Here is a 72,089-nt window from a genome sequence, read left to right on the forward strand (position 1 = left end):
CATAAGTACTCCCCACAAATGTTTTTGGCAAGGACATCTTTTTACTGTTATTACCTCATGGGTCTTAATAACCATGTAAATGGGTGACAGCAGTGTAATACCCAGCCATTTCTCAATGATTGCTGACTGGTCTTTTTCTTTTTGGACTTTTTGATAACATTTTGCATCGGTGTGTGTGTAATAAAAGTGACCACAAATGGTTTTTGATGCATATCTACTGATAATAGTAACAGTGCCAAAAAGAAGGCCTCTTTGAGGTAGGCATTTAAAAGGAGAAAAGTTTTTATTTTTCTAAACTCTTCCGACTTGCATGTTTGCTGCACTGTACAGCAAACATCACAGTTTGAAGTTTTTCTAGGCACAGTATTTTGTACTGGAAGGCAAGACATCATGCAGACACCTTTGCACTATTGCAGTATGGTGTGCGTGGTGCTAGGAACCCTGATAGCCCGAAGGCGTTAGCGAGGAAAGGAGGAGCACTATATCCCAGCATATATGATGATGTCCTGCTCTCTCCCTCTCAAGCAATACAGCTCTGTGTTTGGGTGGCATAACGTTCTGGAATTCTTGGTTATTTTGGCAATTGTCAGGGAAATGACCATCTCCGTCAGTGTCTTTTGTTTAGGAGAGCAGTACTTCGGTCAAACACCCTTAACCAACACAGTGCTAGAGGGAGTTAAAAAAATAATAATTCTAAAATGTCAGCTTAAGCTTGAGATCATGGTAAACCCTCCACTTATTTCTCATCTTTCGCTATTCTGAACTGTGTTATAATTTACCTAAAAAGTGCAAAAAGAAGGTGTGGAGAGGTGAATGAGGTCTTCCTTTTAGTAGCAAACAAGGGTTCTGAAGGCAGTCATGATATTGGTGGTTTTCGTTTCCTCCTTAGCCAATAATTCAAAATGGTATTTTCATAGTGTAGATAAATTGTTGAGCTCTCATGCAGAGCGCTGAAAATGGCAACTTGAGATTGTGTTGGTTCCCCTGCGTTGTTGGCCGACTATTCATTTCTTTCTTTCATATCGTTCCTCTTTGCCTTCTATACTTATATATTTAGAATAGCATAAAATATTGATTGGAAAATAACATCCTACAAAAACCTAAAGTAAAAACATTTCTTCCACAAAAATATAGATTATAATGCATTGAGTTTTTAAAATTAACATTAGAATTAACAAAACTAGCAAAAACTAAAAGATAGTGTAAGAAATATCGACCAAAAAATATTGTGCAAAAATATTGCTAATATAATATTAAAAGATGAAATGTATTCAATTAAAACTAATTTCTATCTTCAAAAAGTAGCAATATTTGTGGGGTTAGCTGTACTATTCCCAATCCAACCTAAGCTCTGGGGAGGGGTGAGAGATTTACTATTCCCACTTCAAACTACGCAGCATTGGAGAAAGTTTTGGACTCAGGCAGGCGGAGGTCAAATTTTCTATTCCCACTCCAAAAAAAGCAACCTTGTATAAAGAATTGCACTGTGGAAGAAGTCAGATTTTCTATTTCCACCCGAAACCAAGTAATATTGGAGGAACTGTTCGACTCTTGAGGTGTCAGATTTAGTATTCTCACTGTAAACGTAGAAACACTGGGGACTTGCTGAACAGGACAGAGCAAATTTACAATACCCACTACAAGCTAAACAATATTCAGGATATTGTTTGACTCATGAACATTAGATTTACTATTCCCAAACCTAACTGAGCAGCATTTGGTAAAGTATTGGATTCGAGGGTCTGGAGGAGGGGAAAGGGAAGCATTCTCAATCCACAATAAATATTATTGTAGAAAATATTTGTCTCAGGGGTTCAAAGTTACAATTCACACTCCAAACGATCCATCATTAAAAAAATAAATGAAAAAAATGATTTAAATAAATATAAAATTATTAATCAGATAAATATCAGTAATTTGCTACTTAATAAAGTAAAATTACATCGTGATACAATTATTATTAGAACATCTTTAAAATGTATGCAACTTAAATAGGTCAAACATAGTAATAGTATCTGGCATATAATGTCGTAATAGCGCAATAATTTCAATCACCAAATTTAATTTTAAATGCATCACAATTAATTCAAATTAAAAAATAACAAAACAATATACACACACAAACTAATGTAAACTTTTAAACACTATTCACCAAAAAACCCTATCAAACCAAAATTCCTGAAACTTAAACAAATAAACAAAAATATGTATATAAATTAGTTATTAAAACATAACAATAATATTAAACGTAATTGAATAATAGATAATATAATAATTTAATAATTTTTTTTTAAAAACATATTTTAAACCAGTACCTACTCAAAACCCCCAGCATCCCTATAAAACTTAAATAAGTTCAAAATGAATAGAATATGACATATTATTTTAAATAAGCACATTCATTTCAAACACCAAATGTAATATTAAATGCATCCCAATAATTAAAATTAAAATGTTATCTTTTAATAAAAAAACTAAACCCATTATGAAAAACTGAAAATTATTTCCTAAATAACAATATTATTTTTCAAACAATAATAATTAAAATAAACAAAACAATATACTCACACAAACAAATATAAATTTTGAAACACTGCCTGCCCAAAACCCTTTAAAATCCCAAATCCTGAAGCTTAAATAACATAGCGCTAAGTGAGCAAGAGACCCATGTCTGGGTATACCCTACCAACTTAGGGCAAATAAAGCAAACACAAGGAGATGATAGACAGATTTTGGTCCAGGGAAGACCTGGCTTGGCAGTTGAAAAGTTTCAGCGCTCTGTCCATCATCTCCTTGTGTTTGCTTTGTTCGTCCTAAGCTGGCAGGGTATGCCCAGACGTGGGTCCCTTGCTCACTTTGCTTCTGAATTCAAGCTGGCCTGGATAATGTGGGGTGTTACCCCGAACCCGGTCCCAGTATGGTTGTTTCCAGTCCAGGGAAGACCTGGCTTGGCAGTTTGGGCCGGACTGTTCCCATGAGGAACAGACTCAAGAATGATTTGCATATGGCTGGGTCTGAACTGGGGTGGCAAAGGGAGCTAAAGAACGATGATGGATTCATCCCAAATCTGTGACTGGGGGTGAGCTTCTGCAAAATTTCAGGGCTCCTCCATCATCTACTTGTGTTTGCTTGAATAACGTAAACAAAAATAGATATTTTAATTACTAATTAAAACCATAACGGTAATATTAAACATGTTATGAAATATATCAAATTAATTCAATAATTTAAATAATAAAAATATATACAAAACACTATTTTAAACCAATACCAACTCAAAACTCCTATAAAACTCAGCAACCCAAAAACCATTTCAATAACAAATTTTATTAAAATAAAAGATGAGAAAATTCAACTGAAAATACTTTCAAAATAAAACAAAAAAGCAACAACCCAAAAATGTAAGAACTTTTAAAACTATAAAAATAAATTAAACAATATTTACTTATAAATATAAAAATATTGTTAAAAACTTCAATATTATAGTTAAATAAAGAAACAAATGTACGTACCATAGATATTAAAAATTCAATATAGTCGTGCCAGCGATACTATGACTTCGATATTAAATTCCCATTCCTCTTGTTTTTCTGAGAAATATGGGCTAGATGATGAACATGGTTTAAAATTGCTACAGCAAAATGTGCCATAAATGGCCATCAAAGTTGGACATCCTATACATGTTACTGATGTACATATTTGTTCAGGTACTACTGATCCAGATCTTTCAATACATGGATTTAAACAGTTGACTGCAGATGAAACCTGTGGTTAGTCTAATTGTTTTATTGGTGGAAAGAACCAGCAATGTGTATTTGGTACACCTAGGTAGCAGTAAAACGTGTGGGTTTTCAATTTGGCGATTTACCTATCCTGGCTATTGCAAAATCATCAAATAGTTTAGATAAAGAACAGAAGAATTGCAGACAAAAAAGTGTTGGATTGGAAAGTGTTCCTCATATATTGTCCTAATTATGCAATCTCAATATATAATGCATAAATAACTGGAAACCGCTATTTTAACAATCCATATCCCCGCATTAGCCTGTTTACCAACTCCTTACACCCCAAGCCCCACAAAACCTGATGAATAGATACGAATATAGCAACTTCAGATGACCTCAGTTTCCTGCTACCCATTATGATTCCAATGTTACCAAAACAAAACGGCCAATAGTTCAGACTTTTCTTTATTTCGCATGCAAACAAACACTCACCAGAACAACAGTTCATATGTACAATCATGCACATATTGTAGGAGAGTAGGATCTGCACTTATGTTGCCCCCACTTTTTTTCTGATGTTCACACTGATTTCTGGCTATAGTCTGGCTGGGTCCCTGCTAATCAGGGCCCCAGTCTCTCTGTTCTCTCTAAACAACTTGGAGTGCATATTAGATGCACTAGTGATTGGATACTGTGGTACCTCATGAGCCCCTAGTATATGGTACCTTAGGTACCAAGGACATAGGTACTTCACAGGCCTACCAGGGGCTGAAGCATGTATTATGCCACCCCTGGGAAGCAGACTAAATCTGACACCACAGGCCTGCTACTGCAGCCTGGGTCAGGTAGTGTTAGGGCAGGGTGCTTGGTTTAAAATGTGAGGGGGTGCCTCTGCATGAGCAGGACCCCTCTGCAGCTGGCAGAGTCTATTCTCTGTGGCTGTTTGTGGATGCGGTTAAACCATATACTCTTAAGTGCATTATAGCCTACCGGTAAATGATACCTTTGGAAAGACTGCATCAAAACATGTTGTGTTTGGTGTCAAACAACTTGGAATCATACCCCCACACCAGTAACTGGTGTGGGAGTATGATCCCACCCTTCTAGAGGGGAAGACATGTACCTACCTTGTAAACACGGTAGAAATCTGAAAGAGCCTGGCATCACAAAATGGATGCCACAAGCACAGACACTGGGCTGCCCTCCTGCTGCTGACTGAAACTCGCAGTGGAGGAGGCCCAACAATAGGCATCCTGTCACAGGGAGGTGTCACCACCTTCCAGACAGGATTTAGTGTATTGGGGCTGGGTGGGTGCACTGGGGGAGCAGTAGGCTCCTCTGTGCATATGCCAGCTCAAACCGGTTCGGGGGCTACCTGTCCCTGCTCTGGCGCGAAACTGGACAAAGGGAAGTGGGTGTAACCACTCACTCCCCTGCCCCTCCCATAGGAGTAGTCATAGAGCTAGTCCCTCCCTTTCCTTTAGTATAAGATAGGGAACCCTTGCCATTGCAAATCAGATATCCCTGGACGACGCTCTACAAGAAGAATCCTGGCCCTTTGATGTTCCACTACCGTTGGAAGACTGAAGAATCTCCCTTGGAGTCAAGGAGTGACTACCCTGCTTGGCAGGCACCAAGAACTTGAATCAACGGTCGCAAACTTTCCCGCTCCCACTGGAGTCCGAAGTCCCTGCAGCCCCAGAAGTGGATTTCCTGACTTCCCGATGGCCACTGTGAGCCCCCAGCAAAGCAGAGGCAAGTGAACCCAATGAGTAACGAGGAACAGCAATACCCGGGTACCATGCACTATTGTCGAGTGCAACCCCTTCATGACATTCTATGAACTTTTGCATTGGACCACGTATAGTCCAAGCCTTCAGCAGGATTTCCCTTGAAAATCAGAGGCCTACCTTGTCCCGAGTGACCGTGGGCTCCTGTGAAGCAAATCCTCACGAGGTGTCTTTGCAATCCCTTGCCAGCTGGCTTGTGGGTCTCCTGAAGACGTTCTCATCAAACCAAAGGGCTCCCCTGGTTGCTCCAGGCCTGCCCTGACTTACCCTTGCTGGGTGAGTCCCTCAGACCTTGCTGGTCTGCACCGCTGACTTTCTTCACTTTCCACAAGACTAGCTGTTGCCAAGGCTTGTTGGCTTCAATCCGGTTGTCAACACTTCAGTAAGCTGCAAACTTTGTGGGACACTCTGAATCCAGCTCCTGGTCATCGTCGACACCTCTTGGACCTCGTGGCTGAAGAGTCAAAACACCCTTGATCACCTGATATCACCCAACTTCCGTGGGCATCCATCTTCCTGGCTCCGGGTCACTGGCAAGTGACTGTGAACACTGTCCCTTCTGCTTTCAGGTCTTCTTCATCCTGAATCCAGCCTTGGATTCCACCGGACACTTCTCCAGTCTTCACAAGCAGCAAAACTTCTTCGGCTTCCATTGAAAATGACAACGCAACCCGACACCAAAAGACACCTATGCACCCGGCTTCCCTGGGTGAACTAACTCGTGCACTCCGGTGCTCCTGTGGGTGTTGGACCTCGAACTACTTACCTTGTAAGTGGCTTGCTTGTAGACTCTTTAGAAGTACCCTAAAACTTTAAAATTCCAACCGCGACTTGCTCCATTGAAATCAATAGGGAACCCGCGGCTGTGTTCTCACACTGCACGCGACTCCCGTGAGTCCTTTATTTACCTGCCTTGGGTGGATTAGTGAGGCCCCAGCGATTCTACAGGCCCTAGGCCTTGTCCCCTTGCAAGTCGACATTCCTAAACCTTTTGTTTAGTATATGGTCTGGTACGCCCCTAGGCCCCAGCCATATTCGTGCTTAACTTATTGTGAAACGTTGATATTTGCATATGTTCCTGACTTCTAATCTCATAAAGAGATTAGTAGAGTGTGTCTAGTAATAAATACATATATATTTGATATAGATACCTGTGTGGTGTCCTTTCATTTGGTAATTCAAGAGATTATAAGGTAAAACAAGCTGCTTTACATTCCTCTGAAACTTAGCCTGAAGGCTGCTCTCCACAGCTACCACTAGGATAACTTTCTTTAAAAAGTTGTCTAAAACCTATCTACCATAAGAGTCGAATTGGACTGGTGCAAGGTGGCCACTATAACTAATGACCAGCATATGCCAGGCCAACTTCTCACATTGGTGGGCAGCGTGTGGGATTCCAGCTTGCCATTGTTTTACCAGAAAATCTATATTTGAATTACTAACTGAAAACCACTAAAGGTACTCAAGGTACATATAAAAGTCAAGCTTAGTATCAATACGTTCTACTGAACTTAGAGCTGTGAGTGAAGGGATAGCACACCCTTGCTACAGCTCAAGCTAGGATCAGTAGGCCACAAACTAGTGTAGGTAGTACAACACTGCACAACACTAGAAGGTCCTCAAGGGATGGAGCCAGTGGATCCACCCAGCCTCAGTATAAGGACATGACTTTCTTTGACTTGAAAGCCATGTGTGTTGCAAGACACCTGAAGCTAGGACAGAGTCCCTCCACACTAGGCCTGATAGATCTGCTGACAGCAGATGATCTGAGGTTGGCTCTAGGAGCTAACAGACCTGAATCAGGGAGTGGGTCAATTACAGTGTCTGGGTCAGATGATGAAAATCAAGATGACCATACTCTGTGGTTGAAGGGCCATACCCACATGGGTCTGAACAGGGCAGAGGAATTCTCCCTAAGAGAACTGACAGAGTGGAGGAGAGGCCTAGGTCTCTTTCTAGGGACTCTGACTACTCATATCACTCTGGCAGAGAATCTGTCCATCAGAGGAGCTCATACGTTAATGCCTGACACCTGACAGGTGGCAGCAACAGTGTCCCTAGAGTCAGAGATTACATTCCAGACCATCGGAACCTGTCCAAGGTTGTTCCTCCCTACCAGAGTGGGGATGATATCCATAAATGGATAACTGCTATGGAGAGGGCCTATAGAGCACAACAGGTCCCCCAGAAACAGTGGGCAGCAATCTTGTGGCTCTCCTTTTCAGATAAAGGTAGAGGCAAGCTCCTCACTGTTAGAGAAGAGGATGCTGATGACCATGAAGTCCTGAAAAGTGCATTAATAAATGGGTTTGGCTTAACCACTGAGCAGTTCAGGTTGAAGTTCAGAGACACCCAGAAAGCACAGAGTCAGGACTGGACAGACTTTGTAGATTGTGCAACCAAGGCTCTGGAGGGTTGGCTGGTTGGTAGTAGAGTTACTGATTTTAAGGGATTGTATAATCTTATGATGAGAGAACAGATCCTTAATAATTGCCATAACCAGTTGTTGCATCAATACCTGGTGGACTCTGATCTGACCTCTCCCCAAGAATTGGGAAAGAAGGCAGACAAATGGGTCAGAACCAGGGTGAGGCAGAGAACCCAGAACCAAGGGGGTGACACTAAGAAGCAGGATCCTAAAGTCTCTGAGAAAGTGGGGATAAGTCAAAAGACCAAAAGTCTTCACAAGGGCCCCACAAATCTGCATCTGGTGGGGATTCACAGTCTACAAAGGGAAAAGGCCAAAAGAAGCCCTGGTGCAAATTCTGTAAACAGAAAGGGCACTGGACTTATGATTGTACCAAGTCCAAAGACCAAACCACCACCACTCCTGCCCCTAAGGCAACTGTTCCCCCTAGTGCAGCTACTGGTGGAGGTGGTAATCAGAATAAGGGTGTAGTAGGGTTGACCCTGGGTTCTGAAGTGGACTCTGGCCTAGTCAGAGTACCCACTCAGGCATTGCTGATTTGTGATGGAGACATTGATATGTCATTCCTAGTGTGCCCCAGTAATCTGGGCAAATACAAACAGCAGCCTGTAATAAATGGCAAACAGGCTTTGGCATTCAGGGACACAGGTGCTAGTGTCACCATGGTGGCAGAGGATCTTGTGGTGAAATGTACCAGGTTACCAATGCAAGCAATGTCAGGACCAACCATAGTCTGGCAGTTGTGAATTTCTCCTGGGGAGGGGTAACTGGCCTCAAGAAGGTAGTAGTCAGTGCAGACCTCCCTGTCGAATGTCTATTGGGTAATGATCTAGAGACTTGAGCCTGGTCTGAAGTAGAGTTATGGACTCATGCTAAGATGTTGGGCATACCTGCAGAGGTATTTTCTGTGACCAGGTCACAAGCCAAAATGCATTAAACTGAACCAGCTCTGGATCCTGAAAGTATGGACCAGGTGCTACCCAAGAGGAGGAGCAGTAGGGTTAAGGCAGTGCCTTCCACTCTGTCTCAGATCTCAGATTCCCCTCCTGAGGGAGGAGAAGCAGATCATGAAGAAGGAACTGCCCCAGAGGGACTTGAGCCTGATCAGGTTGAGTTCTTGGGGGCAGGGGGACCTTCCAGGGAAGATTTGAGTAAGGAGCAACAGTGCTGCCCCTCTCTTGAACCCCTCAGACAGCAGGCTGCTGCTGAGGCTGCTGGGAGTGCTAGTGGGTCCCCTAAAGTTTATTGGGATGAGGGACTCCTATATTCTGAGGCTAGAGATCCTACCCCTTGTGGTAAATAAAATATCACGCTCTCATAATTTCATAATATCAATAAGATCATGCATAAAGCAAGAGGCTGAGTCTGTGGTATCAGGTTCATAAAGGGATTTATTCCAATAACTCGAGTCAAAGGGAGAATATTTCCATCACCAAAATTGGATCTGGAAAGGGGCTCAAAAGTATTCTCAATATTCTCAAAACATTATTCACAGAGTACAGTATATATACATTTCTCAATTGTACGTAAGCAAAAGAGCAAGAGAGAATGAGATAAGAGCATGTGGGCGTGTAAGTAGGCGTGAAGGTGGGCGTCCATGTGGGCGTCCACTTGATGATAATGGGTAATTTGTCATGTGTGGGTGGATACCTGGAGAATCCTGCAATGTCAGCAGAAATATTTGGCAGAGATGCGTGCGCAGTCGCATGACGTGTGATAGACGTGCAACTAGAGGGAGAAAGGGACTTGACATTTAGCTCTACATGTGGAGACAAAAGTCTGGGGTTATGTCAACCTAATCCCAAATCATATCTAATATCCTATGTTTAAAGAACTGTGTTATCCAAAAAGAAAGGTCTCTCGAACAAAATCTATTCTATACTGACTGTGAGTGCGTGTACAAGCGTCTAAGTGTCTACACTAAATGCGAGGGGGTAGGAATATTCCATGGTAACAGGGCTATGAATTACTTGCATGAGGACAGAGAAGCCGGGCCTTTTGCTCGGTAGCTGGAAGAATGTTTACTTAAACTACTAGACAGGAATGCATTGGATAGGGAGTGGAGCAGATAATTTCCGAAGGTGAAATACAGTTCTTGGCAGGCAGCAAGCTGATGTCGGGCATCGTGAGCCGCGCAGAGGATGAGACAAAGTTCATGGTCACAGATGCAGGCTCGGACTGGAGCTTCAGAGACAGAAAGCAAGAAAAGCTTGATGACAGAATCAGGGCCTACTTGCCTGGACTGTAAAATGGCATAAGTGAACCATATAAAGGCGGTGGCCTTTCGTACTTAGGAATGGAATATCCGGCCCATTCATGGCGGATCAACAGAGGACATGTTAACGGTGGACGCACATGTATTTGCGTCTTCATAACTGGAACTGGAGGGAACATACATGTACTTGTAACATGCACATAGAACCGTTGGGGTCCAAGATAGGGGACATAACTGACCAGAAAAATCCATATTTCCACATTCCCTCCTTGTCCCCTACTTGCCCGTCAAGAGATATCAATCTTCATTAATCCATTGATCTGTTCATATAGCATCATTTGTTCTTCTTTTTTCTTCTGGGACGAACGAAATCTTGGTGGTGGAATACACGATGTGGCACACAGACCACAAATCGCTGGTCCACATTGTAGGCATAAGCAGCAACTGAATAATATGAGAAAGCCAATACCTAGGAAGGATAGGACCCTCCATCCAAAGGTAGATAATACACTCCAAAACCAACCGGACCAAGTCCAGGTGCCTGGATTCTGGTGTATCTGGCTTACAATCTTATGAAGGCGAGTTATGGCTTTATATACAGATGGCGAATTTTCTGGTATGAAAAATGCAATAGCTTGATCCGATGACCCTACAAGCTCCGCCCCTATCGGCCAGGATAACGTCAAGGACAAGACTATTTTGAAGCACAACAATCCGCATAGCAGACTGCTCTTCTGTTAAATTGCCTAAGGCGGAAATAGTTTCGTTCACTACTGCTTCAAGGGTTCTGGTTAATCTACGTATCAGCTTACTATTGGTAACTGTACCTATATAGGGAAAGAAACCTTGATTGAAATCTGTGTATTTTTCCCATGCTGTTTCAGTGTAATCGACAATTGGGAGATCTCTCTGCTGTCTATTGTGTACTAAATGAGTATTTCTATGATAATCAGGAGGAGCTAGGAAAACAGGTGGTAGGAGGAATGCTATGTAACAGGTACCATCCCAATCTAGAGGTAGGCGTATATATGCGGTCTGGCCACATATAAAGTAGGAATGACGAGAAGCTCTAAATGTAGACTTGCCTTGATCACTGAATTTTATTACAGTGGTGCATTTACTATGGCCCATGTGTATGGAGCCATTCTTTCTTATACATAATTCCCCTTTTACTGGGAATACGGACATGGCGGGCAAGATTGGTGTAGCTTCAGATTCAACGTTCAGGATCATGAGGTTAAGTGTAAAATTACCTAATCCATATACTTCATTTCTTAGATCAGTTCCTGTTCTTTTGGGAAGTCCCTCCTTGTTAGGGTAGCAGACTTTAAGCAAAAACTAAATTCAGGTTTCCCCATACCCAGTTGTCTTGATAAACTGCGGAATTCGAATCTAGGGAATTAATCAAACTAAACCATGCTCCACAGGAGCCATTGTGTGTGAACGGATAGAGAAAGAGGGGCAAAACTCCCTTATAGTTCTGATAGGGGGGGAGTCGGCCACAGACCCAGCAGTCTGTAGCATTGCTAGTCTGATGTGAATGGTGCAGCATCTGAATAAAGGTATTGTTGTGTAAGGCAAGTCGATATGATAGCTCATAGGATGGCAGATCACTAAATGTGTGCTTTATGGTATCATTAGTGGAGGAGTATAAGAGTGAGGCAATAGGAGGAAAAATAGCATGTAGTATTAAGCTGATACATATTATCGTGATGCACATCTTGCTCTCTTTTTTTTTTTATATCAATGTTATTGTCCAAGATCTTATGCAAGCCAGAATACATGTTCAACCGCTTCACCACCTAGTGGACTTAATTGATCAAACGGGTTCTGACTTCTTAGATCAAAGTTTAGCTTTGTGGAAACTTCTGGGGAGTCTCCTCTAGAAAATGGTGTTCAAAATCCAAAATCCAAGTTTAAAGTCTTTTTCCTTTGTAAAAGAGTGGTGAAGGTGCACTTTGACTTTAACGGCCGTCCCCGTGGTCCAGAGCACTGACTTTGGCGCCTTTCATCCAGGAGCGATGGAGTATTCTTTGACCTGGGTGTTGTCAGGGAAGGCGGCAGCAACCTGCGAACAACAAGAGAGTAGTGCAGACATCAAGGAAGCCAGGTAATCTGTCAGCATGTTATTATCAACATCAATAATCTTTTAGGCATTGGAGTGCCCCACATATTTGGTGGTCTACCAAAGACCACTTCATAGGGAGATAAGCCTGTTCTAGAATGAGCTACCATTCGCATGAAAAAGAGGGCAACCGGCAGGGCTACCATCCAATCTACACCTTTGTCTGCGCAAATTTTAATATCCGATTATGTCTTTCTACAAGGCCTGCTGCTTCAGGATGTCGCACACAATGGAATTTCCAGGTATACCCTAACAGAAGGGACACCTGCTTCATTAGTACCAGGACATATTTGTAACCTCTACATCTGTTCATTTGGATATAATCCATTTGGAGCACTTCAAAAGGGTGGTCAGGTGGATGGAATCCACCTTGTTCCATCGGAATGCCTTTACCTGGATTGAATTGGCAACAGATCATACATGTTCTGACCTTTTGTTTCGCTGCTGCACGCAGGTGCTTGTTGAACCATATATTCTGTAAGCTATCTATCATTGCTTTCTCTCCTAAGTGTGCAGGACTATGTGCGGTATTTATAATCACTTGTACCATAGAATCAGGAAGAAACCCTGATCAGTCAGTACCCCTCCTTGTTCCGACCATTTCTTTAATTCGTCCATAGTAGCATGTGTCTGTATGTCTTGTACATCCTTGGAAGGATCCCTAACTGTCATGGCTTTGGACACTTATTGAACCTGTAACTTTGTCATGTCTAGTGGGGTCTGAGCTGTCTGTTTAGCTGTTCGGTCTGCCAGATCATTGCCTTGGGAAATGGTATCTGTGGCTCTAGTATGTGCTTTACATTTTAGGATAGCTATGGCTGTTGGTAAATGTATTGCTTCCAGTAGGGCTTGAATATGGGGGCCATGCTGTATCTTGGCCCCATGAGAGGTCAAGAAACCTCTTTCTCGCCAGAGAATCGGTGTAAATGTTTACTCTCAGGTGCTTAGCTCTTATGCACGCTTGTGTCAGGGCGATGAGCTCTGCTGCTTGTGCTGACAATATGTCTATTCTTTTAGTCTCTATTATTACAGTATCAGTAGTCACTGCATATGCTGCCACTAATTCTCCCGCCCCTGTCCTCATGCATGAGCCGTCAACTTATAGTGTTAGGTCGGGGTCTGGGAGTGCAACGTCTGTCAAGTCTTGTCTTGGTTTAGTCACGGTATGTATTACTTCAACACAGTCGTGTGGTGAAACGCTTTCTGTACTGGAGGGCAAAAGGGTAGCAGGATTCAGTATGTTGCATCGTCTGATCTCTATGTGTGGTTGAAATAACGTTGGCTCATAGCCTGTCAGTCTAGCTACAGTCAGGTGTTGTGTTTGTGTCCGGTTCAAGAGAACCTCTACTGCGTGTGGTACTTGTACTGTCAGAGGGTGGCCCATCACTATCAAGTCACTTTGTCTTATGGCTAAGGCCGTTGCTGCAACTGATTTTAGGCACGCAGGCAAAGCCTGTGCTTCTGGGTCTAATGTATTAGAAAAATAAGCACAGGGCTCGTGTTTTCCTGCATGATCTTGTGTTAGGACAGATAGTGCTGTTCCATCCCGCTCTGTCACAAAAAGCATAAACGATTTGTTGTAATCAGGGTTTGCTAAAACTGGTGCTTGACATAAAGCTCTCTTTAATTCTTCAAATGCCACAGTGTGTTCTTGAGGACTTTAGTCTTTTTGTGTCTTGGGCTGGGAAAAACCAGAAATCAATTGAATACGTTCCGGTGCCCACAACTAATTCCCCTGAAAGATCACAATAAAACATGAGAAAAAGGGGAAAGCACCATACCTATTTCCTCGACTTAATTTCTAAGGGGGCTAATTTCTAAGGGGCTTAATTTCTTAAGGGGCTAGCGGGAAGCGAACCTCCTCAGGGGCCAGCAGAAAGCCAATATTCTCCTCCTTCCCCCCCTTTTTGACAGGAGGAAATCTGAAACAGATTTCACTGCTGTCAAACACTATCAAACCCTGTGTCTTGTCAACACTATTAATCCCTGTGTGTAGCTACTGGGCGTAAGCAAAATTATAGGAGATACACAGCGTATTTGAAACGGCGAGAAATCCTTCAAATTAATGTACAAACCTCATTGTGTTAGCTCATAAGCTAGCCAAATGACATCTCATATGCAAATGTCCCTATTACATGAACCTACACCAACCTGAAGTCAATATTAATGCTAGTAGGCCCTAATAGGAATGCTAAATTACCTAAATATTCGGAAAACCAAGTTTAAGAACAGTTGTTAATGTTGATAATTAATGATTTATCTGCTAAAGAAATCAGTCATTTTGCAATAATTTCCACCTATACAATAAATAGCCTAATTTAAAAACAAGTCAACTGTTGGGGCCACCACTTACAAGAATGAGCTTACTAAAGCAAACTTTAAAAAGGAAATCCTGTCAGATATTTTCTCATTACCCTAAATACCGAGCCTCATTTGTCACTCTGTGGTGGCAGTCCTTATTTAAAACAGGCCTTTCAAGAGTTAAGATGCGAGTGCACAGATCATAATGGTTCCTTAATGTCCAATCTGGAAACATATGACCGAGGCTGCCTGTCTATAAGAGAAAGGCAGTCATGTGAAAAATATTTTAGTCTTGCATAATTTTTCCTTTTATTTCATTCATCTCCAACACCAATTAGACATACACTGATAACGTGTTGTCTGCTATTTTGACAGCATGATAAAGGTAATATCACATCTGTGAAATTTAGTAATTGTGAACAAGTTCCAGCCAAGCGCTGTGCAAAGATCACCGTCGTCACGACTATCTCTGTACTTGCACAGGAGAACTTGGTATTAAACGCTAAACAGACTGGTCAATACAACACAAAAACAAAACATATATAAAATACATATGCCAAGCCATCAGTATACCAAGCACAGAAAGCATAGACAATTGCACTAACATATATAAATGAGCAGCGATGCGCAATTACAGTACCTACAGCTCAGAGGCGAACATTCTGGCCTGCTTAATTTGTCAGGCTTATAATCAATAATTCATTTACCTGACCTATACACCCCCATCTGAAATCACCGTGTCAAGTCTGACACACAGAATCAGCAATAATAATGAAAAACGAAGAACACACGAACCTGTTTGTTTTCTTTTATAAAAACAGAATCAGCAATAATAATCAAAAACGAAGAACACACGAACCTGTTTGTTTTCTTTTATAAAAATGAGCTATGCATCTTCGTCAACACAATGTACCCTAATGTCCCAGACGAAGACGCACCTCTCATCTCTCCTCACAGACTTTTAACCACCGGATCATTTATCCAATGCAACTGGTGGCAGCTTGTGGCCACAATTCAAAAATGTCTGAATTTGAAAATCGTTTTTATATAGGCACATAGCCAATAAAATTCCAAGCAAGAGCAACATTTTACTTTCTGGCCAGAAGCAATATAGCATTTTCTAAAAAATAAAACAAATCTTCTCCATAGACATTTCCTCGGGGCACTCGTTTTGCACAGAATAGAACAAGGGAATCTTTCTCGACTTACATTTCTCAGCTGCCCTGTCTTATCAGAGAAGCTAAAAATAGCCCCTCAGCGCGGCCTGAGCCTGGGCTGCCAGCCAACTTTTTTTCGTTGTTCCGGCTGCAGGCATTACACAGATGCGATGTCAGAGAAGCTTTCTAAGCAGTGCCTCTGTTCTGCTCCTCTCACCGGCCCCCACCTACACTGGCTACAAGGTCAGAATCTGTCTCCGATTTCTGTATCACATACTGCTCTACACAGCCCCCACCTTCTCCTCACTCTGAAGCTGTCAAAGACAAAAAGACTACTCAATTCCATAAAAACTGCAATAATTCGCTCAATTGAAAAATTATTTTTACATACAATTTGCACTCAGGGGGTCATAATCTCACCGACTTGACCCAGCACATTGGCTCACTGGACCACCAAGAACACAAACCTGTATTCTTGAACAATTTGCAAATTCGAAATACCCACAATTCTTTTTTTTTTTTTTTTTTTTTTTTTCAAGCTAAACTTTTCAAAAATTACTGTTTCGTTAGCACTTTGTACATTAGGGGTGTCATCAAATCACAGGTGTTGCTCCTTCTCTAGCTACACCCCTCTCAATTTCCTATTGACAACGTAGTCAAATGTTGGACCATGTAAACACCAGCTATGCGCTGTTCATTTGGTGGGTGGCTCAAGAACCTTTGGGCTACTATATCTTTATTATATGTATCGTGGTACTTGCGTTGGCACTCTAACTGGTCTTTCTACTGGGGCCACTCTTGCTAGGTCCTCTGAAAGGACGGGATAAATACCAGCAACGTCAGTATTTCTTTCTCTGTCAGCCTGCGCTCATTTTACCTACTCCAATTACTCCTGTAACATCTGTTCCTTGGCTTCTCCAGACTCCAGTCTACTCCTCTCTGCTTCGTGAAACACTTACTCTGACCTACTATGTGACTCCTTGCGCCAAAACTCAATGGCATCCTTCCAAGCTGGTCTACATTTTCTCTTTCATAAGAGTGTTTCGTTGTCCATCTACTTGTTCTGCTTTTACTCGTATACCTTCCTCAACTAACACGTTTTCTCGGGCTTTTACGCCATAATTCAATGGCATCTGTCTGTTACTGTCTGGCTATCTTTTTCCATAATTCTCCTTCCACTCTCATGATGCAATCTGCATCCTATGTCCCAACTGCGGGCCACCTCTGACTTCCTGGTAAATCCTTGGTGTAGTTCACCCATAAATCAAGAAATAATACGGCATCTAGGCCATGCTTATGATACATAAAGTACCCTGGAGTGTCCCTAGGTTGAATGGGAACAGCTTCTTCGAGTACCCCTTTTTGAGAATTGATTTGATACCTGATTATCGAACACACTTAATACAATAAAACACGATAATGAACAGTCATTCATACCACAATATGTAGGACGTATTAACACATTTAACATTTAACATTTAATGAGCAACAATGATGATGATGATCCAAGAAACTGGTCACTAAACATAATACTCGGCATGAACTGGATTATTCTGAATTTATATACTTGATATACTAGATATACTGCTAAACAGTACAGATACACTGCTAAAACAGTGCAGACCGGATTTGTGTACCCAAACCCGTCTTGACCGGCACAACCTATGTGCACGTCAGAACGCCTCCCCGGCAATGGTACTCACCGGGTAGCTCGGAACGGAAGGCCTCGGAACTGAACTGGACTGGACTGGACTGGACCGGACTGGACTGGACTGGACTCGACTCGTGACCTGGATACTTCGGAACTTCGGAATCTGGTGGGCCTCTGTATACCTCGGACACAGCTCTCTCGCAGGTGGGCTCTGGGTAGGACAATCTGCGTTCCTCACCGCCTCGTATGGATGCCTGGTCGCAGTCTGTCCCCTTCGTTGGCCTGAGGGAGTTGGCGGGAAGACCCGCGACGTGCGCGCTTGAAGTCCATCACGGCTGTGGAAGGGGGCAAAACTGGACCTTCATCTCCGGCGTGTGGGGAAAGAGATTAAACTGTTCAGGCGCCATTCTGTGGTAAATAAAATATTACGCTCTCATAATTTCATAATATCAATAAGATCATGCATAAAGCAAGAGGCTGAGTCTGTGGTATCAGGTTCATAAAGGGATTTATTCCAATAACTCGAGTCAAAGGGAGAATATTTCCATCACCAAAATTGGATCTGGAAAGGGGCTCAAAAGTATTCTCAATATTCTCAAAACATTATTCACAGAGTACAGTATATATACATTTCTCAATTGTACGTAAGCAAAAGAGCAAGAGAGAATGAGATAAGAGCATGTGGGCGTGTAAGTAGGCGTGAAGGTGGGCGTCCATGTGGGCGTCCACTTGATGATAATGGGTAATTTGTCATGTGTGGGTGGATACCTGGAGAATCCTGCAATGTCAGCAGAAATATTTGGCAGAGATGCGTGCGCAGTCGCATGACGTGTGATAGACGTGCAACTAGAGGGAGAAAGGGACTTGACATTTAGCTCTACATGTGGAGACAAAAGTCTGGGGTTATGTCAACCTAATCCCAAATCATATCTAATATCCTATGTTTAAAGAACTGTGTTATCCAAAAAGAAAGGTCTCTCGAACAAAATCTATTCTATACTGACTGTGAGTGCGTGTACAAGCGTCTAAGTGTCTACACTAAATGCGAGGGGGTAGGAATATTCCATGGTAACAGGGCTATGAATTACTTGCATGAGGACAGAGAAGCCGGGCCTTTTGCTCGGTAGCTGGAAGAATGTTTACTTAAACTACTAGACAGGAATGCATTGGATAGGGAGCGGAGCAGATAATTTCCGAAGGTGAAATACAGTTCTTGGCAGGCAGCAAGCTGATGTCGGGCATCGTGAGCCGCGCAGAGGATGAGACAAAGTTCATGGTCACAGATGAAGGCTCGGACTGGAGCTTCAGCGACAGAAAGCAAGAAAAGCTTGATGACAGAATCAGGGCCTACTTGCCTGGACTGTAAAATGGCATAAGTGAACCATATAAAGGCGGTGGCCTTTCGTACTTAGGAATGGAATATCCGGCCCATTCATGGCGGATCAACAGAGGACATGTTAACGGTGGACGCACATGTATTTGCGTCTTCATAACTGGAACTGGAGGGAACATACATGTACTTGTAACATGCACATAGAACCGTTGGGGTCCAAGATAGGGGACATAACTGACCAGAAAAATCCATATTTCCACACCCTGGAGCCACCAGGAGGTTGGTAATACCTCAGAAGTTTAGGGGGCTCCTCTTGACCCTAGCACATGACATCCCTTTAGCAGGACACTTGGGCCAAAACAAGACCTGGGACAGGCTTGTCCCACATTTTCATTGGCCACACATGTCAGAGGACACCAAGGAGTTTTGTCGCTCCTGTGTCACTTGCCAAGCCAGTGGCAAGTCAGGTGGCACAACAAAGGCCCCCCTGATTCCACTACCTGTGGTGGGGGTACCCTTTGAAAGGGTAGGGATTGACATTGTTGGTCCCCTTGACCCTCCAAAAGCATCTGGGCACAGGTTTATCCTGATGGTAGTGGATCATGCCACCAGGTACCCAGAAGCAATTCCCCTCAGGACCACCACAGCCCCTGTGGTGGCAAGAGCCCTCATTGGAGTTTTCTCCAGAGTGGGTTTCCCTAAGGAGGTTATATCTGACAGAGGTACCAACTTCATGTACCGGTATCTAAAAGCAATGTTGAAGGAGTGTGGTGTAAACTACAAATTCACTACTCCCTATCACCCACAATGCAATGGGTTAGTTGAAAGGTTCAACAAAACCCTAAAGGGAATGATTAAAGGCCTCCCAGAAAAGCTTAGGCGAAAATGGGACCTTTTACTTCCCTGCCTTCTGTTTGCATACAGAGAGGTTCCACAGAAGGGGGTTGGCTACAGCCCATTTGAACTTCTGTTTGGGCATCCTGTAAGAGGTCCATTATGTTTAATGAAGGAGGGCTGGGCGTTAATTCTCAAACCTCCCAAACAGGATGTGATGGACTATGTACTTGGTCTCCGCTCCAGGATGGCCGAATACATGAAGAAGGCAACCAAAAACCTGGAGGCAAGCCAAGAACTACAAAAAACTTGGCATGACCAAAAGGCTGTGCTGACTGTATACCTGCCAGGACAGAAAGTGTGGGTGTTGGAGCCTGTGGCCCCAGAAGCTCTCCAAGACAAGTGGAGTGGCCCCCATACGATTGTTGAGCAAAAGGGAGAAGTCACCTACTTGGTGAATCTTGAAACTCTCAGGAGCCCCCTTAGGGTGCTCCATGTCAACAGATTGAAACAATATATTGACAGGGCTGACATGGGCTTGCTCATGGCAACTGACGAGGAACAGGAGGAGGAGAGTGACCCTCTCCCTGACCTGCTCTCACAGAACCCTGATGATGGGTCAGTAGATGGTGTTGCTTTGGCAAGCAGCCTCACTGACCATCAGCAAACTGAATGCAGACAAGTTCTGCAGCAGTTCAGACATATGTTTAGCCTGACCCCTAGTCAGACTTCCTGGTGCACCCATGAGGTGGACACTGGAGACAGTCTGCCTGTCAAGAGTAAAATCTACAGGCAACCTGACCATGTCAGGGACTGTATCAGGACTGAAGTCCAGAAAATGTTGGAACTAGGTGTAATTGAGCCTTCAGATGGCCCTTGGGCTAGTCCAGTAGTCCTTGTGCCCAAACCTCATCCCCAAGGTGGTAAGAAAGACATGAGGTTTTGTGTAGACTACAGAGGCCTCAATGCAGTCACCAGGACTGATGCCTAGCCAATTCCCAGGGCAGATGAACTGATTGATACTTTGGCCTCAGCCAAGTATCTGAGTACATTTGACCTAACAGCTGGCTATTGGCAGATCAGGTTAGCTGAGGATGCCAAATCCAAAACAGCATTTAAGACCCCTGGTGGGCACTACCACTTTGTGGTGATGCCCTTTGGTTTGAAGAATGCACCTGCCACTTTTCAGAGGTTGGTGAACAAAGGTATGGAAGCTTATCTAGATGATATTGCTGTCTTTAGTTCCACCTGGCAGGATCACCTGGTCCACCTCAGAAATGTTTTGGAGGCTCTGCAAAAAGCAGGCCTCACTATCAAGGCCACTAAGTGCCAGATAGGGCAGAGTCAGGTTGTGTACCTGGGCCACCTTGTAGGTGGAGGCCAGGTTCAACCATTGCAGAGCAAAATCCAGACCATAATGGAATGAGTAGCTCCAACCACCCAGACATAGGTGAGAGCCTTTTTGGGCCTGACTGGGTACTATAGGAGGTTTGTTAAGGGATATGGTTCTATAGTGACCCCCTTAAATGATCTTACCTCAAAGAAAATACCAAAAAAGGTTCAGTGGACAGCTAGCTGTCAAAAGGCATTTGATGACCTAAAACAGGCCATGTGCACTGCCCCCATCTTACAGAGTCGAGACAACACCAAAAAGTTCATTGTCCAAACAGATGCTTCTGAGCTGGGAGTGGGAGCTGTACTGTCTCAACTGAATGATGAAGGTCAAGACCAGCCAGCAGCTTTTATAAGCAGAAGGCTGACCCTTAGAGAGAAACGTTGGTCAGCTATAGAGAGGAAGGCCTTTGCTGTGGTGTGGGCCCTGAAGAAGCTGAGTCCATACTTGTTTGGCACTCACTTCATAGTTCAGACTGACCACTGTTAGAAAGGTAGACGGACCGGGAGGGTCGGCCGGGGTCAGGAGGAGAGGTCTCCGGGGAGAGCCGTCTCCAGCGATCGTACAGACAAGTAACTTCCCCCCCACAGACAGATACCACACACGGATAAGGTTCAGTGTTCTTTATAAGCACTTATTTACGGTACGGTTAAATGGTACAAGGAGGTCTGGACTCAGGGGTCCCCTCGATTAGAGTCTCGCAAGGTAGGGAAGGGGGTAGCGGGACAGTCTATTTACCAATCAGGTAGTTCGGATGAGATGATGATGAGCTCACAATCCTCGAGCTTGGTGATTAGGTGGTATGGGCCGCGGCAGCGCCAGCAGGTCCCGGTGAGGATGGTCGTTACAACGGGCCGCGGCAGCGCCAGCAGGTCCCAGGAAGATGACGGTTGCAGAAGGCCGCGGCAGCGCCAGCAGGTCCCGGTGAGGATGGTCGTTACAACGGGCCGCGGCAGCGCCAGCAGGTCCCGGGAAGATGAAGGTTGCAGAAGGCCGCGGCAGCGCCAGCAGGCAGGACGATGGTTCACAAGAGCGGGCTACGGCAGCGCCAGTAGACCGTCAGGGTTGAGTTCACTCGGTGTCTCTCGACTCCAGGATACAACTGCCTTCCTGCTCCGGAGCTGCCCCAGTTATAGGGCTGGTGCCCTTTGATGTCCGGACCCTCGCCCTTGGAGGTCGGAGGGTCCGGGATGAAGGGGTCCAGACACCCAGCAGGGGGTGGAGCCAGTGCCTGGGGGAGCTGGGGGCGATCGGCACCTGGCGGGGGAGAGCCCTTGACACCTCGTTCTCCCATTGACCTGCCAAGTGGTCCGCTCACCTCCTGGGTGGATGGTGGTGCCGGGATGTCGGGGCCGGCCAGGCCCGGGGTTAGGGTCGAGGGGAGGCCGTGCGGCCGCGTGGTGCAGGGCCCAAGATGGCGGCTTGACCCGGCCGGGAAAGCCGGTGGGGCGGGACCCCGTGATGAGTAGGGGTCCGAGGGCAGAGGGTCCGTCGGGAGACGGAGTACAGGTGCTTGTTGCGGGGATATGCCAGGTGGGCCGGGGTTCGGGCCCCGTCGAGCGGGGAGGGAGCGAGCCGTTTGTGAGGCCTGTCCAACATGCGTCCCCCCCAGCTGAAGGCGGGGAGAGTCACCCATCTCCTTGGGGACTCTCTTCGTCGAGGCGGAAAAAGCGGGACAGGCCATCTGCGTTGGCGTGATCTTGGCCTGGTCGGTGCTCCACGGTGAAGTCCATTCCCTGCAGGGAAATGGACCAGCGCAAGAGTTTTGGGTTCTCCCCCCGCATCTGCATCAGCCATTGCAGGGGTCGATGGTCGGTTTGTACCCGGAAGTGGGTACCGAAGAGATAGGGTCGGAGCTTTTTGAGGGCCCACACTACTGCAAATGCCTCCCTCTCGATGGTGCTCCAACGCTGTTCTCGGGCCAGGAGACGTCGGCTGATGAAGGCCACCGGCTGGTCATGACCTTCGGGGTTCAGCTGAGAGAGGACGGCCCCGATGCCGTGGTCGGAGGCGTCGGTCTGCACCACAAATTCCCGACTGTAATCGGGGGCCTGGAGCACCGGGGCGGTGCACAGGGCGGCCTTCAGCTCCTCGAAGGCCGCTTGACAATCAGGGGTCCAGTTGACCCGCTTCGGCTGGTTCTTGGATGTGAGACCCGTGAGGGGCCCCACGATGCTGCCGTAGTCCTTCACGAACCGCCGGTAGTAGCCGGTGAGCCCCAAGAAGGCTCGGACCTCGGTCTGGGTGACGGGGGGCTGCCAGGACTGGATGGCAGCAATCTTAAGTTGTAGTGGGGCCACCAGCCCGCTCCCCACTTGGTGCCCAAGGTAGGTCACAGACCCTTGGCCAATCTGGCACTTGCCGGCCTTAATGGTGAGGCCGGCCCGCTGGAGGGCTTGCAGGACCTCTTGGAGGTGGCGGAGGTGGTCGGACCAGTGGCGGCTGTATACCGCGATATCGTCCAGGTAGGCAGCGCTGAATTCTTCAAGCCCTGCCAAGACCTGGTTCACAAGGCGTTGGAACGTGGCGGGGGCATTCTTCATGCCAAAGGGCATGACCTTAAATTGATAGTGGCCATCGGGGGTAGAGAAGGCTGACCGTTCCTGAGCCCTGGGTGTGAGGCCGATCTGCCAGTAGCCCGCCGTTAGGTCGAAGATACTAAGGTAGCGGGCGGCCCCCAGCCGGTCGATCAGCTCGTCTGCTCGGGGGATGGGATGAGCGTCGGTCCGGGTGACAGCGTTCAAGCCCCGGTAGTCGACGCAGAATCTCAGTTCAGGGGCGGAGCCGGGGGCAGCGGCCTTGGGAACTAATACGACCGGACTGGCCCAGGGACTGTCCGAGGGCTCGATGACCCCGATCGTGAGCATCTTGGCCACTTCCTCCTGGATGCAGGCCCGTACCCGATCTGGTACGCGGTAGGCCCGGTGCCGGACAGGGGGACTGTCCCCGGTGTCTACGTCGTGCAAACACCAGGGGGTGACCCCGGGGGTGAGGGAGAACAGGGCAGCGAACTGCAGCAGGAGGTTCCGGCAGTCCTGGCGTTGCTCTGAAGTGAGGGCGTCCGAGAGCCGGACCCCGTCCACGGAGCCGTCCTTCTCCTGAGTCCTCAGGAGGTCCGGGAGGGGCTCGGAGTCTTCTTCTGTGCCACTGTCTGTAGCCATCAAGAGGCTTAGTTCGGAGCGCACAAAGTGCGGTTTGAGCCGGTTGGTGTGGAGGACCCGAAGGGGGTTCCGGGAGGACCCCATGTCGATGAGGTAAGTGACGGGGCTTTTGCGCTCGACCACCTTGAAGGGCCCCGTCCACTTATCTTGCAGGGCGCATGGTTCGGTGGGGGACATCACCCATACTTGCTGCCCCGGCTCGAATTCAACGGAGGAGGCATTGTGATCATACCACCTCTTCATGTCCTCCTGGCTGGCCTCGAGGTTCGCCTTGGCCATCTCCCTGAAGCGCCGGGTCTGGTTTCGTAAGGCCAGGATGTATTTGAAGACGTCTGGAGGGGTCGTTAGGGGGGCCATCTCCCAACCTTCCTTGACTAGGCTGAGGGGCCCTCGCACAGGGTGTCCGTATAGGGGTTCAAAGGGGCTAAAACCGAGGGACTTCTGGGGCACTTCCCGGTAGGCGAAGAGGAGGCACGGGAGCAGTACATCCCACTGGCGACGGAGAGGTTCTTCCAATCCCCCAATCATCCCTTTGAGAGTGCGGTTAAAACGCTCCACTAGTCCGTTCCCTTGGGGGTGATAGGGGGTCGTGAATCTGTAGGTGACCCCGCATTGTTGCCAGAGGGACTTCATGTACTTTGATATGAAATTCGTGCCTCGGTCGCTGACGACTTCTCGGGGGAAGCCTACCCGGGAGAAGATCCCCATCAGGGCCCGGCCAACCACTGGAGCGGTCACTGTCCGTAGAGGCACCGCCTCGGGGTAGCGGGTGGCATGGTCCACTAGTACCAAGATGAACCTGTGTCCTTGTGCCGTGCGGGGGTCCAGAGGTCCCACAATGTCTATCCCCACCCTCTCGAATGGGGTGGTGACCACCGGGAAGGGTTGTAGAGGGGCCTTCAGCTTCCGGCCACTCTTCCCGCTGGCTTGGCATGTGGGGCACGATCGGCAGTGGTTCAGGACGTCATTCCTCATTTTCGGCCAAAAAAAGTGGGTCACCAGGCGACTGTACGTTTTGTCCTGGCCCAGGTGTCCAGCCAGGGGGACATCGTGGGCTAGGTTGAGCAGAAAGTCTCGGAAGCGGAGCGGTACCACCAGAACTCGACCGGCCCCCAGTTCGGCGATTCTTTGCTCGCTGTAGAGCAGGTCGTTATCCCAGTAGACCCAGTGGGTTCCTGTGGTGTCCCCGGCGGTTTGGGTGCTGGCTTGTTGGCGGAGTCCCTCGAGGGAGGGACAGGTCTTTTGTTCCTGGCGGAACTGTTCTTGGGTGGGCCCCCCTTCTTGCCGCCACTGAGCCAGATCCGGGAGGTCCTGGTGTTGCGCGTCTTCCTCGGTAGTCGGGTCCGGGAGGTCGGTCTCGCCGTTGTCCTCTACGAGGGCAACCGGGGGCGGAGGTGCTGGCCATTCGGTTTCTTCTGATCGGGGGGCGGCACGGGCGGCCATGGATCGGGTGGTTATGCAGGCCCAGTCCGGGAGGCCCAGCATCCCCAAGTGCTCTCTTCTCTCGACGGTGGCCCACGGGGAACTCTCGAGGTCATTCCCCAGGAGGCAGTCCACGGGGGCATCGTCCCGGACCGTCACCTTCAGTAGGCCGGAGACCCCTCCCCATTCAAACGGGACGCAGGCCATCTTACACATGCTCTCAGAGTTATCTGCCGAGCGGACGGGGCAGAGAATGTTCGGCAGGATCTGCTCGGGCTTCACCAGGTGACAGCGGACGGCCGTCACGCTGGCGCCGGTGTCACGCAAGGCCTCGGCTCTCTGTCCATTAATGGTCACCCACTGACCATATTTTCTGGTGTTGGCGGGTAGGGGAGCCCGCGGAACCATGTCCCTTCCCCCTAAGCATGCCAGGACCATGGCGGCCGGTTCCCACCCTTGCTGGTCCGGCTCATACTCCTCGGGTCCCTCCGATGATTGCTCTTCCCCCAGGGCAGCGGCAGCTACCTGGCGGGGCTTGGGTGGTTGGTTTAGCGGGCAGTTCGGATCGTTGGCGTAGTGGCCTAGTCGTTGGCACCGGTGGCACGTGACGTGGGCTCGGTACCCAGGCCGCAATGGGGGGTTGCCCCGGCCGGCCGGAGGTGGGGTGCTGGCCACGGGTGTTGCTGGTAAGGTGTCTCTCCCTCGCCCCTGGCCCCCTCCTCCTCCCCGAGGACGGTGCTGGCCTTGGTTGCTTCTGTTCGGGTCGTGGGGCCCTCTCCGGCCCACTCAGGTGCTTTCCCACCGGTCAGCTTCGGCGGCGAGCTGCCGTGGGTCAGTCAGCTTACTGTCGAGTAGGTGCTGCCTGAGCTCGACGAAACAGTTGTTTGATAGGTGCTCCCATACCATAAGGTTGAAGAGTTGTTCGTAGGTGGTGACCTGATTTCCCTTGATCCAACCCTCGAAGGCCCGGCTGAAATAGTTCACGTATTCCACCCAAGTTGTACCTGGGATCCGGGTGCAATCTCTGAACCTCTGGCGGTACATCTCGGGCGTGAGGCCGTAGCGGGTGAGGAGGGCAGCTTTCATGTGGTCGTAGGACGACATTTGGTGATCGGGGAGCTGCAGCAGGGCATCGCGACCCTCGTTGATGAATCTCCCCCAAAGTCCGGCTCCCCAATCACTCCGGTCGATCCGGTGGGAGGTCATTGCGATCTCATAGGCTTTAAACCACTGTTGTATGTCGTCTTCTCGGACATACTCGCGGACCACATCCTTGGGGATGTGAACTTTTTTCTCAATAGGCCCCGGGGTGAGTGGTCGCTCAGGCACCCCCAGTTCCTTATTCTGTTTGCGCAGTTCTATTTCCGCCAGTCGGCGCTCGTGCTCGAGCGTTATTTTTTTCTCTTCCAGCTCTCTTTGTCTCTGCTTTTCTTCTCGTTCCTCTCGAAGCCGCATATGCTCGAGGTTGATTTTCTGTTCAGCCAACTTAAGTTCCCCATCCATCTTGAGTCGTGCCATCTCTAATTCGTGTAATCTGACTCTGTCTCTTTCTCGTATCTCCTCCTGTGAGAGGCCCGTTCCCCGCTCCTCGGGAGCCGTGGCGTTCCCCTCTGGTGTGATGCTGGTTTGGTCTGGTGTGACGCTGTTTTGGTCGGAGGGTCCTGTGACCCCAGTTTCTGTCCATGACTCAAGAGCGCGCTTTAGATCATCCTTGGTACTCAGGCCGGTGGTAGCAATGCCAAGTTCTATGCAAAATTGTCTCAGTTCGCGGTGGTTGTATTCTTCTAATTTCTCCATTTGGAACTTCTCGGTGGAGCTGCTATCTTTGGTCGACATCGTGCTTTGTCGTGGGGTGAGCTACTCTCTGTACGATTACGCGTTGATTCGGATCGCGCCGCTGGCCACCAATGTTAGAAAGGTAGACGGACCGGGAGGGTCGGCCGGGGTCAGGAGGAGAGGTCTCCGGGGAGAGCCGTCTCCAGCGATCGTACAGACAAGTAACTTCCCCCCCACAGACAGATACCACACACGGATAAGGTTCAGTGTTCTTTATAAGCACTTATTTACGGTACGGTTAAATGGTACAAGGAGGTCTGGACTCAGGGGTCCCCTCGATTAGAGTCTCGCAAGGTAGGGAAGGGGGTAGCGGGACAGTCTATTTACCAATCAGGTAGTTCGGATGAGATGATGATGAGCTCACAATCCTCGAGCTTGGTGATTAGGTGGTATGGGCCGCGGCAGCGCCAGCAGGTCCTGGTGAGGATGGTCGTTACAACGGGCCGCGGCAGCGCCAGCAGGTCCCAGGAAGATGACGGTTGCAGAAGGCCGCGGCAGCGCCAGCAGGTCCCGGTGAGGATGGTCGTTACAACGGGCCGCGGCAGCGCCAGCAGGTCCCGGGAAGATGAAGGTTGCAGAAGGCCGCGGCAGCGCCAGCAGGCAGGACGATGGTTCACAAGAGCGGGCTACGGCAGCGCCAGTAGACCGTCAGGGTTGAGTTCACTCGGTGTCTCTCGACTCCAGGATACAACTGCCTTCCTGCTCCGGAGCTGCCCCAGTTATAGGGCTGGTGCCCTTTGATGTCCGGACCCTCGCCCTTGGAGGTCGGAGGGTCCGGGATGAAGGGGTCCAGACACCCAGCAGGGGGTGGAGCCAGTGCCTGGGGGAGCTGGGGGCGATCGGCACCTGGCGGGGGAGAGCCCTTGACACCTCGTTCTCCCATTGACCTGCCAAGTGGTCCGCTCACCTCCTGGGTGGATGGTGGTGCCGGGATGTCGGGGCCGGCCAGGCCCGGGGTTAGGGTCGAGGGGAGGCCGTGCGGCCGCGTGGTGCAGGGCCCAAGATGGCGGCTTGACCCGGCCGGGAAAGCCGGTGGGGCGGGACCCCGTGATGAGTAGGGGTCCGAGGGCAGAGGGTCCGTCGGGAGACGGAGTACAGGTGCTTGTTGCGGGGATATGCCAGGTGGGCCGGGGTTCGGGCCCCGTCGAGCGGGGAGGGAGCGAGCCGTTTGTGAGGCCTGTCCAACAACCACAAACCCCTCCTATGACTTAAACGGATGAAAGGTGAAAACCCAAAATTGCTAAGGTGGTCCATTTCCCTATAGGGGATGGACTATACAGTGGAACATAGACCTGGGACCCAACATGCCAATGCAGATGGACTCTCAAGGTATTTCCACTTAGAACACGAAGACTCAACTGGTCAAGGTTAGTTTAGAGTCCCTGCATTTGGGGGGGGGGGGTTGTGTAGGAGAGTAGGATCTGCACTTATGTTGCCCCCCACTTTTTTCCGATGTTAACACTGGTTTCTGGCTATAGTCTGGCTGGGTCCCTGCTAATCAGGGCCCCAGTCTCTCTGTTCTCTCTAAACAACTTGGAGTGCATATTAGATGCACTATTGATTGGCTACTGTGGTACCTTATGTGCCCTAGTATATGGTCCCTTAGGTACCAAGGGCAAAGGTACTTCACAGGCCTACCAGGGGCTGAAGCATGTATTATGCCACCCCTGGGAAGCAGACTAAATCTGACACCACAGGCCTGCTACTGCAGCCTGGGTGAGGTAGTGTTAGCACTCCTCACTGAGGTATAGGTTCCCTATATCTCACCATACACACACATATAAACCTATCAGTCACCCCTAAGGCAGGCCCTATCAATCCTGAGGGCAGGGTGCTTGGTTTACAATGTGAGGGGGTGCCTCTGCATGAGCAGGACCCCTCTGCAGCTGGCAGAGTCTATTCTCTGTGGCTGTTTGTGGATGAGGTTAAACCATATACTCTTAAGTGCATTATAACCTACCGGTAAATGCTAACTTTGGAATGACTACATCAAAACATGTCGTGTTTGGTGTCAAACAACTTGGAATCATACCCCCACACCAGTCACGTGTGGGAGTATGATCCCACCCTTCTAGAGGGGAAGTCATGTACCTACTGTGGAAACACGGTAGAAATCTGAAAGAGCCTGGCATCACAAAATGGATGCCACCAGCACAGACACTGGGCTGCCCTCCTGCTGCTGACTGAAACTGGCAGTGGAGGAGGCCCAACAATAGGCATCCTGTCACAGGGAGGTGTCACCACCTTCCAGACAGGATTTAGTGTATTGGGGCTGGGTGGGTGCACTCCTAGAGTGCTTTGAAGTCCTGCACTGGGGGAGCAGTAGGCTCCTCCGTGCATATGCCAGCTCAAACCGGTTCAGGGGCTACCTGCCCCTGCTCTGGCATGAAACTGGACACAGGAAAGTGGGTGTAACCACCCACTCCCCTGACCCTCCCATAGGAGTGGTCATAGAGCTAGTCCCTCCCTTTCCTTTAGTATAAGATAGGGAAACCTTGCCATTGCAAATCAGATATCCCTGGAGGACGCTCTACAAGAAGAATCCTGGCCCTTCGACGTTCCACTACCTTTGGAGGACTGAAGAATCTCCCTTAGAGTCAAGGAATGACTCCACTGCTTGGCAGGCACCAAAAACTTGAATCAACGGTCGCAAACTTTCCCGCTCCCGCTTCAGTCCGAAGTCCCTGCAGCCCTGGAAGTGGATTTTCTGACTTCTCGATGGCCATTGTGAGTCCCCAGCAAAGCTGAGGCGAGTGGACCCCACGAGAGACGAGCAACAGCAATACCTGGGTACCGTGCACTATTGTCAAGTGCAATCCCTTCACGGCATTTTACGAACTTGTGCATTGGACCACGTATGGTCCAATCCTCCAGCAGGATTTCCCTTGAAAATCAGAGGCCTACCTAGTCCCGAGTGACCGTGGGCTCCTGTGAAGCGAATCCTAATGAGGCATCTTTGCGATCCCTTGCTGGCTAGCTTGTGGGTCCCCTAAAGACTTTCTCATCAAACCAAAGGGCTCCCCTGGTTGCTCCAGGCGTCTCCTGACTTACCCTTGCTGGGTGAGTCCCTCAGGCCTTGCTGGTCTGCACCGTTGACTTTCTTTACTTTCCATGAGACTTGCTGTTGCCAAGGCTTGTTGGCTCCAATCCGGTGGCCGACACCTCAGTAAGCTGCAGACTTCATGGGACACCCCGAATCCAGCTCCTGGTTGTCATTGACGCCTCCTGGACCTCGTGGCTGAAGAGTCAAAAGACCCTTGATCACTTGAAATCACCCAACTTCCGTGGGTATCCATCTTCCTGGCCCCGCGTCACTGGCAAGTGACTGTGAACACTGTCCCTTCTGCTTTCAGGTCTTCTTCATCCTGAATCCAGCCTTGGATTCCACCGGACACTTCTCCAGTCTTCACAAGCAGCAAAACGTCTTCGGCTTCCTTTTTAAAAAAAAATAATCTTTATTATTGCATTTTTCCCATATACATACATCCCCTCCTTCTTGTACCACCCTTATCAATCCCTCCTCTACTTCAGCCAGCTTTTTTTGCAACATCCCCATTTTTAGTTTAGCCTCTTTGGTATATTTTAACGAGAACCGTAGGGTTTCTCCTCTAATTCCTGCCATAAGAGTGTCCCAGACTATCTCTAGTGAGGTACTACCCAGGTTATCCTCTATAAATTCAGGTATCCATTTGTTTATATGTTGACAGTACTCTTTATTTAAAAGCAAGGCCCTTTCGAATGTCCAAATATTCTGGTCGTCATTCCTTTTTCCACTGTCAAAGCTCATGATTAGGGGATTGTGATCCGATAAAACTTGCGGTAATTTGTGTATTATGCATTTTGAGATTATGGCATTAGTTACAAACACATAATCTAATCTAGTGAATTTGGCATGTGGGTTGGAGAAGAAAGTATAACCTGGATCTTTGGGGTGTTTTGCCTGCCAGCAATCACTCAGACCTGTGTGTAATGCATAATTCTTTAAGGGCATGATATACCTTGGGTTTTCTCCCTTTATATATAAATCCAGACTCTAATGTCCAGTCACATGGCAAATTCAGATTCAAATCTCCACATACGATCAATGGGAGTGGCCAGTGAACCAGTTCATTAGTGATAAATTCCAATACATCTAGGTCATCAGTGACATTGCTATATATAGAGCATATACTTAATTTTTCCCATTATTGAACTGGCATTCCGTGATTGCCCATCGACCATACTTATCGGCTGCAGATCTAACGAATTGCATTCCCCTCCCTATTGCAAGGATGGCTACCCCCCGTGTTGTTGTCGCTTGCGTTGTGGCTATAACCAGCCTATATCCTAGAGTTTTAAGAAGATGTCGTTGCGAGCCCTCCATATGTGTCTCTTGGAGACATATGATATCAGCCCCTGTTGCTCTTAGTCCAACCGCCACTCTTTGTCTTTTTTGTCGAGTCATTAAGGCCACAGATATTGATAGACAGGATTTTTAATTTAGCCATTTAGGGTTCTAGCTCCCCCTTCCTCAATCTTATCATCCCATCGTACCATTCATACCGGGCTTAACCTTTATTCTGTTTAATGCACCACGATTTATCAATCCTGATTGCATGTCTTATACCTGTTGAATGATTATTACCCCTATACTCCACCCCCTACTAACCTGTTCGCTTGCTGATTGCTGAATCCCTTTCAGTATCCTGTTTCTGGGGGTCTCTACAGGGCTCCTCCGGTGACCCCAGGACTGTGTTTTCGTCACACGACCCCCAGGATGGCCTCCCCTCCTCCACATGTTCTAATGAGATGGCTAAGGGGGAATTCTGGGGGGTTTCTGTGAAAATTGCTTCCTGATTAGCCAAATCTCTATCCTTTTGTGGCGCACCTGGTGCCTCCACCCCTTTGTCACTGTCAATAGGGGAAAACATACTAGTTATTGCAACTTGTTTTTTCTCTCCCGGCCCCCCCGGCAGCATACCTTTCAAATGGGTGATTTTAGTGCCTTTGGTAGCCTCCATTTTGTCTTTGCCCTTTTCTTGCTTGGCCCCTTTACTGGCGCGAGAGTCTGTCTTCTTTGCATCCGCCTCGGTCTTGGGATCATTCTCCTTACGGGATATACATATCGTGTTCAGTCGCGTCCTACCGCGACCTCCTCGCGCTGCCATGAGCTCTGCAGAATAGCTATCACGGTCTCTCTCTGCTTCTCTGTTGCTAAGCGACCCCAGCCAGCAGCCAGAGCAAATCCTTCCTCTAGCCCCTGACAGCAAAAGCCGAGCGATGGATTCCCAGCGCGTAGAGCAGGCTGTCACGCATTGGCGGCTCTGGGCTCTGTTGGGTCTTCGGAACCACCGTGTACCGGAAGGCTTTGACAATCCTCGGATTTCTTGCCTCGCCTCGATTTCCCCACGCTCTTGGTGTTTTCTTTCACGCTTTGCCCTGGTCACTCTGTCTCAACATAATTCTTGCCTGCCATTGGACCGCTCTTCATCCAGGTCGGAAATCGGCAATCGGTGGTCGGAGCGGAGTGGAGGTGAGTGACTGTGAATCTCACTCAGACGCCATCTTGCCTTTCCGCACCGTCGAAAACTTCTTCGGTTTCCATTGAAAACGACGGCGCGACCCAACACCAAAAGACACCTATGCACCCGGCTTCCCTGGGTGAGGTAACTCGTGCACTCTGGTGCTCCTGTGGGTGTTGGCCCTCGAACTACTTACCTTGTAAGTGGCTTGCTTGTAGACTCTCTAGAAGTACCCTAAAACTTTAAAATTCCAACCGCGACTTGCTCCATTGAAATCAATAGGGAACCTGCGGCTGTGTTCTCACACTGCACGCGTCTCCCGTGGGTCCTTTACTTACCTGCCTTGGGTGGATTAGTGAGGCCCCAGCGATTCTACAGGCCCTAGGCCTTGTCCCCTTGCAAGTCGACATTCCTAAACCTTTTTTTTAGCATATGGTCTGGTACGCCCCTAGGGCCCCAGCCAAATTTGTGCTTAACTTATTGTGAAACGTTGATATTTGCATATGTTCCTGACTTCTAATCTCATAAAGAGATTAGTAGAGTGTGTCTAGTAATAAATAAATATATATTTGATATATATACCTGTGTGGTGTCCTTTCATTTGGTAATTCAAGAGATTATAAGGTAAAACAAGATGCTTTACATTCCTCTGAGACTTAGCCTGAAGGCTGCTCTCCACAGCTACCACTAGGATAGCTTTCTTTAAAAGGTTGTCTTAAACCTATCTACCATAAGAGTCGAATTGGACTGGTGCAAGGTGGCCACTAAAACTAGTGACCAGCATATGCCAGGCCAACTTCTCACACATATGCAGACTGTAAAGCATCTCAATGGCCCCAGGTGATAATTAAGCTGAAAAGCTTCTGACAGTAATGAGCATCAATGTCCCCAGGTACCAGTGGCGGCCCCTCCGCTTTGGCAGAGGAGCGTCGCCCCACTGCTTTTAAGCAGTGAGTAGTAGAAACATAAAATTATAACTTTGTGTGATTATCATTTTATGCTTCGTGCTGCTTTGTGGGCGGGCTGGTGGGTGGGGCTGCTCTGCTCTTGGAGCAGGGCAAGGGAGGAGTGGTTTACTCCATCCTCTCGGGCCACCCAAACCAGTCATGCGCACTTTCCCAGTTCTCCACACAGGCTGCATTACAGCCTGCATGGAGAATATAGCCAGCCCCCCCATTCCCTGGTTGAGCGTCGAACTAGGATGCTCAAAAAGAATCACAACGCTGGAGAGCAGGAGCAGAGGCACTGGACCGGGTGGAAAGGTAAGTTTCTTTTTTTAATGTTTTTTTTAAATATTTGCCCCACCCCATACACACACCCCCCACGCCTGCCACGCACGAGCCATGCTGTCCGCCAATGCCAGGTACTAATGATTACCTTGCTGAGACTTGCACTCTTGCTTCACCTAGTTGGACATCTAGACATACATTTGTGGCAGTTTTAGACAACCCTTTCTTGTGATTTACACTCTTAATACAGCTGGATAAAACACTAAAGCAAGTATCACCAATCTACACTTGGGACCAGTAAGTAGTTACAGCTTACCACATTGAGTACCAGTAACACAGTCATCCAGCATTTTCCACCACACATCAATTTTTGATTAAGGCAAGGTTGCTCATCCAGTACCTATCACATCACTAGGCACCATTCTATTTGTGACAGATTGGTTGGCATGCTCCACCCAAGCCGCACAGTTCTTGCTAGCAGTTCTAGCACTTTTCTGTTTCGACCTAGGCACTGGCCACACTGCCAGTAGTTACTTTGCAATTCTTTTTTGCAACTCTTAACTTTCTCTGATGAATGTCTCCCTCTCTCCTGGTCAATTTTTTCAATGTACCCAACCAGTGAATGTTCAGGAATACTGAAGACCTGAAATGTATAATTGAATAAATGTTTTCTCCTATATAATAGGTAATTCTTCGGGACCTTCTCTAAATCTCTTTCCCTTACTTTATAGATATCAGGTGCTCACACACCAGTCCTGATGATGATCTTAAATTTTTGAGATCGAAACGCCATCGACCTTATTACAACTAAACGCCTTGTTCACTATATCAAAATCTTTAAAAGGAGTTTTGCTTATGTTGTCAATGTGATAAATGCTTTTAAAGTTTTCCTTTATTCACCACAGCACACCTCCTCTTTTTCACTTGCTTGTGAGCACCGTATCTATATTCTCTTGAACAATCTGATATGAATATTGTGGAACAAGCTAATTACAGAACAATGTCCATAGGTGTCCGGCCCTATACCTGCTTAAAACAAATGTGTGACACTGTGGGTTATTGGAATATCTGCCCTCTTTGTCGTGTTGGATAACACATTGTTATCAGGACCTCTTGGCCTTATATGAACCACTGTATTCTCCCTAATCATTTGAAAATGAAGCAAGACTTGTGGAATCAGTATTTAAAGAAATGATTTCTGCATCTTTTGCCTTTTCCATGCTTTCCTCCAAATGGTTTCAGTATGAATGACATGCTAAAATCTTTCTGGGGAAAACATCAAGATGCAAAAATTGTGAAACAACTTAGAATTCTGATCCTTGCAAAAAACTCTCTATGCGCAGGCACGCAAATGTAACCCCCAGTTTGTAATTATTATCTAATACGTTTCAATTACTGGTGGGTTTCTAAGACGTTTCTTTTCCCTGTGAATTGCACACTCACCGCTCCTGTGTGTTTTCCCTAGCCTCTTAATATAAACGGGTGGGCTTCTGAACGTTTGTGCATTCCAATGGGATGCATTCAGTCACTGGGCCCCATAGCCTCTTGTAATAAGTGTTGTATTTTCCTCTGTTTCCCTTTGAGGCTTTCGAAGTTGAACATTCCTGTGGAGTTTCCCCTACTTCTCCAGGATGTACCCCATTGCCTCTTATTATAGCTGAAAGGTTTTGGAAGTTGCACCTTTCTCTGGGTTGCACTCTGTCTTTCTTGGGTAGACCTCGTCCTATCTGAAAATTATTGGTGCTTTCTGGGCTATAAGCTGCTACACCTATTTGGACCCTGTAACGTCTTAATATTACTTGGAGTGTTTGGAAGATGTACGTTCCTGTGCTTTGCATCTTGCTATTCCAGGAAGGAAACCATTGGCATGTAGTTTTTGTTGATCTTGATAATGTTGTATTTTAATTTGGATGTTGGTTTGATGGTTGAAAGCTCTGTCTTCCTGTAAGTGGTTGGAATCTGAAAACGTAATGGCCAACAATATGGTCCCGGCGGGTTTGTTCAGTGTCATAGTTTTTCTATATGTTACAACATGAATGCTTGACATCCTTCATTAACTTATGCACAGCATTTCCATTTTGTTCATAATTATGTGAATCAAAAGCAGAGTGAACACATGTCTTCTTTGTTTAAAAACAAACTCAAGAATTTATTCAGCAGTATTATCTTTTAGAAGCTGTGACATGTGTATCTGGTGGGCAGGCCTGAGACTTTCTCATGGCTGTAAAAACACTGTATAGTATGCCTTACAGTTGTTCATTTTTATATACAATTCACTAGGATAATGACATAGGTAAACACACTGATGTAGGCATTGCACTCTTGCCATACATTTAGGGGCTCATTTATGAAGATGCCATGCAGTGCAGTGCAGCAATTCATGTTGCTGCACAGCTTGACAGGAAAAGGGCAGGAATGCACTGTTTTAAAGGCAGTACTGTGTATTCCTGTTCTTTCCTATGCACTTGCGCCCTTTTGGCTGCCTTGTGCCAACGCAGGCCCACTCACAACAGGGTGGAAGAGTGCCTGTGTTGTATGGAGTATTGTTTTTGTGCAGGAAGGAGCACATTCCGGCACAAAACAAAACCTGGGAGGCATATTCCTCTAACTTTGTGTGCTGTAGAATGCAGCACACATCGAAATCTGCAGAAACAAGGAGAAATAGAGATATTTCCCCTCGTTATGCCTCCCTCGGAAAGCATAAGACTTTGGTGTATTCCCAAGTTTACAAGTTCTTGTAAATCTGGGAATGTGTCAAATTCCATGAAAGTTGCATGTGAAGACTCATGCAAAACCCATGGAATGCCTTCCCAGGGCAGAGTACCTCAACACAGTGATTTGCATGCATTACTCCAGATTTATAAAGCCACTCAGAGCATCTGACTTAGAGGTTTGCATCAGGCATGTACCATGTTGCATGGTGCAAACTCGATGCAAGCCTCTCCTAAACATCCCCCTTAGTGTATAGTAAGGTGGCACTCTGATGACAGCAAGGTATACTAACATCATTATCCTTCTGTTGAAGATAGAATGAACAAGTCCTGAAAAAAATCTTTTAAAATAGTCCCAGTATGCAATGCCCAGAAATCTTGCTACCAGCTGCAAATGTAATACTGGTGAGGAAAAGGTTTTGGCAGTAAAGCTACCTAGTAGAAGAATCATGCTAGATTGAGGTGTTAATCTGGATTCTGGGTATAATACCATTCATTGCTTTTATTAATTATTACCTAAAAGGGACCATAATTAGGCTCTCAGATAAGGGCATTATGTGGCAGGTCGATCTTTATTGTTAAAAAATTATTTCCACACACTTGCATCTGAAAATGTGGCATCCCTAGGCCAGCAGGGAGTGTTGACTGTGCTGTCCATGGTCAGACATCGCTTGTGTAGAGACTGAAACTTGATGCTTGGGGGGGCATCATCACAGTCTCACCCCATGGCCCCTTAGAGGGTGCTTGTGGCTGGACTGTGCCACTCAGTGTTGTGATGTTCTGTGTGAGCTTTAGGCTGATGGGGACATCAGTAAAATGAACTGCTGCGTTCAGACATTGCTGACTTGCTGCCTGTCTATGGGTTCCCAGATTGGTTTGGGCAGCACATAAGCTGGAGGTTGTCTTAGGGTCCACAACATTTCTGTCTAATCTCAAAGACAATGTGTGCTTGCTGGTATGCTGATGGGTGGTGTGCATGGCATGCAGTGGTCCGTTACCACTTCTGCTGTTGTCTCAGATGGACTCCTTTCTCCTATGATGCTCACTCTTCCATATGCAGACTTCTACAGTAAAGAGGAAAAAGCTGTATGTCATGATGTCATGCCTGACATTTATAATACCCAATGGCTGATGAATGTTGGATGATTAATTTATGACTGATACACTATTACCAATGACTAAGGATGGCCAACCTTTTTCACCTCTTCCTGTGTATTGGGCATGATGCATTTAGCCAAATTAAATAGCCTCAAGCCTGTACCGTCATTCTAAAAACTTGTTTTAGAAATTTATGATACAAGAGATTCTGCAATCCATGTATACAAATCTGTATCTAATTTCTTTGCAATAAGCTAATTGTGACATGCTCAGTTGAACATGCTCAACTGTAATACCTCATTACAGTTAATTTCTGCCATAAAAATGCCTGCTGCAAGAGCCAGCAACCAAGGGAAAGGCAATGTAAGTTTGCTTTACTTTCTTCTGCTCTGTTTTTCTAGCTGTACAGTGATAAGAGGAGATGTCTATGGCAACATGTTTATTTTTTGCACTCCTTAGGTAATTAAAGAAAAGTTAGAATCTTTTCTACAAATGTCTGCACATACCAAACTACTTGCATTGAGCTGATTCTTATAACTATTTGCAACAAATAGCTAACCGTTTTTTATGTCTTTCATTTTGCACTGGAGATTCTATTTGTATTTTTCATGTATGGAAACATCTACTCCATTTGAGAAAGGCTGGGCCCTAGGGGATGGGGTCTCAAGGCTGAAATCGGCCTCTGGAGGGGGTGCCGTGCAGCCCCCTTCCCTAAATGAGAAATGTTTTTTAAAATGGCCAGGCCCCAGGTGATGGTTCCTGGGGCCAAAATTGGCCCAGCATGTAGAGCCATGAGCCCCCCCTCCCCATTTCAAAAAGGCCTGGCCCCGGGGCATGGGCACAGGGAAGTGGGGGCATGCGGCCCCCCTCCCCTGATATGTAAACTTAAATGCTGGCCCAGCAAGTCACTGGGGGCCTGACTCCTTTCATCAACATTGCTGAGAGGTCATCGGCAGTCCTCCCCTTTCTCCACCACTCTTCACACACACCTCCTGGTGCACTACTGGTTGGGAGATGTTGTCCCCTTGGCTGCTTAGGTCCCTTGGGAGCCAGGACCCCTTCTGTTACCTTCAATAAGTTCCACAACGCAGGATTGCTGAGAGGTCTTTAAACGCAAGGCCCTCTTTCTCCACCACTCTGCAAACGCACCTCCTGGTGCGCTACTGGTTGGTAAAGTCCCCTTGGCCTTCCTGTTACCTCCAGTAAGTCCGACACAGCAGGATTCCTGAGAGCTGGTCAAATGTCCACCCCTTTTCTCCACCGCTCTGCAAACGCGACTACTAGTTAAAAAAAACATAGAAATTCACTTATAAAACCAAAGGATACAGGGATGTTATAGTTAGGAAATAGAATTTGAAAAACCTTAGAAATGTACTTAAAAACCAAAGGTTACAGGGACGTTATAGTAAGGCTCAGATTTTACTCATACAAAACCAGCGAAATTCAGCAGGTATAGTTACCTGAACCTCACATAATACAACACTCATGACATGGTCAGTGACATCACTGATGACTTCTCAAAGGACAGCTCTGATTACTTCACCAATAACATCATTCACAGAACCACTCCCACACAACCACTTACATACCCTTTCACAGACCCATACCAGTGCTCACACACCCACTCACTCCTCCATAGAGCCAGTCATACACCCACTCACTTACTTGTACAGCCAGTCACACAACCAGTCACTCATCCATACAGTCAGTCACATAGCCACACACTCACCCGAAGGGCTACTCACACACCCGCTTTTTTACCTACATAGTCACTCACAAACCCACTGTTGGACTTGGCCCTTTTTCCCTAAAAGTTTTCTCTTTCCCCCCCCCCCGATTAGAGGGTATCTACCCCATGGTAGAGGAATGTATAGGCTATGTGTGGTGCAAGATGCAGTGATCTATGCTGCGCAATGGCGTGCACAGAATTATTTTCACCTTTGCAGAAGGGTTACTTTTAAAATGGACGCCATTGCTGTGTGCTTTTGCCTGTCTGCCGAAGCTGGGTTGCCAGTCTAGTTCTTTGTTTCCCAGCAACCCTAGCTTTTGGAGGCAAACCTGGCTGACAGGGTGCTGGACACCTCCCCCTAGACCAGTTAGGACCAGTTTCCCCAGACGCTTCTAGAAGCTTCTGGCACTGTCTTGTAGGTGGGATGAGGGGCGTATAAATAGCGGAGCTGGGCCACTATGTGCTCAGACGGAGAGTAGACTTGAATGAGAGAGGACACTCTGTCAGGAGGTACCGCCGCATGGGCCTGTGTGTTGGCCCCTGTGCCCAACTCTAACCCCTCTGCTGTCCACAGGGCCAGTGAGAGCCCACTGCTGGAGTATAGACTGCTGTACCAGGAGGAGTGCTACGTTATGGGGGATGACTGTTCCTCAGAACTGCGGCCCTGTTCTGATGAGTGCCCACTGACCGCTGATCTTGCCCAGTAGTACCTGATGCTCTCCTACCTAGCGCCTCATGAGCACTACAACTGTGACCTACCTGCTGGCTAGCGCCTGGAGAAGAGAGAGCACTACATGGGACTGGACTGCACACCCACGAGGTGAGGCATCTCTGGAGCTGTGGGGCTTCCCAGCGCTATATTTCACTGCCCCAGAAGGAGGGAGGAGCGAGTGACGCCTGCGGCGCTGTGAGCCCTGGGAGAGCTGTTTATTTAACAAGAGAGCCCCAGGAGGAGAATCCCTGATCCCAGCGGGGCCCCCGTGTGCCCGGGAGTTCCCCGCATTGTAAGGGAGAGCGGGTGGCCACCCCGCGTGTGAACCGGGAGAGCGGCTCGTTCAGAAACCAGCGGGTTTTGGCGCCTCTGCAACTATTTCAAACTCAGCGGGAGCCTACCCCACACTGGCGCCCACCATGTTTAAAACATAACAGGAGCCTACCCCGTAAGTGTTTCATCGCGGGTGCCCACCCCACATTTGTGCAGTTGCGCGGGTGCCTACCCCACTTTATGCCCATTTTATTAGCGGGAGCCCACCCCGCATTGCACCACCGACATCTCTTGGAAAATCACCGCCGTGACCTGAGATGCCGTTGAGGGCCGCCGCGCTGCCTGCGGCCAACCGGGAGGTCTGCAGACTGCTTGGCATGGGCGGAGCTGAGGCAGGAAGTCATTGCGTGGTCGAGCGGGGCTCCCAAGAGTCCGGGAGAGCCCCGCGGTGGTGAGGGGAAGAGTGCGGAAGCCACCGGCTCCATACTGAAGTCCTGGGTCCCAGGAGGGGGCCCGGGTGAATTCCGGTGAGGAACTGGCATCGGCGGGGCTCCCAGGAGCAAGGGAGAGCCCCACGCGCTGAGAAGCTGCCGGGAAGTTGGGCTGACTGCAGAGAAAGGCCCCGGACTGCTGGTGAGTGGGGCCCAGTCAGCTCATTGTTGGGGGGTGTGTTGGGGCACATGGCCGGTGCCCGCACCAGCGCCAGGGATTTCGACGCTGAAGTGGGCCACTGCAACGGTGGGCACTGTTGTACTTTTGGGCCCAGAAGGGGCTCCACCGTGGCCCGTTTTTATTTCCTGGGACACAGCTGCAATGACGGGGACCCGTATATTGTGTTCCACTTTTCCTTGAGATTAGCAACTTGGGGTTTAGGCATAAGGGGTTTCTGCCTCATGATGATGCACTGTTGCTGATGTACCTTACGCCTCATAACCATTCATGTACTCATCCGTTACACTCATGATTCACGTTTAATGTGAGGATTATGATTTATTGCCATGTGATTTATACCTCATTATGCCTGCACTAATGTTGGTACGCTAATGCCCTCCCCCGAGGCTGCCGCTGATTGCTAATGTCTTGCTCATGATGAGGCCTACATGGTAAGATGGCTTACGCTGGTCTGGTACCTGAGGTGTTCTTGTGCCTATTGTAACGCCATGATGATTACGTTTAATGCCTGATGTTTTCCCTCAGGGTTATATATATTGTTGGGGTTCTGCATAATGGGCTTATGCCTAATCTAATGTGATTTATGCCACGGGTTAGGCCTTATAATAATGCTGTGGTGCTAATGATGTTGCAGTTATGCTGATAATATGTTTTTTTCCCCAAGGCCTGATGACGTCTTTCTGCCTAAGGTGAGGCCTCCTGGCCTGCAAGTATGTTTTCCTTTCAGGGCTGATGCCGATGTGTCCTAAGGCTGATGGACTTTACATTTATTCTATCTGTGTATTTGCGATGGTTCTTGCAGTGTCCCGATTGGCCCTGCCTTGTAAATAGTCCACTGTGAATTATTACCCGGTGCCGGCTGGCACAGTTCATCTGCACCTGTGATTCCCTTCTGATGTGTTTATTTTATAATACACATACTGTTTTTTTCACCTAAACTGATGTGATCTCTTTTTGTAGTGTACCTTGTGTGTCTCCTGTGTGTTCTGCGTGGATGCTTTACACATTTCCTCTGGAGTTTGGCCCCCCCGCTCTGCACCATGCTACCCCGTGTCTAACACCCACTCACTCACCCATACAGCTTATCAACACAGCCACTCACTCACCCATACAAGTACGCACACTCCCAAACAACCACTTATATGTGAATTCACATTTCCATATAGGCACTCACACATCTGCTCACTCAACCATACAACCATTCACACAGACACTTACTCTCCAATACAGCCACTCACACACCAACTAACTCAACCAAACACCCACTTAAACAGCCACTCACTCACCCAATAATCCACTAACACACCCACTCACTCATAGACATTCAGACACCCACTTACTCGCCCATGCAGTCACTACACACTGCCACTCACTCGCCCGTATAGCCACTGACATACCCACTCATTCACCAATACAGTCACTCACACACCCACACAAAAGGATATATAAACAGTCACACATCCACTCAAATAATGTATGTTAGCAGTAGTATCACTCAGTAGCGCACCTAGTATACTAATTTAACTTTTGTAGTAGGTTAGTATGTATGTTTAACACCCATAAACTCTTACAAACACTTACATTCACTTGATGATATCATCAGTGATGTCATTTGAGATGTCATGAGTGATGTAATATGTGAAGTCATAAACAGTGTATTGCGGAGGCGTAAGTTATAGTTAGCTCACGTTCACTGTTTTTGTACAAGTGAAATCTGATCCTAACTATACAAAGAGAACAAAATGTCATGCTACGCATTAGTAAGAGTACCAATAAAAGAAAGAAAGAAGGTAAGAACAATCCAATTAAGATAAGAACAAAAATCAATGGAATAAAAACAAAAAGCAGCATGAGCCTGTTAGGGAAGAAAGGAACAAGAGAAAAGGAATGGAAAAAAAGAGAAAGAGACAGAGACAGAGGAGGAGGCTGAGTAGGGGAAGATATTTTGAAGTGGAAAAAGCAAAAACTAAAGAGGAGACTATAGACCGTAAATAGTATATAATAAGAATAGCATGGGAAACAAAGTAGTGAGAAATATAGAAATAGATAAAAAAAGAAAGATATGGAGTGTATATACAAGTATGGAGGTTTATAATCATTCTTTAAACATTTGATTGTAGAAATATTATAAGTATCCATAATGTCTGTAATGGGAAGCCAAAGCAACTTTCTACGCTTCAGTATGAATATAACACACCAAATACAAACAAGCTTTTAAAGAAACATTGGAAGAATTCTTCAAATTATTAGTTATATCCTGAACTGCAATTGCTAAGAACAAGTCAATTATCTTAATATTAAAAGGAGTGTTTAACCATATATCACATAAACAACCTCAAAATATGTGAACAATACTGATGAGAAAATTAACATGAAAAATGTGAGTAATTTGGGACCAAACTTGCTTCCAAAATGATAAAATATTTGGGCAGGAAAATAACATGTGCATGAGAGCAGAATCATTAACATTACAAGAGCAGGAATGAGGCAGTAGTTATATAGACTCTTGCAATGGATGTTGGAGTAATAAGCAAACAATCATAGATAAAGTATAATGTCTGGGTAGTATTTGCAGCTCTGGGTGATTTTTGCAATTTGGTTCGAATTTTATCCCATTAGGAAACAGGCCAAGAGATATTTAGATCTTTTGTGCAGTCTAGTTCTATGTCGGATTTGTGTAGAACAGAAGATGTATTCAAAAGAAATTTATAAAGAAATGAGGCTTTAGGATTAGATAATAACATTGTTAAAATATTTTTCTCCTGTGGACTATGTGAGTGCATGCTATCTATCAATAGGGAATATTTAGGTCTTTCATTTGAGACAAATTTGTAGAGTGATTGGGAACTATTTTGACACTTAATTCTTTGATGAAAGTCAAAAAAGGCATAGTAATAGAGTGCTGAACAAATGGATGGACCCACAACTCTTCTCTATTTCTCCAGGAAATGCCGGAAAATGTATTTGTGGCTGATTTTAATATGCTTGCTATACACGGAGGATGAATGAAGGAAGATTTCTTTTGGAGATTGCCCATTCTTCAAATAAGGATCAAGAAGTTTGCAGGTAAATTTAAAAATAAAAGTAGAAAAGCAAGGTTGCCTAGCTGAAAAAGTAAAACATTATTTAAATGTAAAGGGATGAATTGAGGATTTTTCAATATAATACCACAGTAGAAAAAAGGCATATTAGTGGACTTCAGCCAAAATAAAGCTTTATGATATAGAGGGAAATTGCGATTCTCCTATTAACATGACCAGAGAATCTGGATTTCATTAAAGACACGGAGGCTATCATTATGCATTAATCCTTTAATGCAGTCACAGACAGCCGCACTACACCATAAACAAGAAAGTTCTAGAATGTAGAGAGTAGGGTACAAGTGGCATGAGGCACAAACAGACTGCCTCTTTTAAATGCAAACGAGAAGATAAAGTCCAGAGAAGAAATCCAGGATGAACCAGAAGATAAAGGTAACATGAGGTCCGAAGCAAAGAAGGCTGAAGAATGGGGATTATCCAGAATTATCTGAAAAAGAGAATAAATGTCAAAATACGAAATAAAAAACAAACGTAAATTGCAAAGCAAGAACTGATATCAACATATCAAAATGCAGATTATAAACAAATAAATCGTAAATGAAACCTCAAAAGGGTGTGGGTAAGGGTGGGATAATGATAGCCTCCGTGTCTTTAATGAAATCCAGATTCTATGGTCATGTTAATAGGAGAATCGCAATTTCATTACAAGACCGGAGGCTACATTATGCATGTTGGTAGCCACGAAGTACCACATCAGACATATGTTCCACAGGTTTACAGTAATGACGAGCAAAGGTTGAAGCATTAGACCAATCAGCAGCTTTAAGAATATCATCCAATTTGCCGCCAGACCAGAAGGATTTGCTTGCCATAGCACCTCTGAGAGAATGAGCTTGGAATTTAGAGAGATCAATACCGGCCAGATTCATAACAGACTTGATCCATCTAGCTATGGAGGAGGAAGAAACTGGTCTAAAGGGTTTAACAAAAGATAAAAGGAGTTGTTTAGCATCTAAAGGACGAAGGTCTTTCATTCTCAAGTCATATTCTCTCATGCAGTCTATGACGCACAATTTCTTACAAAGGTCGAAACGAGGATAATAAATCGAATCAGACATAGTCTTAGTCCTTCTGAACAAGTCAAATTTAACTCCAAACATATCATAGGATCTATAAGAAATATCAAGGCATCTTACATCTGAGACCCTACGACAGGAGATTAAACAAAGAAGGGTAGCGAGCTTAAGCGATAGATACTTCCTGTTTAGGTAGGCGTTATCTGGCCAAGAGGAGAAAAGATCCAGGATAGCTTTCACGTCCCACATGTATTGGTACTTAGGTTTGGGAGGTCTTTTAAGTCTAATACTTTTCATAACTCTACAAACAATATTGTTCTTACCTACCGTCTTACCGTTGACAAGGGAATGTCCAGCAGAGATGGCTGATCTGTAGCAGTTAATTGACCTATAGGCTAAACCTCTATCGAATTGTTCGACAAGGAAATTAACTATATTGACGATAGGAGCCTCCAAGGGATCCAAATTCCTTTCCATGCATCAACAAACCCATTTTTTCCAGATGTTGTTATATCTGTAGTGTGTTCCGGGTGCCCAAGATTCCCCGAGGAGAGAAAAAGCTGACGTCGAAAGGCCAGACAGTTCGTTTGATTGCCTAACACTTTTCAAGCGAGAAGGTTCAAATTCCCTGAAAAGATTAGGTGGTGATCTTCTCCGTCCGCGTTGGTGAGAAGACCCTTGCTCGCAGGAATGAGGAAGGGAATGTCGCAAGAAAGTTCGAGGGTGGTCGGGAACCATGCCTGAGACGGCCAGAATGGAGTTATCAGAATCAGGGAACACTGTTCTGATCTGACTTTCTGAAGGACTCTCTGAATCATGGCAAAGCGAGGAAAAGCGTAACCCTGAAGGTTCGACCAACATTGAAGAAATGCGTTTACTACCAGAGCACCCGGGTCTGGCATCCAGCTGAAATATTTTGGGAGTTGGAACGACAGCCTGCTGGCAAACAAGTCCACATCTATTGGACCCCAAAAGAGAGAGACTGTATTGAAGATGTTCGCATTGAGTTTCCAGTTGGTCCTGTCTGAGAGGAATCTTGAGTTCCAGTCTGCTGAGATATTGGACTTCCCAGGGAGATATTCTGCCTTCAGAGAAATCTTGTGTTCTAAGCAGAACATCCAGAGTTTTTTGGCTAAAGCCGACAAGTCCGCTGATTTCGTACCGCCGAGGCGATTGATATAAGATACTGCGGAAATGTTGTCCATTTTGAGGAGAACGGACCTGCCCTGAAGAGATTGTTTGAAGCTCATTAGGGCGTATAAACCGGCGGTAAGTTCTAGGAAGTTTATATGGTGGGAAGACTCCGAAAGCGACCATGCGCCACCAGTGTCTTGGTCGAGAAGACGAGCGCCCCAACCGTGGAGGCTGGCGTCTGATTCCAGGATGAATTCCGGGGCAGAGCCAAAAATCGCTCTCCCGTTCCAGGCGTCGAGATTCTCTAGCCACCATGAAAGTTCTGATCTGCCTTCTTCGTCCAAAGTCACAAAGTCCTCGTACCAGAGACCAGAATTGAGAGCTTTCCTTTTTAATCTCTGAAGAGCACGGAAGTTCAGAGGGCCCGGGAAGATAGCTTGAATGCTGGAAGAGAGGAGGCCTATAAGGCGGGCTAATTCCCTTAGGGTTAAAGAGTCTTTCTTTAGGACATACCTGATTTCCTTCCTGATTTTTGCGATCTTTTTGGTAGGGAGAAGGAGGAGACAGCGGGAGGTATCCACCGTGAAACCAAGAAATTCTAGAGATTTGGAGGGAGTGAGGATAGACTTCTCTCTGTTTAGAATAAAACCGAGGCTCTCGATAAGATGTATGGAGACATTTAGGTCTCTCTGAATTTGGGAAAAGGATTGAGACATTATGAGGATGTTGTCTAGGTAAATAATAAGACGAATACCTCTCTCTCTGAGGATAGAAACGATAGTCCTCATAATTTTGGTAAAGCACCAGGGGGCGGAGGAAAGTCCGAAGGGAAGAGCTTGGAATTGATAAAGAAGATCTTTCCAGCTGAATTGTAGAAAACACTGGTGTTCCGGCGCCATAGGAATGGTAAAGTAAGCATCTTTGAGATCTAGTTTCACTAACCAATCTCTTTCTAGAAGAAGATCCCTTAGGAGGTGAATACCCTCCATTTTGAAATGTCTGTAAATTAAGTGTTTGTTCACCTTCCGAAGGTTTATTACTGGTCTCCAACCCTTGTCTTTCTTTTGAACTAAGAAAAGGGTACTGATAAACGTTTTTAGGGACCAGGGCACCTGTATAATAGCTCCCTTCGTGAGCATTGAAGAGATTTCCTCTTCGACAATTTTTTCGTGATCGAGCGAAAAAGTTAGGGGTTTTGGGGGATGAGATTGGAAAGGAGTCTCTAAAAAGTCCATTTTGAAACCCTGGACGGTTTCGAGAACCCAGGGGTCTTGAGTTAATGACGCCCAAACATGGTAGAAATGTTTCAGTCTGCCCCCGACTTGGGAAGAAGAGGAAAGATGAAGAGGAAGAGGAAGACTTACTTGGAAGGTTGGAGGAGTTTGGATTTCCTCGGGACCTGAAGCCTCTGTTGCGTGGTCCTTTTGCTCGATGAGGGAAGAATTGCTGATTTGAGGGGTAGAAGCCTCTACCGGAACCTCTGTAGGACGAGAAGGGCCGCTGGTTACCTCGGCCGGAAGAACGGCCCCTTCTTTCAGCCTGTCCAAAAAGGCCTGTGTTAAAAACACGTCTCATATTCGATTGATCCCTATCAAGGGCGGTAAAAGTAGCAACATATTTTCCAATTGATTTGATGACGTCCTCGCCAAAGAGAAGACCTTTAGGATTGTCAGACGGTTCCTTAACTGCCAAGTCACTAAGCTTTGGGTTGATCTTAGAAAGGATAGTCCTCCTCCTTTCGGTGTTTAAGCTCGAATTGGCATTTCCGAGGAAGACAATAGCTCTTTGACTCCACCCACGGATGAGATTGATGTCAAGAGGCGTTCTGGAAATGTGAGACTCCTCAGCGAGGTCAAAGATTCTGGTGAGGGGGCCTAGGACATCCAAAAGGCGGTCCTGGCAGCCCTTAAGTGCTCTCTCCAGACCTCTTCTAGGGTCTTTGCCTAGCTTAAATAGGGATTTAATCAAGTCCGGATCAAGGTTCGGGGTTTGGGAGACCTTTTCGTGAATAGTAGGTCTCGGACACTCTGATCTGAGTGTATTCCTTGTCTCCCTTTCCAGTGAATTCCTTAGCCATCTTTTAATAAACTTTGAAACATGTTCCTGAGGGAACCATTTAGAACTGTTAGGATGGGAAAGAGTTAGGGGAGAGAACATTTCTTCTCCCAGAGGATTCAGAATAATATTGTCGGAAGTGGAGGGGGATTCTCCTTCAACAGGAAGGTTAAAGTCTATGTCTTGGTTCGGGTCATCTAAGTCTAAGACGAATTCGTCAAGGGGATTATCAAAATGTTCTTCCTCTGAATCAGAGTCTGTATCTGCGACATCCTTAGAAGCATATCGGCTTGAACCGCGGAGGCTATTAGTCAAAGTTGTGCCGCCATGGACACCGGTCAGGTTCGTGCCGCGAGGGGCAACGTTTTCATTCGAGGCGCGAGGGCCTCGCAACTTAAATGAGGTGCTAGGACCTCCCATGTCCACTGAGGTGCCACGACCTCCCATAGGACCTTCCATGTCAACTGAGGTGCCACGACCTCCCATAGCAAAGGAATGTTCGCAGTTCTTGTTTTTTTTACTCTTTTTGCCCTCGGTTACAATGTCGATGGAACGACCATCTGGATCGGAGGGAAAAGGTCTTTTGGTAGACATCACCTCTTTAAGAGTTGAAAGCATGCAGGAGTGCATCTCTTTCTGCAGGAATTCTTTAAAGTTGCCACTATTATGGAGGGGAGAGCTAGCTGTGGCATCGTCAGAATCAAGGTCTGACATTGTGTAGGAGGTGAATAATTAAAACAATTTAAATTTCAGTAATATGTATTCCGACAAAATAATCAGTAGAGATTACGTTTTTTTTTTTTTTTGATTAAATTAGGGTGACGATAGTATCCAAAATTTCTAGGTCTTCAATAATATATATCCTTATTTATTTAATTATTTGAATTAAGATTGCAAAGATGTATATATATATCCCAGGGCTTGATAATGGTAGATTAACTAAATCGACTTTCAAATTTAGGCCAAAAAGCACTTTGAACAAAATAGTAAGGATTCGTTAGAAGACGCGATCTCCGGCAACAGCTGATCCGAGTGGAGTAACTGACGCACTCCCTCGAGCTCAGCTGCCGCCGGCGAAGCGTCAGCTTAGAGGAAGAAGCCCTGGGGGATGCCATTGGAGCGTGCACCGTTGCCAGGGTGCATTCCTTTAACGTTCGTAACGCGCTCGCACAGGCTATGCGAGCGAGACGGACCGAAACAAAAGGCAGAGAAAATTTGATAAGAGGTCTAAAAGAGGTAACGTGGGGAAACTAATTAAAGTAATTCTGCGAGGTTGAAAAACGGAGCACAAGTTAAGGAAATCCACAAATTCGCGCGCGAGTGTAGTTTAAAGGTCGACAACCTTAATAGGAAGTCGATGAAAAGGGTGAAACGGAAGGGGGGGGGAAAAGGCCCAGGGACGGACACCCGACAAGTGCAAAGGTACGAAGAAGCGCGCAGATTAAGGGTTGTAACGAGGCATAAGTTATGTAAGTAAATAAAGGAGAGCAGAGCAGCAGAATGTGGAGAACAAGGCATTGATATCAAGCTTTATCATTCTTAAGGCTAAACATTAAGAAAAAAGCGATCTTAATGCAATAAATAAGGACAAAATAGAAATGTTACTTATCTGCCTGTGAGCCGCATTTAAAAGAGGCAGTCTGTTTGTGCCTCATGCCACTTGTACCCTACTCTCTACATTCTAGAACTTTCTTGTTTATGATGTAGTGCGGCTGTCTGTGACTGCATTAAAGGATTAATGCATAATGTAGCCTCCGGTCTTGTAATGAAATCTGGAAATTGAACAACACCTACACAGCTGTCTCTTTTAAGTTTTGCTAAAGGAAGTCTGGGTTGGTTAATATTCCATAACTAGTTTGAGAGAATAGAATCCATTTTCTGAATTGAGAGGAAGTAATACTAATCAGCAGCACAGAGATAAGGTACAAAATTAAAGGAGAATGCATCATTTTAATTGAGTCAAGTCTACCCCACCAGGAGAGAAACAAGATGGTCCTGGTCTTGATTAGAGATTCTAATTTTTTTAAATGATCTTTGAAATTAATATTAACAGTTTGTTTAATTGATTTAACAAACCATAAACCTAAATATTTAATTTTATAGGGAGCCCATCAAAATCAGAGGAATTAACATATCTTTGGTGCAATGTTTATTTATTGTTAAAACTTCTGTTTCATCAGAATTCATTTTGTATCCGTAGACTAGAGAAAATTGGTGGCTTTCTCTCATATATCATGTCATCCATATATAGGGGCAATTTTAATTGGTTCAAACCCCATTTAAAACCAGTAATGAGAGAGGATTATCTCTAAATTGTGACAAAAAAGATTCTAACGCTAAGATAAATAACAAAAGGGGACAAAGGACAGCCTTGACGAACTCCTGTATTGATCAAAAATTAAGGGGAAATCTGTCCATTGACACAATTGCAGGCTCTTAGAAAATCAGATGACAAAGAGATCATAGAAATGAACTTAGGTCCAAAGCAAGCACCCCAAAGCAAGGGGTGTGTTGGAGATATTTGCTTTTGATAAAACATTAGGGAATAGATGTGAGTTTTCAGAAAATTACCTATCCTTCATTATGAAAACTGACTATTCTTTTCCAATAAGCTTAAATAAGAGTGGATCTAATCCCAGTGCCAACATTTTTACAAAGATTGTATAGTCAATATTAACTAGTGGAATGTATCTATAATTTTTGCAAAGTGAAGGGTCTTTACCATCTTTGTGAATAAGGCAAATAATAGCCTTGTGGATAGTACTTTTAGTAGAACCACAAGAAAGAAGATGTTGATATAAATCTCAGAATTAAGGAGCAAGATATTGGAAAAATGAGAATAAGACTCAATAGAAAAACCATCCAGTCCAGACTTGTTTTTTCTACACTGAATTGATATATCATGTTCTAGCGATGAGAAGTCAACTTGGCAAATAGGAGGCTTCCGAATTAAGATAAAAAATGATTGCGTATATTCAGAATTAGAGGAGTTTTCTGGAATGCATAGATGTTTGTAAAATTTGGCAAATTCACATACAATTTCCTCATATTTAAAAATAAGACAGTCAAAGCTATCTATCAAGACTGCATTTCCATTTGTTCTCTTTTGTGCTTAAGGTAATTTTCCAAAAGCTTACCAGATTTGTTTTGACCATCATAATATCTGGTGCTAGATTTCAGAAGATAGACAGAGGCATTGTCAGTAGAAGACTTATTAAAAGCTAACTTTGCCTTTAACCAAATCCTCTAACACCTGTTTGGTATTGGAAGTGTAAAATATATGTTCTAATGATTTTATTTTGCATAAAAGTAATTAAGAATCAGAGAGCATTTTCTTTTTCTGTTTGAAGGCAAAATCCATTTTAAAACCCTGTGCTGATGCTTTAAGTGTATCCACAGTATGTTTATAGGAAAATTGGAAGATTCATGAATATGAAAAAATTCCATCATAAACTTTGTAAAACAGACATTATAGTGGGAGTTTACCAGTAAAGCATTGTTTAATCGCCAACAATTGTGTCTAAGTTTATAAGAGATTGGATTAATATCGTTAATTACATAGAGTGATCTAAAATCAATATGGATCCAATCTCAGAACTAATTGAATATTGTAGTAAAGAGAGGCTGAGGAAAACGTATTCTGGTCTGGAATTGGAATTATGAGCTTGGAAAAAGAAGGAATATTCTCTCAAAAGAGGATTACTAAGTCTCCAAGAGTCATTATATGCAATTGGACAAGGGTAGAACGAAACTGTTTGTGCATATTCTTTGGAAAAAAGTGTAGATTAGAAATACTATCTGGGAAGGTATCCATACCATGATTGCAGTCACCTGCCAGTAAGAAATATTTATTCTTAAATTTTAAACATTTCTTAATTATGTTCTGCCAAAAACTGTGATCAGGTTGGGTAGGATCATAAACATTAAATACAGTAATGGGAATATTGTTGATTATTAAATCAGTTGCAGCGTCCATCAGTATCTGTTTGTTGTGAATTAATAGAAACATTTATATATTTATTACTCAGTACAACAAATCTATTTTCCTTTTTTTGTTGTTGTGGTAAACAAGAACTTTTCCTACCCACTGATTCTGTAATTTGCGATCTTTCTAATTCTTAGAAATGGAAGCAAGTTCTGGTTACAATTTGGCCAGATGAGGCAAAACTCCCTATCTTTTAATAAGGTTCCTCAAACCTCTAACGTCCATTGAGATCTCTGAATGGTATAAATGAAGGAAATACAAATATAAAGGTCTATTGGTAGAAGATACATAAATTGAAAAACAACTTGTCAACATAATAAACAAAGAAAAAAGGAAGAAACATGGAAGGAAAATAGAATGAAGAGAGAGGTATAGGGGAAAATTATAAAAATAAAAAAGGAAGTAAATGATAAGAGATATAAAACAGACAGTACATACCAAAGGAAAATATTACCAGAAAACATACCTGAAGAAGAACACACAGATGTGGGTGGAAACAGTACAGAATAGGGATGACACATCGGTGAAGCCACAGAAGTAATAACATAATGACACAATTATACAGCACAACAAAGAATTGAGCAGACAGCACCTGAAACAGAAAATGACTAATAACAACAAAATCCATTTAGTGACTACATCAAAACAGCAAATAAGAAAATTTGGTTAATATCATCGTAAAAAAGAGGGTGTAGAGGTATTCATTATTTCTTCCCTGTGATTCCCTACATTTTTTTAGCTTCTCCAGAGCTTCTCCAGATCCTCATGTGCGATTGTCTTATCTGTGTAAGTAACTTTAAAGAAGCATGGATGGATCAAACCATATCAGGCATTCATCAAATGGAGAGAGGGTGTGGGAGGCAAAAAAAGCCTTACGTCTGGATGCAGTTTCCCTTGATAGATCTTAGGTAAGAAATATGTTGTGACCCACCAGGGTAAATGCTTCTTTGAGCTACCAGTAATAAGGACCTTAAGGAGATCAAGATATTCAAGGAAAAAAAGAGGGACTCCTCTTAGTTTAGAAGATAGGGATTCTTTTCTAGAATCCAGTCTATGGGCCAGATGTATGAACACATTTTCCCATAGACACAAAATGGGTAAAACCCTGTGATACATCCGACCCTATGTGCCCTCTGAATTTTGAATGTTGTAGAGAATCTTCAAAAATTATGGGTGAAAAAGGGAAATCAGGAACACAGGCGAATTGTAACCAACATATACTGAATCACAGCAGTCAGCAGTGCTCCAAGAGTAGGGATGTCAACCCTTCATCCCCAGAAAACACAAAGAGAACTGATGCTCTGAGCACATGCAATATTTAAGTCCGAAGAAAGAAGTACTCCAGTCGTCTTCAACTTTTTGTCAGATCTTCTTTTTAATTGAATATTATACATCAGCCTCGCACCAGCCAACATGTGTTTCGTCCTCTGGTTTAGTCACCCTAGGACTTCTACAGAGCTGTAGTATCTCGCCGTGTTCTCAAACAAAGTGCTGCTGACCCACGCTATCCAATTCTTGTCAATTAAATCAATGAGGAAATAAGCATAAAAGCATACAGAATCCAGGTGCCAATAGTGGAGTACTACCTCCCAAGTGTGGTCAGGTGTCCCTCAGCACAGCGTCCTGTTGTAGAGGATGGCAAATCCAGCAGCTTTGGAAGAAATGAGAAAAAGAATGAAAGCAAGTTTGTGCCTTCGGAATCTTTCAGTAGGTAGACCATACATCCTTAAATTGTTTCTTGTAATCATGTTTTCAAATTCCTCTGCCACCTTTTTCACTTAAAAAAATCTTGTTGCATAGAGTCAATTCTAGCCATGGATTCCTGAAGAGCATTAATGTGTTGCTCTGCTTCCAAAATCCTTTTGTCACGAAAGAATCATTCGTCATCTGAAATTTGGATCTTTTTATTAGTTTATTTCATGTGAGGGCAGAAAGCACACATTTCATCATCTAGAAATAGTAGAGGAAGCTTTATTTATTTATTTTATAGTTTTATAGAGCACGAACCAGACCCGTGAGGGTATCAGAGCGCTTTACAGGATTGAGGGGGAGGAATACAAGGCGTAAGGATGGAGGGATCAAATTGGGAGAGATAGGGATACATTATACGGGAGGAGCACGCAGTCCAAAGTCAAAGCTACATGTGGGATAAAAATTAAAGCAGGTAGATAAAATATACAAGGAGGTTACATTATATAGGAGGTGCACGCCGTCTGAGGTCCAAGCAACATGTGGGATAAAAATTAAAGCAAATAAAAATTAAGGCAGGTAGCTAGAATATACACGCAGTCTCAGCTCATGGGGGGATGCCCCGGAGTGCAGAATAATGTATCATCCGTGGAGGCCGTGGACAATGCCGAGGTGGAGGGTGGAACATGTCGATGAGGTGATTGTAAAGTATTTATTAGATGAGGTATTTTCCCATTAAGAAAGTTTTGGTCTCCTTCTTAAAGTTTGCCAAGGACGGAAGTCTTCTGATGGAGGGTGGGAGAGAGTTAAAGATTCTTGGAGCGGCCCCAGAGAAGGCCCGATTGTAGTTTTTTTTCTTCCGGAAGCGTGCTGGTTGCAGCAGCAGGTCTTTGTCAGATCGGGAGTTTCTGGCTCCTCTGGATATCATGAGTTTTTGGGCGAGAAATGTAGGGTAATTCGAGTACAGAGCTTTGTGAGTAATACAGGCCAGTTTAAATTGTATTCTGGCCTCTAGGGGAAGCCAGTTCAGAGCTTTGAGGTGGGGAGGGATGTGGTCAAATTTTTTTGAGCCCAATAGGAGCCTGGCGGCGGTGTTGAGGCAGGCTTTCAATGGGGCCAGAGAGTTCTTGGGTAGCCCTGCAAGAGTTGAGCATCCATATTCAAGTCTGGAATGACAAGGGCCTGGGTTGCCGTTTTAAGGTCGGACGCATTGAGGAAGGGTATTAGGTTTCTTAGGTAGCTCAGGTGGAATATAGCCATTTTGGCCATCGAGTTTTTATGGCCATGCATATTCAGGCTCCCATCAAGGCCTATTCCAAGGGATTTCGCAGAATCAACAATGGTAGGAGGGCAGTTTAGTGCAGTGATGGTCTTGATCTATTCCTGGATGTCTGGATTGGGTTTGGGTGGGGAGATCAGAAGAAATTCAGTTTTATTTGCGTTAAGTTTAAGCTGGTTGTCGGTGAGCCAATGGACTGTCAGCTTCAGGGCCTCGTTTAGGGAGAGACTGTCCTCAGGGGAAGAGATTTTTATGTAGACCTGTGTATCGTCAGCGTACATAGGGTAGGAGATGTTGGTGGCATGAAGCACCTCGGTGAGAGGTTCGAGGTAAAGGTTGAAGAGGGTGGGGAGAGGGTTGATCCTTGGGGGACTCCAACAAAAACCGGAAAGGGAGCGGATAGATCACCGTTGATGAGGACTCTCTGTGAACGGTTTTGGAGGAAGGATCTAAACCATTCAAGGACAGTGCCAACCAATCCCATCCTGAGTTTGAGGCATTCTAGGAGAATGTTGTGGTTAACCATATCAAAGGAGGAGGATAGGTCTAGAAGGATTAGGAGACAGGTTTTGCCTAGGTCTAGGGCTTGGAGGGCGTCATCCATAATGTGGAGGAGCGTGGTTTCCGTGCTGTGTCCAGGTCTGAAACCTGATTGGAAGTCATCTATCAGGTGAAAGTTGTTGATGTGTAGGCTTAGCTGCTGTTGCACACATTTTTCCAGAACTTTAGCAAGGAGTGGGATGTTGGATATGGGTCTATAGTTCTCAGCGGAGGCAGGGTCCAGCGTGGGTTTTTTTAGGATGGGGACAACTTGGCCAGCCTTGAGCGAATCAGGAATTGAGCCCTGTAGGAGGGAGGTGTTGATTATTGCGGTCCAGGAAGGGATGATAGCCTGAGAGGCGGCAGCTAGGCAGTTAGAAGGGAGAGGATCATTAAAGTGATTATTCGGTTTTAAGTAGGCAAGAATTCTCGAGATAGAGTGATCGTCATAGATTTTAAAGTTGGACCAGTGTGCTAGGTTTTTGGGTGAGGTTTGGGAGGACAACGCGGAGAGAAGAGGAGGAGCTGGCTGATTTTGGTGGTGGGTTGCGTGTTTCAGATGTTCAGTAGCAGAGATAGGATTAGAGGATTTAACTAAAGAACATGGCTTAGGGATGACTTAAGGTGTATTTCCTGGTTTAGAGACTGATTTGGCAAACATTGTAGTAGGTAAATGAGTTGATGAAACAATGCCAACGTGTTTAGATAGGGGCACAGTAGTAGCATGCAACTTAAGGTGTCTTGTTTTCCCCATAGAATAATGTGTTGAGGAAAAAGTTTATTAGAGAAAGAATGCCAACAGATAGAGGAGAAGGTCCAGTAATATTAAAACATCCAAGAAAGTATACAGGTAAGCCTGCAATTAGCCCTGGTCATATACAGGGATAACACATTGCTTTTGAGTGTAACCAAGAAAATGTCCATGAATTACAAGGAGAGCTGCTACATATTTCTTCTTAATATGGAGAGCAGCATTGAAAATGTTGACAGAAAAACTCTCTTAAAGCAATGATGAGGAAGAAGAAAATAGTGCTGACCTGCTTTAAAATGGCAGTTGCAGTGCACCCTGGTAGAGGGAACATGACACGCTAAAGAAGAAAGGACACAGTACCTTTGAATGCACTAAAAAGCACTCAACTGATGCAGTTGGACATTAGGAAAGACAGGAGAGGCTTAAAACTAGGCCTGGGAAGAGTTTGCAGAGTTCTGCAGCGTGAAACTCCACGAAGTGCCGAAAAACTCCACTGTGCTCCGCAGGGTTCTGTGAGGGGTGAAGTGCAGTAAGTCACGCTGCTCTCACTAATTCTTAGCACCAGGAGTTTGTCCCGTGCTGTAAAATCAGCCTGAACTGCACCACAAGAGGGCGCTGCTTCTTTCTGCAGCTCGAGTAGATGTTCTACTCGAATGGCACCTTCCTCTACGTGAGGTTTCCTAACGCGACTAGTAGTGACCTGCCGCTACCGCCCGCAATCTCGCCTTGAGGTAGTCTAGCATATGATTTTTCTAACTTTTTATTACCAACTCAACGCTGGTGAGTTGCGCAAGCAGATAAACTCTGCTTCATGGTGATTTCTGGAACTCTGAGTGGAATGAGCGAAACTTTGCGAACCCCACCGGTAGAGTTGAATTCGTCGCCCACCCCTACGAAAACCTCACAACAGAAGGTCTGTCCAGAAAATAACTTGTATGTCATCTCCTCGCACTTGGGAGCTCCAGTGTCAGGTGGCCATCTTGTGCTTAACCACGCCCACACCCAGCTAAAGTCTTACTCACATGATTGGCTATCAGTCAACCCAATCAAAAATGAAAACATAGAAAATTAAGGAATTTATCAAGCCATCTACATAAATCTAGCCCTCAAAACCTGAGCAACTCTAATAAGATACGCTAAAATTCCATGAAGGCTTTCACACTAGTTGACATTTTTGAGTGTTTGTACACATTGCTAGTCTGGAAGGAAGCACATCATCTACAAATGTTCTTTTATATTTACTGAGTTTCCACTGAAAACAAATTATGTTTTTTTGTTGCCCAGTGGGTCAATTAATCTAGAATCATTATCAATATTTGGGCCATTCAAAATGCTCCTAACAAGCTATTGTTTCCCATTACATTTTCCCTAGTCAACCATAAAAGGCAATATTTATTTCAAAATCTTGAAATACGGAAAGGAAACAGGTGCCATAGATTTTGTCTCATAAAGGTGCTTATTCAGACATCAAAATTATCTATCATAAATCTGCAAATAAGCAGAGGATGCAAGTTTTGTAGAGCTGTATATAGGAACTGACACTAGACCGAAACTCTTTTATTAGGAAAATATATGCATCTGTAACACTCAGTCTAAATTATAATCACCGGCCCTATACAAACCTTAGCTCATAAATAAGATGGACATCCTTAACTTGTAAAGTTTCAATAACCTTTAACCTCCTGAAAGGAGCAACAAAAGTGACTGATTTTCTATTCTATGTATTAATCTCAGTTTTAGGTCAATAGTGATATTTAGTGTTTCAAAGCATAGTTCATCAGCTGGTGTTTTTATGCAAGTTTCTCAACTAATTCTTAAAGCACACTCAATTTTTTAAAACTTGTTCTCTTTTACTGAGTGATAGTCGAATATCATGTAATGTTGCATTATAATGTTCAGTTTAGAGACCCATTCTACAACAGTGGAAGGTTCAGAAGAGCACATCTTCTGATTGCTCAGCAATCGACCACCAAGAAAGCCCAGGAAATTGCTCTTTTAATACCACCTACTTTTTCTCTATATCCATGGTGGTAGTCCTGGCAAGGTACTCAATGGGCGGTCCTTAACCTGACACTGCAAAAGTATTCAATTTGTTTCAGCAAAGAACCGCAACTGAGGTTCAGAACGCAAGATTTCCATATTACATGCTTTCCGTAGCCCATTGCTGATGACATCACAAATGTTCATGCACATAACTATTTCTAATTCGACACACATGCTTGTGTATAGTATTGCCTGTGCTGAAAATAATATTGGACAGTTAGAGCTAACCAGAATCTTGTGGATCCACCAATTCATTCCATGGCATTACTCATGGGACATGTCTTAATCAAGATCACTAGTGCATTAACCAAGGATGTTTCTGATCCAAGTGCAGATAAAGCATTTAGCTTAGTACATGTCCAAATTATGGGCCCTTTCCTGTGAATCTTTACAAATCCATATAAATGGATTCTGAGGTTTTGTTTCAGCTTTATTGAAACAAGATGGATTCTAAAGTCGAAATTTTAATATATTTATTTAAAAATGCATTAAGTGCTTGATGACACTGAAGGGTCTTCCTGTGCTGCAAGGGAGCTAATAGAGAAATAGATTCAGTTGGCAACAGAAAAAGTTAGTATCACACTAAAAGACGGGACAGAGGATTCTTTGAAAACTGCTATACACCCTCCACAAATAACATACAACTACTAAAATATATGACAGCACAATGCCTTAGTAAAATTGCCACATGGAAAACTCCAAAGGTGGAAACACAAAATCCAGAGATCATGGACGGAATGGCCTCAGCCACATTGCTAGGACAGTGCCAAAACTGTGGTCTCAACCTCACTACAAGGGAGAACAAATTTGAGTGTTTTCTGGTCAATCAAGGGGTCCAGTTCTGTTCCTAAAACTACCTCTGTGTAAACCTAGGAGATGCCTTTCATTCAGTGGGTATGCAGGGTAGGGTTAAAAAAAACAATATTGGATGTTAGCATGAGTTAATGTCAAATACATCCAACATATTCAAAAAGCTGCCAACATGTACTCCCCTAAAAAAAAGTGGAGGGTCCAGGGCCTTCATTTGGGCAAAAAACGGAACCCTGCAGTCCGTCCTGCATTTGTGTCCATGCAAATAGGCAAGATTAAGTCTTACCTCTACTGCTCCTGAAAACTGCTATTGCCTGAAATAATAAAACACAGTTTACCTTTAATTTTGTGTAAACACTTTGAAAGTACATGTGGCAAGTATCAGTGCCATTATTGCAGATGTTTGATGATATTATAACTAGTATGTGTTACACACAAAAAAACACTTCGCAGATCTATGGCATCCACGAACATACAAAAGTAAACATGCACAAGTTGTGCATTTACTAATCTTACTACTTTTGGGGTCAAAGCCAACAAGTCACACCAGTGGGGCACCACTCCTGTAGTCACACACTGATTCATTTCTTTTAAAAAGGGAGGAAACAAACAAGATAAAATGTTCATTACTATATCATGAAGATAGACAGCTCTTCTGTCCATAGGCCACATAAATGGTAATTCTCTGCCCGACACAATGATAACACAAGTGTACGATTATTTGATATTGCTAAATTCAGCCCACTGTTTTAGGAGCATTTCTATGTAGTCCCGCGCTTGTCACCTAAACTCACACAGACACTAACCAAAAGACTTAAACACTGTCACTCACACTCAGAAAAAAATGCTCACACACTTGCCTCCAAATGCACGCACTTCCAAACACGCATAATCGAAGCCAGACTTCCAGCAATCTCGCTCTCTTAAACACACTGTGCCACATGCACAATCCTATCCAGATTCTACTGACTCACACTGACACACAAAACACAATCGCTCACGCACTCACACACACAACATGCTCACAGTGATTTTCAAACACATATACTTCACACACCCAACTAGCAGCTTGCACTCCTTATATTGCACAACTGCTCACCAAGCTACAACTTGTAACAAAAAAACAGCTTATTATTAATCACATAGGCACAACCAATTGCATTTACCAATGCTTGTTATAACTGTCGCAGCTTCGATCCTGCCCACCAATGTCACGTTGATGATGGGATATGTAGTCGCATAGCTTCCGAGTCAACATCAAAGCTTTTTAACAAAAAAAAATAACTGCAGCACACGTAGTTAACCCCTTCCATGCGGCGCGGATTCCCCCGCGGTGCTGACCGTTGCTTGCACGGGCGTGGTCATGACGGAACGGTTCCGTCATGAGCACAGCTCAACCGACGCTCATGACGGAACCGTTCCGTCATGAGCACCGAAGGGGTTAAAGATAACTGCAGTGTGGGGGGCGGAGCTTGGCTCGCATCAAGTATGGCTGCCTGAGCCCTGGGTTCCGGCTTGCAGCGCTACAATCCGTCAATTATCCTGCCCTTTGCTGCCCGTAAAAGAAGCTGCCCAGGAGGTCCGGGTGTCGGATCGGGCGCGCCACCGTGGACTGAGGTTCCGGACCCTGACGGTGGCGTAGCGGCGGAGAGCCGGCAGAAGGAACGTCGCGACGCGCTGGGCCTCTGATCCCCGGCCGTTGCGTTCGCTGCAGGCGCCCCTGCGTCAATCGACGTGCGACCTGAGAGAAGTGGGAGGGGACGGCCCGTAGTGCTGCTATCGCGCCCCAGACCTGGGACACGGCGACGTGAAGAAGGTGAGAGAGGGGGGTGTCCTTCTCTCGCTGTTGTGGCAGCCAGAAAGAAGTGGAAGTAGCCGATCTCTTTGGGAGTGCCCCGATCGGTGACCGGAGGAGCCGACGGAGGCGGCACGAACGCTGGGGCCGATGCAGTGGGTAGAGCGGGTGCCATACTGAGAGGTGCGCGCCTGAGGCGGCGTGGGGCGCTACTGGGCCAAGTAAAATACGTCCGTTTTGGACGGAAACGGCGGAGGCCTGGACAACTTGCGGGACAACGCCCGGATGGCTGCGGCAGTGGGGGATTGGTGAGACACGCAGTGGCAGGATGTCGCACATGGCGTAGTTACTGCGCCGCAGCGATTAGCTTGACGACGGCGGTTCTGAAAGACCGGAGCGGATGAGACTGGCTGGCGGCAGAGTGTGAGCCACTGCAGGGATGCGTACGACATGCGATCGGAGGTATAACATGGGGTGGTGAATGGCATTGACCCCCGCAGCCGGAGGGAGCCGGAGGTGGCGTGAGCGCACCAGCTGGAGCAGGCCTGCTGACTGCAACGGGACTAGCCCTGAAGTCTGACGCTTGTGGTGGAAGTGGAGAAGCCGCAGAGGACGTGACGCATCTGTTTGGGGCTGCTGGTCGTGGCCTGGGATTGTGTGGAATTGTGCTGCGGGGCGCGCGGGCCGTTCCTGTCCTCGTTGGGACTTGCCACTTGACCCGGGCTGCGCTGCTGTACGAGGCGCAGTGCGAAGACCACTGCTATCATGGGCAAGACCGATAAGTCCCAACCGAAACTGACGTTTGAGCAAAAACGTGCCAAAACCCAGACGCCGATGGTGGACGATGCTGGCTGAGCCGCGGCCCCGCCTACGGAGGAACAGGATTTGCGTGGATTACTGCTATCCATGGAAAGGGGGTTGCAGAATGGCATCACCCTCCTGGGCGCAAAGATTGACGCACTATCCTATAGAATGGACCGTATGGGGAAACAAATAGATAAACATGCGGAGAGACTTGATCAGTCGGAACAGCGCCTGCGGGACCAAAAGCAGCTTGGGCGGCTCATGCAAGTTCTGCAGGATAAGACCGAAGACTAGGAGGCACGTACCCGCCGCTGTAACCTGCGTATCACGGGCCTTACGGAGTCGACCTCTACGGGGCGAATGGAGTGCTTTGTGGAGACACTGTTGGTTGAGCTGCTCGGCCGGGAAGCGTTTTCTGGAGTATTTGTGGTGGAAAGAGCACATAGATCGCTTGGGCCCAGGCCTCCTCCGGGCGCGCCGCCACGGCCAATTATAGCGAGACTATTGAACTACCGTGACAGAGATGCGGCCCTGAGATTGGCGCGAGAAAAAAAGTCGCTAGTATACGAGGAGTCGACCATCTCGCTCTATCCTGACTTTACGGCCAAGGTGCAAGAGGCGAGACGGCAGTTTGTCCCTGCTAAAAAACAGCTGCGTGAACTGGGTCTGGACTATGCGATGTAGTATCCGGCCAAGCTACGTGTTAACCGGCAGGCGAAATCGCACATCTTCACGGACCCAAAGGCACTACACAGAGCGCTGAAGGACTGGCATAGGGAAAGGCGGAGCAGTCCGGAGAAGCGACAGCGGAGTGAGGAGACGGAAAGCACGCTGGAGCTGCAGGACTGAAGTCAATGGTCTGGCGAGCACTGTTACGAACTATGCAGCTCTGCGGCAGAACTATTTAGTGGGTCTGGTGGGAAGAAACTGGGGGTGCTGGGCACGCTTGGTGGTCTTGAGAAGAAAGATTGATGCAATTCTGTTGTACGGTATGCATAATGGCCTTTTTAATTCCAGCTAGCACTGTAGCTAAGGGCACTTAGGCGAGCAGGGCGCTCATGCTTCAGGCGATTATTTTCACTAGCAGGTTATGCGTTAGTAGGGAGTGACAGACGTGCGTGTAGCAGCGAGCTGCAGGCGCCATAGGAAGGAGAGTGGCGAGGAGACTTGGAAGGGGCGGTAGGGCAGAGATGGGTTTGCTGCAATGGGAGGCCAGGCAGGCGGTGACAGCGATAAGTTGCTACATATTACGCATTGAGCGGTCCACCTTTTATTGGGTTACGTTGCTCTGGGACGGGAGGTGGGTGGGGAGGGTAGTCTTTTGATGGGGCGCGGCACGGCCAAGTTGGGGGGGGGTCTGCTGTGGGTGGTGGGGGGGACAGGGTTGCAGTTATTCGATTTGTTGTTGAGGGGGGTCGAACTGTCAGTTAGCTTTGCGTGGGTCTCACCCAAGTAATCGTCACATACAACACACAGTTGTAGACAATAACTGCCGCAGTTGGGACAGACATGGCTAGTACCTATACCGGGAAAGGGTTGCACGCCTCCATGAGGGTGATGACCTGGAATGTCAGGGGTCTAAATGATCACCGGAAGCTGCGCAAGGTGATGCACTACCTCACTCGACATAATGTAGACATTGCTTTCCTTCAGGAGACCACCTCCCTTGCTGCAGCCAGGTGCTGCGTGTGAGAGGGCTGGTGGGTAATTCGCACGCGGCCGGCTTCACCACCCATGCCAGGGGGGTGTTAACCTGGTTTAACCCTAAGCTGGGTGGCAAGGCGCAACTGCTCCATGTGGATGGTGGGGGCCGGTTTGTGCTGTCACGGTATCAGGGGAAGGGACTGGATTTATTATTAGTTAATGTGTACGGACCTAACTATGATTGCCCTGAGTTTTACTTGGAACTTGCAAAAAGAGTCAAGGACTCTGGTTCAGCCCACATACTATGGGGGGAGACTTTAACACGGTTATGAATCCCGATCTTGATAGGTCGGGTGGCCCGGCCAGACTGCAGACAGCTGCGGCTAAGACAATCAGGAGGGAAATGCTTTGTATGGCCCTTTCAGACGTATGGAGAGTCCTCTATCCTGGGGAGGGGGGTTTTACGCACTACTCCGCTTATTATAACCTGCATACTCGTATAGATTACTGGCTGGCGTCTTCGTCGCTCATGTCGCAGGTCCGTGCGTGCCAGGTGTTGCCGCGCACCCTATTGGATCACTCTCCCATAGTGCTTACGTTGGCTGCGCCCAGTAGGACTATCCCTCCTTTTGCGTGGCGGTTCCCCCCATACTCCCTCCTTGATCCCTTGTTTAAAGAAGAAATGGCTGAGGAGATCACAAAGTTTTTCGATACCAATTTAGGGTCGGTGGACAGCTTCCAAATGGTGTGGGAAACATTTAAAGTTTATATTAGAGGGGTGGCGATCGCTAAGCATTCTGGGGTGCTGCGATCCATCCGGCAGAGGTTAGCATCACTGGAAAGCAGGCTGCTGGAAGTAGAGTCTGCGCAGCGGTCTGATGTGTCGGAAGTTATTGCAGAAGAGCTGAAGGCGCTGCTGGCAGAATACCACGACGTGGCTAATGCGGAAGTGCTGCATCTCGGGAAGTATGCTACAGCCAGAGTGTATGGTGAAGGTGAGAGGCTCAGCTCCGTACTAGCCAATATACTAAAAGCGCGTAGATGCAGGGTGGCGGTTACTAAAGTACGATCGGATGATGGGGCGATGTTGACTGAAGAGGCGGGCATTGCAGCGCCCTTTCAATCATATTACGCTAACCTGTATGCGTCTCAACAGGCCAATATGGACGACAGCATACACGACTATTTAGATCATATCCAGCTACCCTTCCTCTCAAATGAGCACAGGGAATTTTTGGCCCTACCTATAGAAAGGGACGAAATCCTTGAGGCGCTGGCGGGTATGAAGGCAAATAGTGCTCCTGGGGCGGACGGCCTCACGGTAGCCTTCTACCGCTCCTTTATTGATTTACTGCTTCCGCATCTCTCTACGCTGTTTGACGATCTGTGCGTCACCGGCCACATGCCTCCCACCATGGTAGCCATCCCCAAGCCAGACAAAGATTTGGAGGAGTGCAGCTTGTATCGACCACTATCTTTGCTGAACGTTGACACTAAACTATTCACGAAGGTGTTGGCCACACGACTTGCGCTGCTCACTCCGGAGCTGGTCGCTCCGGAGCAGGCGGGGTTTGTGCCGGGCAGGAACCTCACGTACAACCTTAGGACGGTGTTTGGTGTATTGCAGCATGTTCGACAAGACTCGAGGGCTCTTGCAGTTTTCCTTGATATGGAGAAAGCTTTTGACTCGGTGGAGTGGCCCTTTATGCGACAGGTCCTGACCAAAATGGGATTGGGCCCGTTTTTTTTGCAAATGATTGGGGTGCTGTATAAGGGCCCTACTGCTAGGATTAGACTGGGTGATCGGGTTACGGACACTATATCGATTTCCAGGGGGATGCGTCAGGGCTGCCCCCTTTCCCCCATACTATACGCCTTGGTGGCTGAGCCGCTGGCTCGGGCCCTGCGTGAGTACCACAGCCTGAGAGGCGTTAGCTTTCCATCGTATCGTATAGTGGTCTCTACATATGCAGATGATACTTTGCTCTACGTCAGGGAGCAGGAGAGCAACTTGGCGCCAGTGCTGCGGGAGGTCGTGCAGTTTGGGGCGCTGTCTGGGTTAAAGGTCAACTGGAACAAGTCCATTGCATTCCCGCTGACGTCGTCCACTGCTCCGTTTGAAATGGAGTACCCACTGCAGTGGTCGGACGATGCTGTCAGATACCTTGGGATCCAACTGCACAGGGATTCTGATGTAGTTTTCACTGAGAACTATGGGAGGGCCATTAATAAATTGGAGGAAGACGTGGAAACATGGATTGGCCTCCCCCTTTCGCTTATGGGTCGAATATCCATCACCAAAATAGTAGTGTTGCCTCGATTTTTATTTTTGTTCTCCAATATCCCAATAGTTTTGCCGCGTACCTTTTTTGCTAGGCTAACTCAGTCACTGGTACGGCTGGCGTGGGCGGGGAAGCAAGCCCGTGTGAGTTGGAGCGTCCTGACGCTGCTGTACCACATGGGGGGCCTAGGGGCGCCCGATATGGAATTATATTACAGTATCGCACAGGGAGCACAGGCGCATGCCTGGGTACATGGCGAGGACGCGATTCCATACCTAAAACTAGAGAGGCTATTTGCAGCTCCTCTCCCGTTACCCGCGGTCATATTCGAGACAGACGATCGTAGAACTGGTTTCTTAGATTCATTAAATGCTACTCGGCATGCATGGCACTGGCTGCTTAGGCAGACTGCGGGGGCGCTGCTGTATTCTCCGGCCATGCCTCTTGAATGGGCGGTGTGGTTGTCCCCTTGCAGGGACAGTGGCGTTGTGCGGTCCCTGCGGGAATTAGGCATACACTTGTTGGGTGACTTGTTTCAGGACGGTATCGCTAAAACGTGGGAAGACGTGGCATCGACATTGGAGACCTCCACTCCGCTACAGCGATTTCAATTTCATAGGGTCAGAGGTGCATGGCGACAACACCTAGGCGAGGATATGGTCGAACCTCCTAAGGTTCTGGAATTATCGTATCTCATCAAGCACAAAAGCCCTCGTGGGATGATGTCCAAGTTATATTGCTTGGCGATGTTGTAGAGATCCCAGAAATATACTAAAGCCCGATTGGCCTGGCAGGGGGACCTGGACACGGTGATAGACGATGCCATGTGGTCATATTGCTGTGCAGGTATACGTCGTATTTCATTGCATGGCAAGCATAGGCTTGTACACTTCAAATTCATAAACAGAGTATATTACATGCCGGAAAGGCTGCACAGATATGGCCTGTGCGAGGGGTCGGCATGTGAAAGGTGTGCACACCCGGATGCAGACTTCATGCATTTGGCGTGGTACTGCCCCGGAGTAGGCAAATATTGGGAGGCGATATTTGGACAGATCGGAGAGATAGCTGACTTGGAATTAAATCTGGATCCAGCGGTGGCACTGCTGGGACACTCGAGGGGTCTCCCAAAGGCAGCGCGTAGACTAGTAGACATGGGCATGCTGATCGCCAAGTGCAGGGTGGCTATATGTTGGATGCGGGGCCCCTTGCCCACGTTGGCGCAGTGGAAACGAGACGTGCTCTATTGCTGCACGCAGTCGGAGACGTTTAGCGAACTGCTGCCTCCGAGAAGCAGACCTAAGAACTTTTGGGGACTGTATGCTGAATACCTCAGGAGGGGTGGCACGGGGGAGAAGCCTAGGGTTGGGGAAGCAGAAGACCCGGCCCTGGAGGCGGCGAGTGCTGGTCCGAACTGAGATGAGTTCTGTGACGTCTGTTGGAGCTCCGAATATTGCTGTATAGAGGGGGCGTGCGTCTCGGGGAACAGTTTGAGAACTAGAGGTCATAAAAGGTCATCTGGTACTGTTTAATGGTGCACGTTTTGGTTAGATATAATAGGCCTGTTAAAGAGCGTGACATGCCAGGCATGGCATGTGTGTGGGAGCCTTGGGAGCAGCTGACAGGATTTCTCGACGGGAGCGGGTGGGGGGAGGTTGATGTTAAGTTTTATGTGTTGATTTCAGAAGAAAACTTTGTAGCCCCTACCAGGGAACAGACTATGAGGAATGGCGAGATGGGCTTCACTTATTGATAGAGATGTCAACTTACTGCATAAGAGGACAGTGATGCCCAGCCCCCGGGATGTGGGATAAGCTGTGTTGGGTAGTGCCTATCAGTAATGAAACAGCCGGCCTCCGGGTTGTAGGCGAGTAATAGTGTAAGTCTGAGTGATTTGTCATCAAAAATAAATAAATAAATTTAAAAAAAAAAGAACATCAGTTCATCTCAGCATTTAGGAGAATAAGGAGCTGAACTAATAAGTGCCCCATCACTCATTCAGCTCGAAGGACTGATAAATGCATTCAAATCTCCTAAAGTTGCGGATCTGATGGAATTCCAGGTACATTATAAGCAAGATAAATGGATCGAATCGCTGCTTTTAAAGTCAATAATTGCATATCACATTAGAGAGGAAAGAACTCCAGACATCTGCATTCTGCGGCACACATAGAGGTAGCGGATCATTATTATTTGATGATTGTTTGTGTGCAGAAATGGATATCTTTCTGCATAGGAGCAAGCGTTGGTGATGTTTTGCTCTTTCTGTGTGTGCTGCAGAATGCAGCACACATAGAAAAAGCATAAATTAGGAGAAATAAATGTATTCCTCCTCGTTACACCATCCTAACACCTGCATTTGCAAGGCATTGGTTGTTGGCGTTTCCTCAAATTTACATATCCTTGTACATCTGGGGCAGCGTCGAAAAGCAATGTTGTTGCGGTGAAACGCCCACAGGAACACCCATTGCACGTTCCTTTCACGCATCGAGATACTTGTGACCGAATTTATAAGGTGGCGCTGTGTAAATATTTAGAAGGGCATAGTGCCACCAGAACGTCACTAAAAGTGATGTTCTGGTGGTGCTATCCCCACAATATACCCCTGGGTTCTTAGCTTACAGGCCACCGTCAAAACTGGTGAAGGCCATTTTTGCCAGAAGGAAGTAGTCATCTGATTGAACTGGTATATTATATTAATATTAAAGGCACTTACTGGAATAATTAGAGTTTGCAAATCTTCAACTTTATCTAAATCTACTCATAAAGCAATGTATTCTCCCACAATCAGATTGATGGAATTGCCTTTGTCTCTCTCGGATGATGAAATGGTTATAGATAACTGAATTATTCTAGAAGAAACTCATCCCCTCATTAAACCACTCATTGGTGTAATTGAGAAGTCTATTAAAACAAACATTACCATGTAAAAAAAAAGATAACTGCAGTGTGAGTGTGAGTATTTTTCATGAGGTATGTGTGCTTATGTATCGCTTCCCCTGTCTCCCACACCCACCTATGGAATTAGAAAGGGGTTGGGGCCATATTGGTGTGCTCAAGTTCGAAGGGTGGAAGAATTTGATTGTGCTGGATACTTCAGACAAGCCCTTCTGAAAGCCATACTTCTTTTAATATTAAACCATCGGAGACTGACCATTTCCTACTATTAGGGGCGATGTCCTATATAAAGGGTCTATATTGATAATTTAGTTTTAAGGCATGGCTCAAACTCCAGTGTACTGGACCAATTCAGCCCACCTCATAACGGTCACCAAGAAAAAGTTAGACAGATGGCCATACCTTTAGAGATTTGCAAAACTGGATGCGCATGGATGTGTTCCTAATACAAAGAGGATGCTGATTCCAATAGGAAAAGGCATGACCACCTGCTCTTGTCTTCCTCACTCTAGTTTTTTTATGATTTTATAAAGGTCCAGGGGTGACTCCTCCGCTAAGGCGGATGAGCATCGCCCCACTAAGTGCAAAAAGAAAAAGAAAATGATAACGCAAAGCTAAGAAGGTTATGTTATTATGTTATTCTCATTTTCTTCTTCCGTAAGGAGCAAGCCAGGTTGGGGCAGTACTGGGCTTGTCACAGGAAGAGTAAGGGGGAGTGGTTGCCGCTGCACCATAAGTGCGCATGACGGTTTGGCCGGCTGTCTTGGGCTGGCCAAACCGTCATGCCCACTTAGCAAGTTCTCCACCTGCTGTATTGTACAGCCTGGGTGGAGAACATGCACAGCCTCCCAGTTCCCGTCTGAGCGCCAAACCACGGAGCTCAGACCAATCACTACGCTGCTGTCATGACGAGAGCAGCGTTGTGATTGGCTTATGGGAGCCTGGTTGCTGCCGGGAGCCTGGAGAACAGCAAGGACAGAGAAGAGGCAGCAGCTGGTGACCGGCGACGACATGGTAAGTCTTCCTTTTTTTCCGTACATAAATGAAATTAAAAGGGCTTCATCCTGTAGCTGTCATTGGGCCAGATGTTTTAGGATACTGAATTGCAAATTTCCTTTTCAGAGTTGAGTCATAGTACGGCCTAACTAATGAATATTCATTAGGGAGCTCGCAAATTGCAACACACTGCAATTGGCCACAATTTAGTCTGAAGAGGTCAACAGACCACCACCACTGTGAATGCTTTTGAAAAATGAAATCTTAAAAAAAAAGGTTTCGTGGGTATGTGAAGGTCTCAGGAAAAATGTAAACACATATAAAATGTAAGGGGTCCACAAGGTAACTCTTCCCTTTTGTGAATAAGATACCACTCCAACATGGGAGTCAATACCTTTTTTAAGGTTTTGATGAGAATTCCAGTTACAAATCATTGGTGAATCTGGACACTTGACAATTGCAGTATGGAGGAGGTGCCCACAGCACTATCGTACCATATTGCAATTTAATACTGGGGCGTAATCCTATTCTGGGAGACAGTAAAACTTTACTGACTACTAAAATGGGTTTCGTAACTCAGACGGATGAAAGTTCAGGCTTTCCTTCTAGACAGTTCTTCAAGACTGTGACCTGCACATTACACACAGAGCCCAATTCACAGTGTCATTTGTGGCCGTGAACCGACCTTGGTAGGAGTAAATGGCTCCATTTACGTCTGACAGACACCCACCAAGGATGTCTGTCAATCATAAATGTTTATATAACTGTGCAATTGTCCAAAACAAGTGTATTGTATTGCATATTAATCAACCTCGATGTGTTGGGTGTCATATGGGAGGAACAAGGTGTGGTTTGTCTAGTACATTTGTTATTACCAGAGTTTGCTGCATTCACAAACTCCAATTCGACCCATTCTCATCTAGAAATGATGAGAGTTTTACTCCAGCAGAGTAATGGAGTAACCCCCTTAAAATGTGGAAAAAGGACTGGATTACTATCTGTAGGAAAGTAGAATCTGCTTCTTATGGTTACCCCCACTTTTTGCTAAATGTAATACTGTTTTTGACTAGTCTGACTGGGTTCCTGCTAATCAGGACCAGAGTCTATCTGCTTTCTCCTTAAACTGTTATGTTATGTACTTAGGGAAACACTCCAGATTGGGTACTGGGGTACCCTTGTCAGTCCGTAGTAGATGGTACACATGTACCCAGGGCATAGGTACACCAGTGGCCTTCTATGGGCAGAAGCATGTATTATGCCACCCATGAGAGCCCATGGAAAAGGGAGCTGCAGGTATGCCATTGCAACCTGTGTTCGTTGGTGCATGCACCACTTACTTAAGATGTAGGTTTTCTTTATCAAAGGGTCACTGCACTAAAAACCTATAAGTCACCCCTATAGCAGACCTTTACAATCCTGAAGGCAGGGTGCTTGGCTCTATGTGAGAGGGTGCCACTGCATGAGCAGAACATCCCTGCAGCCTACGGAGTCCATTCTTCCGGGTTGTCAGTGAAGCAGCCATGTACAACATATAGAGGGGCATTAAGTGACCGTATGATGACCAACTCTAAAACGGCTGAAACAAACCCTATAGTGTTTGTCATCAAACATGTTGGAATCATACCCCATTCCACCGATGGTGTAGAGGTATGATTCCATCCCTCAGAAGCGAGCTTTGTGGGGTCTCTGGTGTTCCCGGTACCAGCCTTCTAACTCTGAACAGCACAAAATGGCTGCTGCGGACCACAGACACATTTCTGCCCTCCTGCTGCTGAGCCAAGCTTGAGCAGGGGAAGGCAGAACAATAGGCATCCTGTCACAGGGAGGTGTGACCACCTCCCAGATAGTATTTAGTGTATTATGGCTGGGTGGTTGTGCTTGCCAGCGACTGAAATCTGCATAAGGGGCACATTTGGTGTCCCTGTGCATAGTCCAGTTCAAACCAGTCCTGAGAGCCGTTGGCTCCCACTC

Source organism: Triturus cristatus, chromosome 9 (genome assembly GCF_964204655.1).
Source record: "Triturus cristatus chromosome 9, aTriCri1.1, whole genome shotgun sequence".
Taxonomy (NCBI): Eukaryota; Metazoa; Chordata; class Amphibia; order Caudata; family Salamandridae; genus Triturus; species Triturus cristatus.